The following is a 72,089-nucleotide window of genomic DNA, read 5'->3' as shown; positions in this document are numbered from 1 at the left end:
GCATTGTGTTCAGAATGATAAAAAGCTGATGGTTTCTCCATTTATCATTTTCATTCTCCCATCAAATTCATCTCTTTGTCTAGGTTTTGAAATGCCTTATTATGATTATTATCTTCATCCTGGGTGGACGTGTTTTGTTGAGCTCCCGGTAATGACTGATTTTTAACAGAATGCAATGGACTATGCATGATAATTTTTATATCGGGTGTTAGCTCTTCAAACCAGGACTCCGATTCTAAACCCATCTTGGAATGACGAGGTGACGATTTTGTGATATTTTCGAAAAACTTGTATTTTTTAATAGTTTTTTTTTCTCAAAAGAGCTATTCTATTTCCTTTTTGAAAGTCGCAGTATACTGCGCACAACTATTGAAGCGCACAAAAGCGCAGAAGAGCGCATCTAGACAAAATCCATAATACGCCATCTCAGTGACGCCTGACGTAACAATGCCGAAGAAAACCAGGTCGCAAGTAAGGCCTAAAAAAAAAAATTGATGACTTGGCGTAACGGGTCACTGAAAATTAGGGTAGATAGGGCGATTTTTTTTTTTTTTTTTTTTTTTTGGCTTATATTTGCATACATGAAATTAGCCATTCATACACATACATACATACAGTGGCGTAGATAGGTCCTCAGACCTTGGGGATGATCTGATGAGAGGGGTAGACCACAATATGTTCAAATAACTCCACGCACACACACATATATGGACACACACATATATGGACACACACACTGTGTAAGCAAAGTGAGCAAGAAATTGTTGAAATCTTGATCACCTTGGGACCTGGGGGATGCATACATACACCTGCCCCCCCCCCCCTGCATACATACATGTACATGTACATACACCCTCATGCACATAAAATGCAAACATACGAACGCATTAATAGGTTTCCAACAGACCCCAGCCTGAGATATCTCAGACACTGTCTTCAACAGGATAAACAGGTGAATATGTAGGTTTAGAAGGGGCTGTTCACAAATATTAGTATTTTCACAATGTATTGACTAGCATTTTTATAACTTGTCTAGAGGTTAACATGTTAACATGTTAACATGTATCCAAAATCTTGAAGAATGAGGGTTGAAAAGAGTAGCCAATTACAACTTGTGAAAATATTTACAATTGTGAATGGCTCTGTAATAACAAACAGTTAAAAAAATGTCTCCAGTATTTCAGAATCCTTTATCAAAAAAAATAATAATAAAAAAAAAATAAATAAATAAATAAATAAAAAAAAAAAAAAAAAAAAAAAAAAAAAAAGCGTAGGGTCGGCGATAAAAATAGGGTCGGGCGGGTTACGCCAAGTCATCAATTTTTTTTTTTAGGCCTAAGTAAGGAACTAGTAGCTGGGCCTTGTGGGAGCCAACCCGATATCATCTCTCTTTTCAAGGAAGAGTTACAAACACTTTCGCATGCCTTGACTGGCAAGTTGAATCTGCTTGAGGCTGCCATTCAGGAAGTGAGGGAAGGGCAAACAGACATCGTCCGCTCTCTATCCTTCCTGGATGAAAAATTCGAGGAACTAAAGGTGACGACACGACGGTTGGAAAAGACAACGAAGAACTGAAGGCTAAGAATAAGTCGCTGGATAACCAGGTCAGCGACCTCCATCACAAGGTACATGACCTCGACCAGTACCATAGGAGGATAAACTTGGAGCTGGCGGGAATTCCAGAGAGCAGAGAAGAGAGTCCTCTTGTGTTAGCTTTGAAGGTCGCCCAATGTGTTGCCCCTTCACTGAAGGAGAGTGACATCGACATTGCGCATCGGTTGGGCGGTCCAAGGGCTGGGGCAGATCGTCGACCACGATCCATCATTGTACGATTTAACAGTCGCAGAGCAAGGAATGCAGTATACGATGGCCGAAAAAAGCTGAAGAATGTCACAACCAGGGACATCGGTGTTCATGGCAGTGCAAACAAATTCTACGTCAACGAGAACCTGACGAGCGTTACCCGAGAGCTGCTCGGAATCGTGAACGTCGAAAGGAAGAAGGCGGGCTTCAAGTTCGTGTGGACCGTCAACGGCAAGATATTCGTGAGGAAAGATGAGAAGGAACCTGCGATCATCATCCATACCAAGGATGATATCAAGAAGTTGAAGTAGACGATATCAACAAGTTAATAAAGTAGGCAATATTTACGATTAACATTCTTAAACTCCATAACGATGATTATTATTTCATATGTTTCATATCTTTTCTGTTTTTATTTTATTTCGCTCTTTTGGCAAGTTTGCCTCCCCAATCAGTGTCAACTTATGCTGTCACTATATTCAACCAAAATATCGAATTCTGCAAGACTCTCATCCTTAAATGACTAATGAAGATTACCAATTACAACCAAATATTGACTGTAGGTACTACGTACCTAATGAGTTTAATCCTGTAAAGGATCAACCTCAACAAACACAATTTCTTAGTTTCTTACATAGTAATGTTCGGAGTCTAAGTAAGAATAATGAAAATATGAATATCCTGTTATCATCATTACAGTTCGATTGCTCAGTTATAGGCATTACCGAAACATGGTTAAATCCTCAATCTCCACCTTTATATACCTTAGAAGGTTACAAACAAATACGTAAAGACAGGTCGAGTGGTAGGGGCGGCGGACTTCTAATGTATATCGCGGATTCTTTATCTTTTAAGCCCAGACGTGATATTTCTTTCCCAAACGAAACTGCGGAACTCTTATGTATTGAAGTTGATCTTCCTTATGCCTAGGTCACATATAAACCGGGCCCCGTACGATTTTCCCTACCCGGCGGCTTGCCGTGGATTTAGAGACCGTACGGGAACCGTCCGATTGTCATTTCTACGGCATGTGTGGTCACATATTCTGCGGCGCCCGGGAGGTGCCCGGGGAAAATTGGTCAAGTGAAATGCACGGCGCCCGTAAGGGTGCCGGCAGGGTGCCGGCCGAGTGCCTGCCGGTTACCTTACGGGTTCCGTCCGATGATCAGGTGAACCGATGGCTCCCGGAAGGTGCCCTATCGGGGCCCGGCCGGGTGCCGTGCGGTGCACTGAACTACAGAGTGAGTCAGAAAAAATGTTCCACTTTTTAAAAGTTGTATTGTTTGAAGTATGAATATTTAATCATGGGTTTCATGATATATCGTGATAGAGTTATTAAGACATGTCATGAAACTCATGATTAAATATTCATCCTTTTTTTTAAAGGTTTTATTTCCACATTAACTGCATATGAAAGGAATTTACAAAGTGAGGCATATAAAAGGTAACAAAAACATGTACATAATATTCGATACAACAGTAATAAACAAAAAAATAATGGCAAGTCATTAAAATACAAATGATGCTAACATAATCCGCAGTAATGAGGAGGAAACCTTTGAAGCATTATGCTTGCAATTAAGGTTCCCTTTACATAATACGTTTGTTACATAATATATAAAAACAAAAAACAAATCAAAAGAACAAAAACGGGTTTGTGGTGCAGCCAGCTCACAAGTGTTGATAATACCGATGGTCTCAATCATGATGACCTTAAGCATTTTCATACTTCAAACAATACAACTTTTAAAAAGTGAGACTTTTTTTCTGACTCACTCTGTAAGTGTCCTCTGGTATGCCGCCGTGAGGGACCCGCACGGGCAATATTAATTTTAAATATCCCCCGGACGGCAGACGCCTGTTGTTGTGCATATCACCCGGGGCTCTTGAGGGGCCCGTGAGGACGCCGTAGGGTACACCTACGGAACCCTTGAGCACCGCAAGGCGCCCGTAAAGATTTTCATGGGAAATTGACCCCCAAAATCGTGAGGGGCCCGTCCGGGCACCGTCCGGAGCCCGCAAGGGACCCTTAAAGTGCCCTACGGGCCCTGTACGGGCTTTCTACGGCCTAACGGTCAGATAAAAACGCCGGGAGAATTGGGAGCAGCCAACTCAGCACCACGGCGCCCGTACGGCTTAAAAAACCGTCCCGGCGCCCGTAGGAACTTTACGGCAACCGGCCGGACACCGGCCGAAAATTCCCAAAATGTCTGTTTTTACTCGCCGTACGGGCCCCGGAGTGTATATGTGAAAGCCCCATAATGAAAAGAATTTTATTGTTTGCGTTATATACAGACCGCCCAGCACAGACATGGTAGACTTTTTAAATGATTTAGAATTGCTCATGTCAACTGTCAACTCTTTCAATAAATCTGTTTGTGTTATGGGTGATTTTAATATCGATTTACTGAATAATAGTCCAAACTCACTTCGTCTTCGAAATATTCTAGATTCCAATGCATTCAGTGTAATGATTGATAAACCAACCAGAATTAGTAATCATTCATCTTCATTGTTGGATAATATTTTCGTAAAAACATCTAAAGGCTTTTCTTAATCAGGTCTGTTTTATTGTGAAATATCTGATCATCTACCTGTGTTTTGCTTACTTTTTGACCACAAAACTGATGTAACACAAAAAAGGCGAATTGAAAAGAAACGTAAAATTACTGATGAAAATGTTTCTTGTCTGAATGAAGATTTACTCTCGGAAAATTGGAATGATGTTATAGTTTGTGACGATGTAGAAAGTGCTTTTGAAGTATTTTGGAATAAGTTTTATTATCTTTTTAATAAACATTTTCCATATGTGCAATTAAACGACGAGAGAAAAGGAAATCATCCATGGATTACCAGAGGGATACTTAGATCGATAAAAAGAAGAAACAAACGTCCTATATAAAAGAAGTATGAAAAAACGATCACCAGATAATGTTGAAAAATACAAGAAATATAGAAATAAATTAACATCAATTATACGATGTTCACGTCGTTTATTTTACTCTAAGAGGTTTGAAAGTGCAAATGGCAATATTTCATCTACCTGGAAAATTGTAAAGGATATTTTATGCAAGCAAGGAAAACATGAAGTTCCGGGAAAAATTGTTCATGGTAATAAAGAAATAACAAATGCAGAAGATATTGCAAATGCATATAACACTTATTTTGTCAATGTTGGCCTAAATCAAGCCAAGATGATAAATAAAGATGGAACCAACTTCACACAGTACCTCAATAAAAAACCATCTAATACTTCTATTTTTCTAAAACCAACGGATTACATTGAAATTCTCAATGTAGTGAGATCGCTAAAAAACAGTCACTCATCTGGGCATGATGAAATCAGTACATTTTTATTGAAAAAGATCATTGGTTCAATTCTAACGCCTCGTGTACACATTTGCAATCTCTCTTTGATGACCGGAGTGTTTCCTTCTTCTTTCAAACTGGCAAAGGTGATTCCTGTTCATAAAAAAGATGACGTGATGGTCGTTTCTAACTATAGACCAATCTCATTACTGCCTAGCTTTTCTAAAGTTTTGGAACGAATTGTTTATAACAGGCTCTACAGTTTTTTAGATAAATGTGAATCATTGAATCCTGATCAATTTGAATTTCGGCGGTCTCATTCTACAGATCTTGCGCTACTGAAATTTTATGATCGCGTTTCAAGTGCACTCGCTGCTCACGAGCATGTCATTGGTGTATTTATGGATCTGAGTAAAGCATTTGACACACTTGACCATTCAATTCTTCTTTCTAAGTTAGAGCATTATGGAATAAGGGGCATAGCTTTACAATGGCTTGCGAGTTACTTATCTATGAGAAGACAGTACACTTATTATAACTCTGTTAACTCTGACATTCTGTATCTTAAATGTGGTGTTCCGCAGGGATCCATCCTGGGCCCATTATTATTTCTTATTTATATCAATGATATTTGTAATGTATCTAAAACTTTAAATTATACCTTATTTGCAGATGATACGAGTGTTTTCTTGTCTCATCGTGAAATCAACACTCTAGAACAGAAACTAAATTCGGAACTACCAAAGTTGACTTTATGGTTTAGAAGCAATGTGCCCTCTCTCAATGTTCTTAAAACAAATTATATTCATTTTAGAGGTAGAAAATCTAATGACAACCTTGCTCTTAATATTAAACTAGATGATATTTCTTTAGAGAGAAAGACATGTACGAAATTCCTTGGTGTCTATATCAATGAAAAACTTGACTGGAGCGACCATGTAAAACACATTGTTACACCAATCTCCAGAAATATTGGCGTACTGTATAGAATAAAATGTTTTGTTTCTGATAGAATATTACTTGTGCTATATAACAGTCTAATTTTACCACACATTTCTTATTGTAATATTTTGTGGGCAACATCCAAGTGTGTGACTAATAATATTCTTCTGTTACAAAAGAAAGCTGTACGCATATGTACCCGAGCTGGTTATCGTGACCATGCTACCCCACTATTTGTTAAACTGAAATGCTTAAAGATTGACGATATTAACTTCCTCCAAATTGCCATATTTATGTTCCGTTTTAATATCAAATTATTACCTACGTCATTATCTTCAATGTTCCAACCTAATAACATGGTTCATTCGTATTCAACAAGGCAGTCATTGAATTTACATGTGGTCAATCCTCACACTACATTAGCCCAGAAATCAATCAGACACAGAGGTCCAGATGTATGGAATTCTTTACCTAATGATATTCGAAATATAAAATCAACAAACTCTTTTAAAAGAGCACTCGAATGTATTATCATTTCACAGATGTAAGATATTACTTACATTATAATCTATTTATCAGTTCTAATTAAATCTAACGTAATTTTGTTACTAGGCCTAACGAAATTCTTTTTTTTTTTTCTTTCTTTCTTTTTTTTAAAAACTTTGTAAATAGTGTAAATAGTTCCCTACAAAACTTTAGGAATTTTATTTGTCATATATTATATATTTGAAAGGTGTTGTAACGATTCAAGCTCTATTTGCTTATGTTTCATCACCTTTGTGTGTTCATTCTTCAAACTGTATATAAGTTGCAACTTGTCTTTGATAAAACAATGTTATATTTCTTTTTCACGTGAAGTTAATTCAATTGTATTGTAAAATTGAAAATTATTTGTCATCTTATATTAATTTTCATGTGATGTTAACTTCAAGGAATTGTGAAATTGTGAACATGCATAAATAAATAAAATAAATAAATAAAAATAAATAAATATTTGAGAGTGGTTATAATGTTTGTTACCTAATGTACACTGTTGCTCATAAAGTTGGAATATTTTTTTTTTACCCCAATTTAAGAAATTATTTTGACAATGATTTATTCCTAATAGATCCAGATAATAGTATACATTCTCAGATTTTATTGAATAATAATTTGCCAGTGTTTGTTTTGCGTGACTGCTAAAGCATGTGTATGCTACTGTGCTTATGAACTACGGGACCTACGCCCTTAAGTCATAAATGACAGTAATGAGGATTAATGCCCCACAAAAGGGCATTAATATAGCACATCGACACTGTTTTGATCATGGAGCCTCACAGTTACGAGGCCATTGCTTTGCCACTGAACCATGACACTGTACACAGCGGGGGGGGGGGGGCTAGGGTAGGGGGCAATTCCCACAAATAACAAAAAAAACAAAGAAAATAAATAAATTATCAATAATTCATTGTATTTTACCCCGGTCCTCAACATAAAAAAAAATCCTCTGTACGGCCATGCTTTATGGCTCAAGGCATGGGCACACAGAAGATGTTTTTTCTGTTGGGGACTGGGGAGGGGGGGGGGAATCAAAAAAAATATTCCAAGTTTATGAGCAACAGTGTATTTCGAAGAAGTGCATGATAATTCAGCGTATTCAAAACAAATATTAATGCAAATACCTGTTTTTTATGAAGCACTTTCCCATCAATTAACCAAAGCGATTACAGTATTTTTATTACCCAATTTATTGAATTCTATCACCATTCTGCACAATACAGTGGACATTTTTCATTCCATGAGGGCGTTAAAGTAAGTCGCCTACATGCTAATTCAACCACAATGACGCTCCCATCATACCGGGTACCCATATAAACTGTCTTGCAAAATTTCCATTCATTTATCTGACATGACAGGTCATTTTAATACGTACGGCTGAGATCAATGCTTAATCCCTTGATTGTGGATAGATCGGAGTTAGAGTACACAGTCTCAGTGCTTCCCGATCCATTGAGAGGTTTGCGTAGGATCTCGTTGTCCATTGACCAATACATGAATCTGAAAAATAAAGTGTGTCCTGTCATTTGATATCAACATGAACATAATTAGAGATGAACATGTTTTTCAAAGCGGGTCGCCAAAAGAGGGCACATTTATGGAAAAGGGGCTCCTGCAAAAAAAACTTACGGAAAAGATTGATACCATTACGTACGGATGCTTTATAAACCTCCATAATTGTTGAATTCATTATCGTTTTTATGACTTGAAGTTTTAAAGAAATCCTACATTTATACAGTGCGTATACAACAGATGTGCCTACTTTGGTAGCTCCTGATTGAAAAGTCATAACCAATATGACTTTGAAATCTATTTCATAATGACGAGAACTTGTTTTCTGTCCAACGATATCCTATTCATAATATTTCTGCCACAGGTGACTGAGCACCAGAGTCTTGAAAAAGTCTGGTCAAAATCGCCTTGTATCAATTTTGGGCTGATGGAATGAATGTGGATCAGGCTATATGCGTGTGTTTCTTTGGTCTTAAATCCTTTTAAGCGTTAATTTTCTTCTTGATTCAGTACTTCTAGGCTTTCACAGAACCTTGATTCAATCCATAGGATAACCTTTAATTATTTTGAACAGCCAACCATTCTGCTTCGGTTGTCTCATTTTCGACCATTAACGTAGCTTGTTCGACGGCACTACCAAACTAGAATGTTCCACTATGTTGCAGGGTGTATGCCATAGGGTGAACCGGATGTGCAGAAATGGTGTGTTGGGGAGGGGAAGTGAGAGAGTTCGTGTGTGTGGTAACTGTATGTGTGTGAACAATTAAAGACTAATAATGACAGATGGCTTATCATAAATCTACAATGACAAGTAAAATGTCGATCTACATCACAGTCCACGGATAAATATGTGCCTTGAACGTATATAGCAGACGGCAATCGGCGGAGCAGACGACACTTGATAGTGATTTTGTATGTGAGATTGCTTTGCTAAATATAAAATACAAGAACCTTTTCCATATCCTTAAACTATCACTGATATCTGGTAATTAAACAGTTAGTAAAAAAAAACCTACCCAACTACATAATACAATGAAATACTTGACTGAAAGTAGGGGAGTTTGATGTGGTGCACAATTGCACCCCTCTGTAAATAATTGAATAGTCCATGGTGTGTCATGAATATTCATGTTTTTGCTTACCTCGGCAAAATGTATGCCTATACTAAATAGAAAAATTACGACGGGGGTTGGCTGAAATGGACATAATTAACCAAACAAAAGTGATCTATGATAATTCATGCTTGTTATCCTTCGTGTGCTTGACCTATAACCTTACAATCGCGTGGCAAATTGCGTCCAAAGTTCGACTTGTTACACATGCGGTATATAGGCAATGGCAAGCTGGCGACCTATTTTGATCAAATTACGATGGGTGAACTTTCAAAAGTGAATGAAATATGAGGGTTCCAATGATAGAGTTAGTGTCGGGGTGGATGTGCTTTTCGTTTAAACAAAAAATGAATTTTTAACGATTTTTTTTTTTTTTTTTTTTTTTTTTGGGGGGGGGGGTGGTAAAGTCCATATGCTAAGATGTTAGGCTGCTGGATTCTGACGATAGGGGGCGTTGTCAAATGAGACTAATAGGAGCTATATGGACCATTGTACCGAATGGTCGTACATTTTATGCTGCGCAAAGATTCAATCAGTTTAATTTGGCCATTACAAGAAGAGGGTTATTGATGTAGACAAATGCTTATGTACCCTGTACAGCTCATTGTATGTATGATATATATATTATCAAAGAAGAAAAAAGCCAGTCAGTCACTCAATAGTGTCTGACAGTGAAGTCTAGCAAGTAGACGGGTTTCCTTGCATAATTTGAATATTAGGACACTGCTAACGTTTAAATTTCACAGATAGGACAAACATGACAATGATGACATATTCATAATTCCTGCAAAGTTCTACAGAATTTGATGTTGGCTGCAAAAGGGACATAGTATCTTTAAACAAGGGATGCAAATCTGATGGGTGGCCCTTTTCCGTCAACAAACAAACATTTCCCATTCTCATAAGTGGTCTTTTTAATAATTACAAAACTTATAACAAGAACATCGCGAAAATAGAAGATGGTATATACACTGTTGGTTATAATGGTGGAATAATTATTTTTACCCCAATTTATGGAATGATTTTGACAATGATTTTTTCCTAATAGATCTAGATTATAGTAAACATTCTCAGATTTTATTGAATAATAATTTGTGAGTGTTTGTTTTGCGTCACTGCTGAAGTATGTGTGCTACTGTGCTAATCAACTAGGCGACCTACGTCCTTAAGTCATAACTGACAGTAATGAGGATTAATGCCTCATAAAAGGGCACTAATATAGCACATCGACACGGTTTTGATCCTGGGGCCTACAGTAACGAGGCCATTGCTTAGCCACTGAATCATGAATGTACGCAGCGGGGGCTAGAGTACGTCGCCGCCTCCACAAATACACACAAAAAACACAAATAAAATGCAATAAATTATCAATAATTCATTGCATTTTGCCCCGACCCCTAAAATTAAAATATATCTTCTATGTGGGCATGCCTTGAACAATAATGCATGGCCCTACAGAGATATTTTTCCAGTTGGGGATCGGGGGAAAATACAATGAATTATTGATAATTTATAGCATTTCAATTTTTTTTGTGGTATTTGTGGGGGCGGCGACGTACCCTAGCCCCCGCTGCGTACAATCATGATTCAGTGGCTAAGCAATGGCCTGGTTACTATGGTTGTGATGTTCCTGTTATAAGTATTGTAATTATTCATTAACTTTAGGCCTAATACATTCAAAATCGCAGCGGAAAATTGAAGGAGAAAACCCCGATATTTACCCTGTTCTGTAAATAAGCACAATCTGCTTACTTCTGCCCCCTCCACCGAAAGGATAAAGGCCCCTCTAAATTAGTGTGGGCATTCACTTCGGGTTTCCATCGCTGCTGTTGGACGTTTAAACGATTTAGCTTGCATATAGACTAGTCGTTAGTCTTTAAATGTACATCTATTCGTATTTCATCAAATAATGCCCAAAACACCGAGCAATTATGCGTACGATATAACTTAGAGATTTTTATGTCATGACTTGTATCAGCGGTAAGGTCAATATCATATTTTAACGTGATTGGCAATGAACATAACATGATTACTAATCTATACTCATACATTTCTGATTTAACATTTTGTTCAAAAAAATGGTGCATGTTATGTTTACGTTCGCTCTATTGACCAATGAATAAATACGTCCATATGATGGGAGGGGGTGGTGGGAAATAATCTTCTACAAAACATCATAAAATAAGATCCCGGATTGTAATAGTAAGTTAATTATTTTTGTTTTGTTTCGTTTTCTGAATTTATATTTGTACCAAATAATTTGTTTAGCTGTAGGTCTAAAGGGTTAGACTCGGCTTACACATGCGCTATTATCTGACGCCTTTTACCTACCAATAGTGCCTCTTCTTGTATAGGTAAATATCATTGTATGAAATGTATTAGCATTGCTGTTGGTAAATACATCAAATCAATCAAATCAGTGAAATGAAAGAACTCCATTATTCTTCCGGTATAAAGAAAAGAAATGGACATGGTATATCGTGGATACACCACGATAGACTCACCCTTTCTCTTCATCCACTTCTAAGGAATATGGCTTTTCAGATAACTCAGATGTAAAGTCCGTTTCATTCTTAGGGAACGAGCTTCCTTGTGCAATCGATACCGATGTTATTTTCTTCTGACTTCTATTCGCTACGTAGAGAGTGCGAGATGTCTCGGCAATAGCAATTTCTCGTAGTACTGCAATTTAATTTAAAAAAAACTTTCTCGGAACAAGGGAGGCGGGACCTCTTAACAACTGAAATGATGAAATGAATTAATAGGAATAAGGCGAACAACATTTACCCCATAATGGCAAGGAGGTCTTTGAATAATATTATTTTCTAAGTTTCACTCAGTGAAGATGTAAACAATCGTCAACTAACTTGATGGTATATGAACATGTGTTTATACTTCCTTTTTATTTACATAAGCTGTGCAGCCTTACATTTCCTATACGGAAAATCTGTCAGCGTAAAGGCTCTATATATGCAATAAGAATGACTTAGCCACAAAACCACAATTGTGATTTGATTTTAGAAATATTGATAGAGTGCATACGATCATATATCAAGATTCATGTTTATACGAAAACGTGAATAAATCTTACGATCACTACTTCCAGAAGTGACCTCCTCCATGTTTCCTCCATCCGCATCAGAACGATAGACTCGTTGTTCATCAAAGTCAGTCCAGTAGATCTTCTTCTCCACGGAGTCATAGGTAATAAAACGCGGTTCTTTAGTGGATGGAATGGAAGTGAAGTCTAGGTCATCTTGTAGATCTGCAACAAAGATCTTGTACTCGGTGCCTTCATCTGTCACAAAGATCTTTGCAGTCGATTCTAAAATAAATGGGCGAAAGGAAGGTAATTTTATTCCACAACGTTTTGATAATTGTTCTCTTACAATAGATGAACCGAATAGATCCGTATCAAAACATATTATGCAGATTAAGAAATAGGCAAAGAAATTATACAAAGAATATACGTTAACTGAGATTGCTCTCTACAGAACCAGGAACATAATGGCTCAGTTCTCCCTCGAGGACTTAGTTCTATGTTAGAAGAGTTTTTCTGTCTATATACATCAACACGATATTTTTCCTTCAATGTTATCTTTTTTGACTTTTTAATGATTATTTTCTGAGTAATTATATATAATTTATATCACGATCATCCAGCGTTACGATTTCGAAGAAAAAAAAAACTATACTGTATTAAATATGGAAATCTAAAACAGACATCATGTTTCTGATTTAGGTTCAAATGATAAGAATACTAACAATCGGAAATGAAGTGCATTTGAGCCCTCTCGTTAGAATAAAGGCCTAAACAATCGCACTTTAGACTGACATCACTACGATTCTGAGAATTTAAATTTGATTACTCATATGACTATTCATAATGTATATATGGGCAATAACCAGCATTTCAATGAATAATGCTCTGAATATAAATTGCAACATTGTGCTCCTTCAATTGTAAATAACAATACAAATGTACAAATGAATATCTGTCGTTCTTCCTTCTTGAGAGCTGGTAAAGAGATAATCAGTTACAGGTTCACCCTTAAGTCACATCAAATCAATGTTAATGCTCATATACAATACCTTAACAAATCAAAGGCAGTATGCCACTTCTCGATTATAAAACTATTTTGAGTCACAGAGGGATCGAATGATTATCTATACTACGCGTACTACAATAGACTGATTTTTTACGTTCATGAACTTTGTGAATGTGTATTATGCAGGTTTTGAGGTGAATAATTCCAGAATGTGGATATCCACAGAACCGACAGAATGCCACTTTTCTCCTTCTATGCATGGTTTTCGTTCACATTAAATAGAGCTAAGTTTTATGACTGTGACTTACCGACAAAGTGTAATGATTATCGAACAATCTGACTGGCGAAATCGATGACAAAATATTTTCTCCTTGTCCAATTTTGTTAATTAAGATGGCCATATAGAAATACCTATTTTAAAATGGTAATTTGACGGATCTTTATAAAGAAAATAAACATAGGGTAAAGAATATTCCATTATCTATTTGCTTTTCTGATTAGGTTTATGCCAGTAAACTGTGGACTGATTTTTCGCATAGGCCTACGTGTAATCCGAAAGTATATAGTTCAGAAACATGCCATTACCAAAACAAACTAAAGCAGGAGAGTTGTACCTGTCGTTGGGTTTGTGTAGAATATGTCGAAAAGACTAACATGCTATCAATTTTCTTAAAGAAACAATAAAATATTCTCCAAACAAAGAAAGCAATAAAGAATATAAAAAAGCAACAGCAGCAGCTACAAACCGTTTAAAATAACAAAAGATGACAGCCTCTTTGAAAGAAAGCGCCGAAAGAAAAAAATGAATGTAAGGAAAGAAGAAATATATCAAATAAATGTTTGAACTGAATGAAAGATAGATTGAGAGAGAATGAGAGAGAGAGAGAGAGAGAGATTCGACAACTAATGGTCGTTCTTTTCCCAATACAAGCCATTTTCAAGCCCTTTCATTTTGAGGAGAGTTCTAAATTAGTATCGTCTTTTAAATGCCGTTGGAATTTAACCTTTTCATTTTTTGGGCCTGGAAATGGGACATTGTACCTTTAAGCGTGAAAATTTCGTGCCCAAAGTACTTTGAGGATATGACTAGAAAGCAAGTAGTACAGCGTTACGTTGACATAGTGGGCAATAAATGGCTCTACTAAAAGAAGATGAAGCAATAAGTAATTGTGAGAAATGAAAACGAGAGAATAATGGTGGGTAGCTGATCAAGTTCTTTGGCAAAAGAAAATATTTACCAGAGGTGTTTTCCTACATAAATACATATTTTGCTTAGTATATTTTAGGTCTGTAAAGATAATATGAATACCATGATAATTAAATATTGATTGTGCAATTCGGATACTTAGCATATATATTATGAAACTATGTTTGGGATTTGTGTTGATAATAACCAAGCTACCAACGATTATCAAGTCATACCTCATATGAGAATCATTCTTCTTCTTTTTAATTAGTCCACTAAGCCGGTTTGGAAAATTGAATAAGAAACGGCAAAATAGAAAACTCTCGCAATTTAATGCGAATGTTACAGGACAAATCATCAGATTATATTTAACCCCTTGTTTTAAGCGCCTCAGCGGTTGCAGAGAACAAATTATTTACTGAAGTTTTCTTACGAGTAGTTGTGGTAGGGTGTGAGGTGGTGGATTCCGTCGTAGACATCGTTGTGGTATCTTGTGTTGTAGTTGATTCTGAAGAAGAAATATGATATATACACCAGATTATACAATCTGAGGGTAGAAATGGATTTGAATTCATATTTACACAAATTTGACAAGTTTACTGGACAAAATCATCACATGGTATTCAATTCCTAGCTTTTGACACCTGAGCGGTTGCCTAGAACAAGAAGTTGCTTCACGTTGTAGCATATTGTATCCACGTGAACATGAAATCGAAAGAGAGAAGCATGGAGAGACGACGAAAGAAATTTGAAGAGAGAAAGGGGAATTGAGAATTCATATAACATAGAAATCGAGAAAGAAATAAAAGACAGAGACAGAGACAGAGAGTGAGGGTGAATGAAGAAATGTAGAAAATGGTAATAACTAGATGGATCTTCGACTGCATGCGCGAAGTCAAAAATAATGCCTCCGCCAGTGAGCGAGTTTACAAACCAAAACATAAGCAATTTTTCAAATTCAAGTTTGATTGTAATCCATTTACAGGTTCTCAGAATATCGTGATTACAGGCTATTTTGCATATATAAGGTATGACCCTTTGATCTTTTACCTCATGACCCTCAAATCTAATCATTTCGTTGGTTCTGCAAGATACATACACGTCTTGAGTTTGATAGTAATCCGTCCGTCGGTTCTATTGATATGTTCACAAGCTATTTTTGCATACGTAATGAGCCCCATGACCTTTGAATTTTAACCTCATGACCCCAAAATCTAATCAGTTTATTGGCCCTGCAAGATACATACAATTCTTGAGTTTGATGCTAATCCGTCAATCGGTTATAAAGATAATGTAATCACGAGCTATTTTAGCATACATAATGAACCATGTGACCTTTGACCTTTGATCTCGTGACCCAAAAAATCTAATCAGTTCATTGGCTCTGCAAAATACATTAATGACCCAGGTTTGGCGTGAATTTATCAATCCAATCTTGAGATAACACGATCACAAGCTTATTTAGCATACGTAATGAGCCCCATGACCTCTGAACTTTAACCTCATGACCTCAAAATCTAATCAGTTAATGGCTCTGCAAGATACATACCTTTCTTGAGTTTGATGGTAATCCGTTAATCGGTTCTAATGATAATGTAATCACGAGCTATATTTGCATATATAATGAACCATGTGACCTTTGACCTTTGATCTCGAGACCCAAAAAATCTAATCAGTTCATTGGCTCTGCAAAATACATTAATGACCCAGGTTTGGCGTGAATCCATCAATCCAATCTTGAGATAACACGATCACAAGCTTATTTAGCATACGTAATGAGCCCCATGACCTCTGAACTTTAACCTCATGACCTCAAAATCTAATCAGTTCATTGGCTCTGCAAGATACATACATTTCTTGAGTTTGATGGTAATCCGTTAATCGGTTCTAATGATAATGTAATCACGAGCTATATTTGCATATATAATGAGCCATGTGACCTTTGACCTTGTGACCCCCAAATCTAATCAGTTCGTGGGCTTTGCAAGATACATACATGACCCAAGTTTGGCGGGAACCCATCAATCCGTTCTTGAGATAACGCGATCACGAGAACGGGACGTACAGACGAAAACAAAATGCCCCAGGCTACTTTGTAGCGGAGGCATAAAAAAGGGTGAGCGTGGTTGGAGAGAACGAAAGAAAGAGGGAGAGAGGGTGTACACTGTCTTCTAAACACGCCAAAAAAAATGCCAAACCGGAGCCTGACCGCGATGTTACCAAGGGCAACTACGCTTTACCGGCAGAAATGCCAAGCCCGAAACATTCCAAAACAAAGTGTGATCTTTTGGCATGTTTTGGCGTGTTTGGCAAGTATAAACGCTCGCAGTTGTAACATCGCGATGTTAGCTAGGTCACGTGAATTTAGGAGCGAGGCTAGATGTCGTCCTTGAAGAAAATGATAGAACGATAAATACAAAGAATAACATAAGAGAAGGTGATAGAAGGAAGAAAAAAAGAATAACATAAGGAAAGACAGAAAGAGAAAGTGATAGAATGATAAAAAAACAAAGAATAACATAAGAGAAGGTGATAGAAGAAAGAAACAAAGAATAACATAAGCAATAGCATAAGGAAAGACAGAAAGAGAAAGTGATAGAAAGTGATATAGAAGGAAGAAACAAAGAATAACATAAGGAAAGACAGAAAGAGAAAGTGATAGAATGGTAAAAAAAAAAAAAAAATAACATAAGAGAAGGTGATAGAAGAAAGAAACAAAGAATAACATAAGAGAAGGTGATAGAAAGTAAAAACAAAGAATAACATTAGCAATAACATAAAGAAAGACAGAAAGAGAAAGTGATAGAAAGTGATATAGAAGGAAGAAACAAAGAATATCATAAAGAAAGACGGATAGAGAAAGTGATAGAATGATAAAAAAAACAAAGAATAACATAAGAGAAGGTGATAGAAGAAAGAAACAAAGAATAACATAAGCAATAACACAAGGAAAGACAGAAAGAGAAAGTGATAGAAAGTGATATAGAAGGAAGAAACAAAGAATAACATAAGGAAAATCAGAAAGAGAAAGTGATAGAAAGTGATATAGAAGGAAGAAACAAAGAATAACATAAGGAAAGACGGATAGAGAAAGTGAAAGAATGATTAAAAAATAAAGAATAATATAAAAGAAAGTGATAGAAGGAAGAGACAAAGAATAATAAGGAAAGACAAAAAGAGAAAGTGATAGAAGGAAGAAAATAAGAATAACATAAGGAAAGACAGAAAGAGAAAGTGATAAAATGGATACAAACAAAGAATAACATAAGAGAAGGTGATAAAATGGAAACAAACAAAGAATAACATAAGAGAAGGTGATAGAAAGTAAAAACAAAGAATAGCATAAGAGAAAGTGATAGAAGGAAGAGACAAATTATAACATAAGGAAAGACAAAAAGAGAACGTGATAGACGGAAGAAATAAAGAATAACATAAGGAAAGACAAAAAGAGAAAGTGATAGACGGAAGAAATAAAGAATACCATAAGGAAAGACAAAAAGAGAAAGTGATAGACGGAAGAAATAAAGAATAACATAAGTAAAGACAAAAAGAATAAGTGATAGACGAAAGAAATAAAGAATAACATAAGCAAAGACAGAAAGAGAAAGTGATAAAATGGATAAAAACAAAGAATAACGTAAGAGAAGGTGATAGAAAGTAAAAACAAAGAAAATTAAAAACAAAGAATAACATAAAAGAAAGTAAAAGAAGGAAGAAAGAAAGAATAACATTAGAGAAAGTGATAGAATGATAAAAAACAAAGAATAACATAACAGAAGGTGATAGAAGGAAGAAACAAAGAATAACTTAAGGAAAGACAGAAAGAGAAAGTGATATAATTTTAAAAACAAAGAATAACATAAGAGAAGGTGATAAAAAGAAAAAAACAAAGAATAACATAAAAGAAGGTAAAAGAAGGAAGAAACAAAGAATAACATTTGGAAAGACAGAAATAAAAAGATAAAGAATATAATAAGAATAATAACAGTTTATGCATCGGAGTGCCGCGCATGCGCATTACCATCTGAAACACGCAAAAACGTCACTGAGCTTTTCAGTCGGTGATGTTTCAGCACAAGTGTAAACGTGTGCGCGAAACATCGCAATTTTAGGAAATGAGGTATTTGGCAGTATAAATGCGCCAAGAGAGGGAGGGAGAGAAGGAGAGTAGAGAGGAGAGAGGAGAGAGGAGAGAGAAAGAGAGAAGGAGAGAGAGAGAGAGGGAGGGAGAGAGATGAGAGAGAGAGAGAGAGAGGGAGAGAGAGAGGGGGAGAGAGGGAGAGATTAGAGAGAGAGAGAGAGAGAGAGAGAGAGACGGAGAGAGAAAGAGAGAGAGAGAGAGGTGGGGGAGAGGTGGTGTAAATGAAGTTTTCTTACGAGTCGTTGTGGTTGGGTGTGAGGTGGTGGCTTCCGTCGAAGACATCGCTGTTGTGTCTTGTGTAGAAGTTGATTCTGAAGAAGAAATATGAGATATGCACCTGATGAAACACCCTGGGAGCAAATAAATTTAAAACCATATTTACAACAAATTTACCAATCTCACTGGATAAATCATGACATGCTATTTAATTCCCAGAGAGAAAGAGAGAGACATAGTGTAAATGAAGTTTTCTTACGAGTAGTAGTGGTAGGATGTGAGGTGGTGGATTCCGTCGCAGACCTCGTTGTGGCGTCTTGTGTAGTAGTTGATTCTGAAAAAGAAATATGATTTAAACGTCTAATGATAAACCCTGGGCGTAAATCAAAATTTAAATTCATATTTACCAAAATTTAAAAAATCTTACTAGACAAATCGTCACATGATATTCAATTCCTAGCTTTTGACGCCTGAGCGGCTGCCGAGAACAAGAAGTTGCTTCACGTTGTAGCATATATTGTATACACGTGAACGTGAAAGCGAAAGAGAGAAGCATGGATAGACGGAGAGAGAAAATTGGAGAGAGAGAAGGGAAGTGAGAAATCATATAAAATACAAATCGAGAGAGGAAAAAAAGAGGCAGAGAGAGAGAATGAGACAGAAAGACAGACAGAGAGTGAGGGTTAATTGAAAAAAAAATGTGAAGATTGTAAACCGAAAAAGTGAGCATGGTGAGAGAGAGAGAGGGAGAGAGAGAGAAGAGAGGGAAAAGAGGCAGAGAGAGAGAGAAGAGAGGGAAACGAGCGATGGTGTAAATGGAGTTTTCTTACGAGTAGTAGTGGTAGGATGTGACGTGGCGGATTCCGTTGTGTACTTCGTTGTGGCGTGTTGTGTAGTAGTTGATTCTTAAAGCAATATGATATGGGGATGGAGATGGTGGTAAGCGAGGAACGAAGGAAAGGGGGGGGGGTGCTTAAACGTACTCATACATAATTATATTAATGGGCCTTCCATGCGGCATACCTTGGAAAATCTTTGACAATTTCCATTTGCACTAAAATCACCCACTTCCTTAGAGGGCATGTGTGAAAAGATCATGATTCTTAACACCTATCCTTTATATACTATTGCATATTTCTAAGTCTGAAAATATTTCGACATTGACTCCTCTATGATCTCAGAAAGGTCTCAATTTTCTAACGCATGCATACATGTTAGTAGTTGATAGGTTCTAAATTGTATAGTTATCATTATTGTTCAAGAATCATAATTTTCCAATGCCTACCCTTCAATGAGTTATAATCAATCTACAAGTTGGACTGACATATCATAATTGTTACGATCATCACTATAAACCTAAAACTCACCAGCTAACTTGCAAACGAAATGTCGTTTAATTCCCTTCAAGGCGACGGGAAACGAGGGCATGTATTCTGGCACTGTAGGCATCAATTTACCATTGCCAAGAATCGGCTGGCAATGATTATCCGCCGTATGCAACACTTCATCGGCCATGTTTGTAGACCCCCGCGCGTGAGCTGAAACAAGTACACATATACAGAAAATCAATAAGTCATTAAATACACAAAATGTAAAGTTGACATGTATACACACAAAAAACAAGATCGCAAGGAAACAACAAAGAATCAAATACAAAAATGTAATCTCATTACTTTCGTTCAACGGAGTTCAACCTGAATAATTATGTTCGCAGACTACTAGAATACGCATCTTCTGCTCTTTCTCTCTTTCTCTCACTCACTCACTTACTCTCTCTCTCTCCCCTCTCTCTCCCTCTCTCTCCCCTCTCTCTCTCTCTCACACACACACACACACTCTCTCATTCTTCTCCCCTCCACACTCCACATTTTTGCATTTGTTACGTAAGTTCCCCCGTGTCGCCACCCCCTATTCAACCTCGTCTTATGTCACTGGTCCGGGAGGGGTAACGAAGAAGTGATGGGGACACATGTCATCAGTTTAGCCAAACATGGGGAAGCAGAAAGAGAGTGGATCAGGAACCGGTCAAAAACATTTAACTACCTGTCGTATCTTCAATCGAATTACGACATTACATGTAGTTTTGTTTTTGACAGGTTCCGGCTCCCTAGTAAGGGAACTATCTCCCAAACAATCATGATTCTACCTCCCTACCTTTCTTTACTACCACGATCACCTAAATTAAAGACTTAAACCTAACAAAATATGAGATACAATACTTAGTGGGGTCAGAATAGAGTTTGACCAAAAACAATTGCAACATGTATTTGCCAGCGTTACATCGTATAGCTGGCAAATGTTGTTTATACGGCAATACGTGGGAACACTAATTGCTATCTGGCATGCGTTGAGTCGAAGGTGTTTAATTGAATTTGAAAAGAGGGGATGCGAAATGTGGGTGCGGTGTATAGGAGGAGTCGTTAGGGACTTTTAGATTGAGTGGACGGGAACGGCGTGAACGTCCACTGATCATGCGTGTCAGCGTAGTCAACTGCCCCTGTTGACTACAGATATGATCTTTTAGATTTTACTCGAGGATATACGTCGACAGGAAGTCAGCATGATGAAGTCATGAACGGCGCGCCAAATTTCAAAGGAAATTCCGCGCGTACTGTCACGTCACCAGCCGGCTGGGCGGTACACGGTGCGGAGACGAAGCTTATGCACACTGCCATTGCCACTAGCTATAAACCTTTCTAAGGGTGCTATAACATACCAAACAAACTTTCACATTTCAAGACAAAAGAATTTTAATCTACCTAGATCTACCTCAGTTTCGTGAAAGCTGTTGTTACTCAAAGACAAAATTATATCTCTGAATTTTTTATCATTCATCTTGAGGCTTGAAATGACGTCATGACTATGTGAAAACAAGTGCACGGCGTTGTAGATTTAGGACGACGGGAAAATCAAAGTGGACGCGTTCTCGATTCTGATAGTCGACGACGGAGACGACGTGACGCATGCGCGGTGCCTTAAAATGACGTCATCACGTAGCAGTCAACTATGTCGACGTGCAAATCTCAAAGTCCTTATTCTAGCCCAGGAGCCTTCCAAGGTCCGCACACTAGCATGTTTTTTAATATGAAGTTTTTAAGGGTGAAGTAAATAATGATAATTTGTAGGAGAAGTCATTTTGTCAGAGTGGCATCTGGATGTGATGGTTGCTATGGGTGATATTATGTGGAAAACGGTGTTAGGATGAACAACAGGTTTCTCAACGGTTTCCGGTAGTGCTTGAAAGCAGGCACAAACTCTAAGAAAATCGGACCCCCGGAAAGTGGTTATTTTCAAAATGACGTTCAAGAGTGGTATGGCCACCAGAAAACCTGGAAATCCATGATGGTGCACTTCCAATTTAGCAAATAAATAATTTACATAACCAGATTTTGATTCTCTTTTGAACAGTAAGAAGTTGTGAAGATTAAACAAAATGTATTTTCGAGTTATGGATTTTCATTGATATACAAAAAGAATCACATAGTTTTACGCGAGACAGTAATCTTTTAAATATGGTTGCTACTGTGCTCTACAATTTGGCTGCTGGCATGAATGCAAGACATTATGTGTCACTGAGGTCGACATTCTAGCCTTAGATGAAATGTGATTTACATTCCCCCCCCCCCCCATTCTGCCCTCTAAGATGGACTGCGCATTTGAAAACAGTATTGAATATCTTAACAAAACCTACAATGTACACCTTTAACGCTAAAATACACTTACACCTAACAAATATAATTATCCTCATTATTTGGTAAAATAAAAATGTTACTCATTTTCAATCATTTAAATTTGTCAGCCGTTCTTATACATTTTTCCAGCTTTCCTGCCCATCATTCTTGACACATATCAACTTGATCTTGTTTTAATAGAGTTTTAAATCCCGAAACCAATGAAAAGACACTAACATTATATTTATTGATGGGATACCTAATGGATAGCAAATAAAAATGCGTTGGCAACAACTTTGAATTGCACAATGGCAGCACAGCCGTCTTGGATACATTGCTCTATAAAAGGCTATAACATACTTTTTCGTGCATCAATGAATATTTTTACACTTAAAATGTACTTTGCACTTGAAAACTGTCTTGTAAATAGTAAACTGAATCCGGTTATGTTACGATACTCGCTACAATAAATTGTGGACGCCATCATGAGTTACACATTTTAAACAGTCAAAATTGATTTGTCGACCCCGAAACCTAGGTATAGATACAACAATCTCTTATATGGATATGTCACGATTTATGGCTAATTTCAGTTTTCGTCGGCCATCTCGGATTACAAAACGGATGCCATCTTTGAAATTGTTTTGAGTATAAGGCTATAGCAAGTGGAATTACACCTTTTATGATCATTTAAAGCACACTAGAGTATCCTGACCTCTTAAACATACATTTAATCTTGCAAATGACAGTTTTACTGCCAACTTTAACTCACTTCCGGTCATCTTTAGGAGAATGGTGGCCATTTTGGATGCCATGTTGAATTTACAGATATTTTGGTGGCCATAACACATTGTATGTGGTATGATGGATTCTTCGACCCCCGATACCTAGGTATGTTTCTTAAAATTTTAGTATGTTGTTCCAGATTTCAAACGTTACCGGAAACCTTTGGTAAACCTGTTGTTGCAATACTTTAGGGGTTGACGTATTTTTACCCATAAATGCCATGTTAACTGATATCAGCATACTAAGTTTAGAGCGCTATAACATTTAAAAGATAATTTTGATATCATATTGAACATATGTTTAGGCAGTTTTCTAAAAAGAAATTACTGAAGATAATTTATGAAACGTAGAGAGACATGCATTTTGGACGAAATTCATATTATCGGGAAAATTTGGGGAAAATCACATTTTTGGCTCTCCATTGTTATTCAAACTATAATCAAGCCTAACAAATGTAGTATCATTTTGTAGAGAATTTGTAATTCTATTTCAAACCGGGTAAAATTGTGGTTATGTTAAAAGGTAATCTTCAAACTGTTCAATATTACATATACATGCATAGCGGCTTTTTTGAAATATGGTACAACTGTTTTTCAGCAGAATATTTTTTCAACATATTGAAAACAATATCAAATGTCTCAAAACCCTCAAATTGGACTTTTGCCCCCAAGGTAACTGATCTAGCCCGCGAGTATACTTCTAATTAATTTTAAAAAGGACGAAATTCATTCTAACTCTCACCAATGACGAATGAAGTGCAGAGAAGTAGGAACGTGTCTCTCAGGGTAACAGCGGATTTATGTCTCTGCATCTATTGTATAGTCAAAAAGAAAAAAAAATGAAGGGATTTAGCACTGTTAAAGTAAAACCGTTTTCTCACTCTTACGAAAAGTGATGTATTTATTTGTATTTATTTATTTATTCAAGTTTTATTTGAAATAGAGGGTGGGTATACATTCACTTTAACAGAACTGCTTTCCAAGTACGCTCTCTAGAACGACATAACAAGTTTGTGATATACAAAATACAAGGAATACAGAACAATATAACATTCATAAAAACTTAACATTTACATGTTTGACATAATATAGAGTACATACATAATAACATAAGAAAACTGCTTATACCGGTAGAGGGAAATAAGAACGGAGATTCTACTATAATAAATGCTTTGCCAATTGGCATCCGCGCTTAAATATTTGAATTGATTTGGTTGATCGAATTGAGGGAGGAAGTTTATTAAATAGGGTGCTTGCTTTATACGACAATTATCTTTTTTGAATTCGGTTTTCGGGTATGGGATGTCAAGAAGAGAATTCAATGAATAGCGGGTACAGTAGTTGCGATGCGATAATTGATAAGTGATTTTAAATAAGTTGGGGCTATGACATTTATAATTTTAAAAGCTAACAAACAGTAGTGATATTTTAATCTTTGTTCGACCGATTGCCAGTTTAAAGTCGTAAGAAGCGTACATTGTGGTGTGTCGTAATCCTTATTTAAAATCAATCTCGCAAATCTTTTTTGTAACTTTTGCAGCTTCGATAAATTTGTCTTTAAGCAGTTTCCCCAAGCAGTACAACAATAGTCGATATGTGGTAAAATTAATGCAAGATAGAGGTTTACAAGAGTTTTATGGTGTATTTGGCGTTGTATACGACGAATACATTCAATAGAACGAGATATCTTAGTACTTATATATTTTATATGTTCAGACCATGCAAGTTGTGAGTCAAGTATAACTAGTATTTCATTGTTTCGACACACTGTAAGTTTTTATCCAATTGATTTAATTGAGAGACGATTGTTCTTCAACTTTCTTTTTGATCCAAAGGACATAACCATATTTTTTTGAGGGAGTATATACATCTTTACCAAACCATTTAAATATTAAATCAAAGTCATTCTGTAAATTTTCTTGAACTTTAGAAAAATCATTAGAATTATTAAAAATGACAGTATCGTCAGCATAAAGTGATATTTTGGAATTATTATTAAATGTTTAATTATTAATATCATTAATGTACAAACACAAATCAATGGGCCCAGAATTGACCCTTGTGGCACCCCGGACTTAACAGTTAAATACTCGCTACAATGACTATCTATAGTAAGACAATGTTGTCTACCAATTAAAGACGAGTAGAAAGATGAAGATGAAACCCTGAAACTATTGGATTGACTTAAAGATAAGGATGGGGATAACGAAATTAGTTTAAAAAAAGAACGCTTTGCGAATGTTTATATTGTTTTTAATAACAAAACATGCCACATGTGGTCATCAATATTAGGTAGACACAACAAAATTGAAACTTCTAAGAAATGGGAAATGTTGATTCCCCACGTCCTTTAAACAAAAATATATTCATATTTCACATTAGTTTTGCCTTGTATTTCTTTGAAATATTAATGTATAAAATTCAGATCTTGATAAATTTGTTATCCAATACAATTGATCATTATCATCGAATTCTATGATAAAACCCAATATGACCCTTGATTCGTCTTACCTTTATATAAATTGTTTTCTGCTCTTATAATTATTGTAAAGATACTTTTTCAGTCGAACAAAAATCTTGACGTTTACGGCACCAACTGTTATTTTCCAAACAAGAAAGACGTGGAATGGTGTTTATTTGCACACAAAATAACGGATGGAAAATGCTTTAAGTGCAATAGATACATGTAGTTCATTTAATGAACGACACTACGATTTGGCGGCTAGTCAAAATTGATTTCTGTTTGAGATGTTATAGAGCGGGTGTGTTCCTGCTGTAGGAGCATGACAGACAATGGCTGGCTCAATGTGTGTGGTAGATATTGTATACCATCAGACCAATCAGAGAGCTGCATAGTGTGTACCTATAATCCCTTCCATGTGTACATCAATTTGGCGATATTTTTATCTACGAAATAAAAAGATCACTTCGCACGCACGCCGAGTAGCCGAAAAGCCTGTTTCAGACACAGAACTGTTACATTTTACGGTTCCGTGGTTTCAGATCGAGCAAAGCTAGATTTCTATGCAATCGAAACCGGGCTGACCAGATAAAACGTATGAAGACAAAAAAGCAAAAATACGAAGTTGTAAACCATCTAGAAACTCCTAATAAATTGCGATACTGATTAATTTATTACATTATTACAATTTGTTATTTCCAGTGTTCTTTACTGATAACTCAATTTTCTTATATAACTGAAGATATGGCGTATATATCCAGTTATGAATGAACGCCATAAAACTACTACCAACAACAACAACTTATATCTACGATTTAATATGCAGCGGCGGATCTAGGATTTCGGAGGGGGGGAGGAACCAACGTTTGCACGTTAGCGCTAGCCTTTCTGGATGGGGTCGGGACCAAGGGCCCGCCTTAAGGCCCCAGTTGTGGTGCAGAGCCCCAGGCGTTCTCGAGTTTTAGCATTTCTGAACCTTCAAAATGGCCGTCTTGAGCGACAGAAAGACTTTCACTCTCTAATATGGACAAATTTACAACAAAGGGTTGTCTGGGGAATCACTTTTATCTTTGCGGATGGGGTCCAGGGGGAGTTCCCCTGCCGGAGGAACAAAGGACGGAGCCCCCGGACGCTCTCGAGTGTTAGGACTTCAGAGTCTTTGAGATAGTCGTCACGTCACGAGCGATAGCAGTAGTGATTTTCTCCTCGATATTTACACAGCCCCTATCATTTCATCTCTAATTTTTTTATTAAAATAAAACTGTTTTTTGTATTGTTCTACTAACGACAACATCCTCCCTGGTTCTTATTTCGTATTCAGGGTAGCGATTCTTTCTCGTTGCTCTCTCTCTCTCTCTCTCTCTCTCTCTCTCTCTCTCTCCCAGTGGAGGGGGGGGATGGGCTGGCCGATTCGGCCCCCACCTGGACCCACCACTGATATATATACAACATACATAAATACATACATATATATATATATATATATATGCACATGTTTGTAATTAAATAAATAAAGGCGAGGACTCACCATTTTGACCGATGGAAAACAAATCTCAATTATTCGATGAAATCAAGTCGAGCAACAGTTGATTGATTGTATTTTGTTCTTGCGCACATCTCAAATAAAGTTAACTCTCAGAAGACAACATGTATTGTAAACGTGAAGCAAGCATCCAAGAATACTACAGTTAAGGTTGTCGAAAGACTTTGCTCATCTTCCTTGCTGTGTTATCTTTATAACTCAAATATGACACTGTCTTGTTCACTTAGCAGCATTATAGTTTCTGTAAAGTTTTTCTTGCAATGTAGTCTTTATTCCCGAACTCCTCAATAGGAAGTAAAAACGTGATTAAAGATCCATTATTACAAATAGTCTGTTTATTTATTTTTCGAAATGATGTTTATGTTGACAATACAAATTGCCTAATTCCGTTTAAACAGCGAATTAAGAAGCGCTGAACACGTCTACTGAAACACTCTGAAATTAAAGCAGACTTTCACGGGTTAATATCCAATTTGCGGATGTCGCAGCTAACAGGCACCCTGATCAGGAAGGTCTGCGTAGCGAGACACGCCCAATTCAAGTAACTAATCAACGCGAGGAACACTTGAAACATCCTCGCCGTGCCCACCCCGACCGACCGCTTTGACAATCGCGTGTTTAGCGAACCATGGTATCAGTGTTTTCATTTTTTCTCGCAAAACTGGACCTTTTAGTTAATATTATGGTGCAACAAAAGACGTATGACGTTAGCCTCGGCCTAGCAAACAACATAAACGGAACGTATGAGGAGTTTTGAGAAATGTAAGGAAATTCCACCAAACCAATGAAGTCTGATGTTCTATTTAAGAAACTTCTATTATGACGAATGGAAACACTGCATGGTATAAAAGCCTGACATATGATACAAATGCTGCTTTAACTGCAGAGAGATGAATCACAAATAACTCAACTGCTTTTTTGAAACTAAGATTCGATGTCACACTTGTAAAAGTTAGGGCATAAAGCTAAATATTGTGATTATAGGGGGAAAACACTAGGAATCAGCAAGGAAGACACAGCCGGAAATTCCGTGCCATTTTCTTCAGAATCTGTTCAACGCTATCACGATACATGAATCTCATGTAACAAAACAAAAACTAAATCAAATCTAAATCTGTCTGGAAAGAGTAAAAGCACCCACCCTGAGATGATTATTCTGTTTCTGTAGGAGTGCCGTAAGGGTCCATTCTAGGGCCCTTCTTTTCTTTATTTATATTGATAATTTGGTTACGAAGGGTCAGACCTTATGTTGATGAAGACACCCTACCAATAATGTATCTATGATTCGTCAAATCGAGCCCTGATTATTGCTATGAAAGTTGGACGCTGCGTTTTCATGTGAACACTGGACGCATCATCAAACTTAGAATTATTCCTAAAATGTTACTTCTATACGCCCTCAAAAGAAATATTTCATATTGAAATGGCTCCCATTCAACAATCGTGTGACGCATTTTAAATATGCTTTTAGGTACAAACGTTTCATAATATATATGATTGTGTTGACAATTCGAATCATTTTAACACAAGATATGGAATTTAAACATCTTATTTTGTAAATCCCTAAGTTTGTAATATACTTTTCATTCACAAAACTGTTTGGTGTAAGATTTAATGATTATTTTTCTCTACCAGTGAGTTGTTTACAGATATGACACACAAATCTGTTGTCATTTGTATTATTGTTTTAAATCTATGTTCATTTATACTATATATCAGATTTAATTGTACACTTCTATGAGTATTTTTTCATGTTTTTACGTGTATGATTTTGTCACCATTTTCCACAGGGCTTCCTCGGAAGATCAGCTAATTGCTGAATGGGCCACCCTGGCTAAATATTTTGAATTCGATAATGAATAAGTGATACATCATTAACTGTCGGGGTACGCTTGATGGATTTCACTCTCTCTCTCTCTTGAACTAGGCAGACGAGAAGCTACATCACCACAAACCAATTAATAGGTAATGATATTCCCTACCGAAATATCATTCCAGAATTAAGAAGAGATTAATATATTGAGCCTTAGCAACAATAAGCAAAAACACAATCCATACATGCGCAGTAAGAAGCATGACATCAGTGGCATAAATGATATTAGCCAATGAATGTACAGGTGTTGAGTTATGCAAGTCTGTATTGGTTGATGCTCATTATAGAGATACCAATAAAATAAATAGGCGTAGCTTCATCCGTTTGTTGAGTGACTAACTGGTGATCTGCATTTCGTTTAAGTTTCAGCTTACATTAGGTCTATGTTGTTTGACAGATCAATCAAGACCAGGGGCGTCAATCTGATTTATATGGGGGGGGGGGTAGCACTGAAATCTGAGTTTCCAAGTAGAACATGTCACGAGCGAAAGGAGCGGAGTGTTATACGGCGTGGGGTCCAGGGGCCCTCTGAAGCACTTGTGTTTTCATGGGTTTTCATTTTCTTTGGAGGGAAAACAATTAAGAACACTTCTTATACCATTGCTTTCATAACTCTTAAAATGAAAGAAGATTTATAACTCCGAAAGCTTTGTTACTTCCGAAGGGGTTGACGTGGGGTGTGAATTTCCCATTTTTATTTCTGAATTTTTCCGCCCGGGAATCAATCTAGTAATCTTGTGGTTCTGAAATTGAGGGGTTCGCAGACTAATGTTTTACCCCTAAAAGTTTCCCCCATAATTTTCATTATTTCATCTTTCGCTCAGAGGGGGCCATGGACGTTTTGTTTACCTACGATTCGCCTTTAGCAGAATGTGGCGACATTATGAAAAAGCCATATCTCGCCTTTCTTTCTAAATTCGGACGACTTCCGATCACACTAGCACAAGTTGACTATCGAAATTAATGTTCTTTATCTTTGAACGCCATTTCTATGAGGTAAAATCAAATAATAAACAAATATTGGCTATCCACTAGTTCCTAAAGCAACTAAAACTATTACAGAGCTGTCGAAAGATCAACCAACCAGATCAAAATAGGACCACATCATATAGAAGCGTCATGGTGTAGTGGTTCTGACTCTCGTCTTTCAATTATAAGGTCATGAGTTCGAATCCCACATAAGAGCGTTAATTTCCTTCAGCAAAAAAAAACATCCACGTTGTGCTCCACTCCACCCATTTGAAGTCAATGGGGACCTGGTTAGGAAATTTATTCCTTGAAACGCAGATCGTGTGACAGCTGCCCTGCTAAAGTCAGGGTAATTATGCTGCATTATTGTAGAGCGCTTAGAGACTTCTGATAGAGTAAGTGTTAGGCGCTACATAGTAAGCACATATGAAGACAGTTCTCTTTATTTTTCTACATCATGTCTTTGACATAAAATTCCTTTGATGTATAACTCAGTGAAATTTATATCAACTTTAAAACATTATATAACTCAGTGAAATTTATATCAACTTTAGACTATTCAATTATCCATAATTTGACAGCAAACCCGCGGCGAGTCGAGATTTTACTTAAAGGTATATTTAAAAAAAAAATCGATTGAGGTACACCAATGGGCAAAAATGTCGTTTGTCTGGAAGTCAAGTAAATAACTTTGGGTTTCATAACTTTTTCACTGAAAAGAAATACAAAAAGCCTCCATTTGCACAAAACTATTGACCTTGTACATGGGCAAAAACCTGGAAAGACACCTCTCCAATTTTGATGTATGGAAACAAAAACCTTTTTTAAATAAAATTTTAAGAAGAAAAAATTGCATCGTTAATTAATCCCAATTCCGTCAAAATTGGTATCAAAATGTATATATCTAAATTTGATTTCATATGACACCAAAGTAATTGTGTTTCAAGATTTTCTTGAAACATTATTAATAAAATACTATTTCTCATCAAAAGGGCCACCTTTTTGGACGCCCCCTCCGATTAGGCGGTGACCGCTACAAATGAAGAAAAAAAAACACCATTGTATTATAAAAAAAAATCTTTCAAATAAATAAAGTGTGCTTATTTTGTGCGGTAGTGGTAGGCAAACCCTCTTTCCTGACTTTGACTGTCAAAATGACACAACATAAAGCGACAACGGGAAATGTTGGTAGAATAATATTGGTCAACGGACAATTATACAAATAGCCACTATTATTATTATTATTATTATTATTATTATTATTATTATTATTATTATTATTATTATTATTATTATTATTATTATTATTATTATTATTATTATTATTATTATTATTATTATAACAAAAAGTTACAAAGGGAACTTATTATACTTTAAAAAAGGGGCACTTATCACAGCATTGAAAGGGGCAATTTTAATCAGGGGAAAGGGCAATATAAGAAGGGACACTTGTAAAAGTGAAAATGGAAAGGGGTAACTTATTAAAAGTGAGAAAAATTAAGAGGTAAAAAGTGCGCTTTTCCTCAGCAAAAAGGGGCATTTTTTAGGAGCTTGAACACATTTGGAGAGGGGGAGGGGAGTGCCATGTAATCCTTAGTTTCAGGAATAAGCATGGTATTTTCTATTCGTCATGTGGAATCGTGGATTGTCACAATAAGTAGGGACAACGTAGTGCTGTGTTTGCGACCTCCAGAAGATTTTTTCTTCTTTTTTCAAAAGTTTTTTTTTTATTGATTCCAAACAATCGAATTAATTTTCGAAATAAAATACAGTTGTTTTTCCATGAATTCAATTTTTTTTCATTACCTAGATTGTACAATTGATGAAAACAAAATGAAATCATTTGTAACATAAAACAAGGACCCCATCCAACCAAAAACACTACTACCCCCCCCCCCTTCCCCAGCATGCGACCACACTTCCACCACAAACTGTTCCTAGCCTCCTCAGAATAACCCAAATTGGAGGGACAAAAGATGCCGCTATATACATAGGCCTACACACACACATACGCACACACACACACACACACACACATACACACACGCACGAACGCACACACACACACACACACACACACATATATATATATATATATGCACATGTTTGTTATTAAATAAATAAAGGTGAGTACTCACCATTTTGACCGATGGAAAACAAATCTCAATTATTCGATAAAATCCAGTCGAGCAACAGTAGATTGATTGTATATTGTTCTTGCGATGTTGTCTTTACATCTCAAATAAAGTAACCTCTCAGAAGACAACATATATTGGAAACGTGAAGCAAGCATCCGAGAATACTACAGTTAAGGTTGTAAAAGACTTTGCTCATCTTCCTTGCTGTGCTGTCGTTATAACTCAAATACGACACTGTCTTGTTCACCCAGCAGCGTTATAGTTTCTGTAAAGTTTTTCTTGCAATGTAGTCCGTATTCCCGAACTCCTCAAAAGGAAGTAAAATCGTGAATAAAAGTTCCAGTATTACAGATAGTCTGTATATCTATTTTTCGAAATGATATTTATGTTCGCAATACAAATTTGCCTAATTATGTTTAGACAGCGAAATGGGAAATGATGAACACGTCTACTGAAACACTCGGAAATTAACGCCAACTTTCACGGGGTTAATATCCAATATGCCTCGAATTTCGCAGCAAACAGACACTCTGATCAGGAAGGTCTGCGTAGTGAGACACGCCCATCTCAAGTAACCAATCAACGCGAGGAACACTTGATACATTCCCCCGTGCCCACCCCGACCGCTTTGACAATCGAGTGTTTAGCGAACCATGTTATCAGTGTTTTCATTTTTTTTCTCGCAAAACTGGAAATTTAGTTGATATTATGGTGCAACAAAAGACATATGACGTCAGCCTCGGCCTTGCAAACAACATAAATGGAACGTTAGATGAATTTTGAGAAATGTAAGGAAATTTCATCAAACCAATGAAATCTGATGTTCTATCTAAGAAACTTTTATTATGACGAAAGGAAACACTGCATGGTATAAAAGCTTGACATATGATAAAAAGGCTGCTTTAACTGCAGAGAGATGAATCACAAATAACTCAACTGCCGTTTCGAAACTAAGAGTCGATGCCACACGAGTTAAGGCATAAAGCTAATGTTGTGATTATGAGGGGAAAACACTAGGAATTAGTCAAGGAAGACATAGCCGGAAATTTCGTACAGTTTTCCTCAGAATCTGTTCAACATTATCACGATACTTCCGATGAATTCCATGTAACAAAACACAAAGCGAAATCAAATCTAAATCTGTCCGGAAAGAGTCGAAACACACAAATCTGTTGTCATTTGTATTATTGTTTTAAATCTATGTTTATTTATATTATATATCAGATTCAATTGTACACTTCTATGAGTACTTTTTTCTTATTTTTACATGTATGATTTTGTCACCATTTTCACCAGGGCTTCCTCGGAAGACCAGCTAATTGCTGAATGGGCCACCCTGGCTAAATATTTTGAAATCGATAATGAATAAGTGATACATCATTAACTGTCGGGGTACGCTTGATGGATTTCACTCTCTCTCTCTCTCTTGAACTAGGGAGACGAGAAGCTACATTACCACAAACCAATTACTAGGTAATGATATTCCCTACCGAAATATCATTCCAGAATTAAGAATATTAATATTAATTAATATATTGAGCCTTAGCAAAAACATAATCCATACATGCGCAGTAAGAAGCATGACATCAGTGGCATAAATGATATCAGCCAATGAATGTACAGGTGTTGCATTATACCAAGTCTGTGTTAGTGGATGCTCATTATAGTATGTCATGTGGTAAAAATGCACCTCAATGTATAAAACACCCCTACAAAAATGCAATATCCTCAAGTCTTTCACTCATTAAATCAATTTGATATTTACACTCAAGGTAGCCACAACTGTACAATTCTTATCATATGATCGGTTTTTCTGAATAATTTGTGAAACACATGAGAAAATAGCTGTGACGGTGATCCAAGTAATTTCGATCGCCATATTTTATCGGCATTGCAAAAATATTTGGATTTTAAGGTTAATATTTGGTGTAAATATGATCTATGAATATATGATTTAAAAAATGCCCCAAAAATGAACAGTTTGACTTTCCTAATTTGCATAATGAGTGCGCGAATATATATTTAGCTTATATGACCTAATTTGCATAATTGATGAATATTCATGATTTTTTTAAATTTCAAATGAAATATATTTCCATACCTGTCTGAAATAGGTTTCACTAATGTATCATCTTCGTACAATCGGTTGGTTATACTGCACACCGTTCGGTTGCTTTTTACAAAGTTTATAATTTTGCTCGAATTCAGGTTACTAGAAAAAATTAAGTTGTATATTTTAATTCCCCTAACCGACTTGTCAAATAATTATTAGGATTGTTTTGTATTCTCACGTTCATCGCAACGTTTTCCTCGATATCCGGCAGAGCAGTGGCATTTGAAGTTTGTCATAGTCTCCTCACACCAGCCGTTTCGACAAGGATTTTCGCCACAATCTGTAGTCAAAAGAGGGGACAAGACACTGCAATTATTGCTCAACCATAGGAATGTGATTGTTTAGGAATACTGGTAAACTTCTGCGACTCCCTCATACCTTTGATGTATATGATGTATCACTGTATTCTTTCAGGTAGGCTACTGCTGCATGATGAAAAAGAGGAAGCCATGTAGTTACAGGCCAGACTTAAACTTAAATCTACATACAATGACAAATTCAATACTAATAATAATAATAATAACAATAATATAAATAATAGTTATCATTGTAATAATAGTAATACCACTGCTATTACTACTACTACTACTACTACTACTACTTCTACTATTAATAACGATGTGATAACAGTGATATTACTGCTGCTGCTATTACTGCTACTACTACTACTACTACTGACGTACGTTTTTGTATTGATTTGTGTCTTTATAGATTATCCACAAGTATACCACATTCCCTTTTTTATTTATTTATTTATTACACATCTTTAAAAAGAAGGGTAGCCCAATCAGCAAATAAATACTGGTTTTAACGAAATGAGTAATAACGAAATGAGTAATATGTATATGATACAAATATGTAAATGCCATATATCCAAATTGAAGCAAACAGTAAAAAAAAAAATCAACAGCAACAACAACAATAACAAACCAACAAGAGAAATCAAGATGAATATATAATAAAATATAGGCCTATACAAAGATGAAAGAAAAAAGAGTCATATTACAACATGATCATATTACAACGAGGACGTCTTTTGCCATTTTGCCATTTCTCGTTTAAATGGTTTCATATTTTCTATAAATCGAACACATTCGGGTAATTTATTCCAGTTTGATGGACCTGTGACAAGAAATGACTTCTGATAAAAGGTCGTACGAGCATGTGTCATTCTTATTAACATCTTATGTGTGCTCCTCGTTGTTCGAGATGATATCGCTTCGATATAAATAAATTTATCACCGAGTACTTCAGGTGCAGCTTTATGTAAACATTAGTGAATCATACAACAAGATGCTCTAAAAAAAAAAAACAGATCTATTTTCTGCCAGGATAGAATTTCAAAAATTTGTTCAGATGGGGGTTCCCAGGAACAACGAGAAATCATATATGCTGCCCTCTTATGTAATCTCTCCAGTTTACTATGAGTTGCTTCAAATCTCCCCGACCAAACAGTACAGCAGTACATTAAATGGGGCACTACAAAAGCCCAGTAGAGTCTGTTCAATTGTGCTTTATCAAAATAATGTTAACATCGACGAAATGTTCCTAATTTCTGTTTCACAGTTAAAGCAATACTTTCGATATGTTTTTTAAAGTCAAAACTGTTATCAATTATAACTCCCAAACATTTATATGCATATACACATTCCAACTGGCATCCATTTAATTCAATCGACATCATACTGTTATCTAATGATCTAGGCTTATGCTTTGATCCTAGCAGCATCGATTTGGTCTGATCACTATTCAAAATCAATTTATTTTTATTCAGCCAAGAATTCAGTTCACCAAGAGCTTTTGTAAGTTTGAGTTCTACCTCTTGCTTAGTTTTACCACATACAGAAATAGTTGTAACATCTGCATACATATAAACAATGCCATTTGAGATGGAACATCGGAAGTCATTAATAAATAGAGTAAAAAGGAGCGGGGCCAAGATGGACCCTTGTGGAACTCCCATTGTTATATTTCTAAATGTTGATTTTTCTTTCCCTAATTAGACAAATTGTTGGGGATTTTTCAGGTATGATTCAAACCATTTAATTACATTCGGGGAGCAACCATATTGATGTAATCTATTTAGGAGGAGAGACTGGTTGACTTTATCGAATGCACGTCGAAGATCTATGAAAGCTACACCATTCAAATACCCTTTGTCTACATTGTCTGACCACTGGATGCGACAGCGCTGTCAATTATGATGGGAACGACGCCTTGTGAACGTTCGTTATTATTATTATTATTAGTATTATTATTAGTAGTATTATTATTAGTAGTAGTAGGAGTAGTAGTAGTAGTAGTAGTAGTAGTAGTATGAGTAGTAGTTTCTTAAACAAAACTTCTGTCACAATCATGAAATAAAAGGGGGCTGGGAATGATGGACTTCGAGTCGAAATGCCGGTCACTCCGTCTATCATGGACTTATAAGTATTTAAGAAGTGAGCAAAGTGCTTGGAAAATTTTGTTTAAATACTGGATCCACAAAATTTGAGATTTGCCTCTTTGTTTGCATTTTCATTGCAAAAATAGCAATATGTATCGTATTTGTAGAAACAAACAGTTGCCTGACTTTAATGTTGACATGTTTTGTCCCTGGGCTGAATTGAAATATATTGATATGTTTAAAGTAACAGATATTTAAAAATGAAACGTTTTGATATAATACTAAGAGCAACATTAAATATAGGAATGAGTTATGGCATTTTCCAAACTGAATAAGAAACAATATCCTCAAAGTGAAACAAGTCTTACAGTAAACATAATATGAAAAAGTTGATTCCATTTTTGTTAATTTTCAAGAAAATGAATTACTTTCCGCCTTAGGGACGCATGGGGGACGCACGGCCCGCGCATTGAAAATTTGCAATTTTTGCCAGTGCGTTGACGTGCGTTATGTGTGCGTCATACTGCGTTACTCGTTCGTCGAGTGCGCTGGACCAACGCTATGCATTCGACGTCATTCTCTGTGTGTGTCAGGATTTTTTGTGCACGCTCAAAAGTGTGCATGGAGCTCGACGCATGGATGTAAACGCCAATAGGAAGCCAGACCCGCGCAAAGCGCGCTAGACCAACGCCAGACAAACGTGGAACACACGCCCTGTTTACGCGCAGCGCGCTAGCAACACGCTACACATTCGGTGTCAGCTCGCTAGCTTCTCCCAAATCCTGACAAAAGTCGGGCGCACGACCTTTTCTGATTTTCAATGCGCGGGCCGTCCGTCGTCTATGTGTGACCGGGCCTTAAAGGCCCGGTCACACAGAGGGGACGCATGGGGGGCTCAAGGGGAGAAGCTAGCGAGCTGACACCAAATGCATAACGTGTTGCTAGCGCGCTGCGCGTATACAGGGCGTGTGCTCCATGTATGTCTGGAATTGGTCTAGCGCGCTCCGAGCAGGTCTGGCGTCACTTTGGCGTGTACGTGTACATTCATGCGTCGAGCTCCGCGCACACTTTTGACCATGCTCAAAAAATCCCGACGCACACAGCGAATGACCACGAATGCATAGCATTGGTCCAAATTTGGAAATTTCCAATGCGCTGGCCGTGCGTCCCCCATGCGTCCTCTCTGTGTGACCGGGCCTTAAAATTGGCAAAGTTAAAAAGTGCATTTACCGACTTTTGGGTTGCAGAAGTTACGTAAAAGGATACAATATGTACAAAGTTCATCGTCTGCAATGTAATCCAGTGCGATATGAATGGTAAGAGGTGATTCCTTTGAAGTAGTTTTTTTTAAACGCATATTTTGAATTACCTAATGAGTTTCACTGGAAGACGGTGCTTCATTATAAATTTTACTTAATAAATGATAACAGAATTAAGCATATAAATTTTAAATGTATTCATTGAATATTACCCAGTAAAGACAATTTGTATAAATGGAGGATTAAAAACAATAATCTATGTCATGGAAGATTGTATCCAAATAATCGATACTTTGTTTAATTTAAGAATCATTTTGAACGATAAAAATCTTTTAATAGGTCATGAAATAGAGAGAAGAGAAATGAATCTTGTCGATTTTATATTAAGCTTTGCTCAGTTTATTATCAATAGAAACTATATTAGAGAATGTTTTGGAAGTGAAAAGTATAGGATACATGCTGTATATTTGGTAAAAAAATTTAAGGTAGAAATTCGCACCTATCTCGATATGAAATGTAATCAAAAGAAATTCGATACAAACGAAGTAACAAAAAAAATCAATACTTTAATTAGTTAGTGATTATGTTACATTAGTTTCATGTTTTGTACTATATTATGATATGTTACGAATGCATGAATACTGTACATCAGCATTGTTGTAAATAGCTGTTATTTTATGATATCAACAAATAAAATAGAATACAAATAGTATTAGTTTCTTACAATATCACTGCTAATATAATTGATCTATATTGACAGATCTTGTTCCAAAACCTCTTGTCCAGAAATGAGGGAAGCAGAGACCAGTCGTTGTCACCAGTGCCAAAATTTATGCTACTATTGATGGTAAACAGACTATACTTGACTGATTAATTATCCACTAATTAGATTAAATTTCGAATCTCTCGGGTGTATCATCATATTGTTCGTCATGTTGTGTTGTTAAGAAAACCACACGGTAACCGTACTTGATATGAACAATTGAAATTAATATACTTGAGTGTTGCTCGTTCTTGATATCATGGTGGAGGACGGAATGTATTATATTACTCGTGAATAGGCAGGCAGATCATTCATGATATGAAAGTATAAACCTGAACCGAATACGACAAAAAAATCACATGCACACACGTCCATATTCACCCATACCCCACAAAATAATTAATTATTTTGGTATTGGTTGTCAGTTGTTCCGATATGTCCTTCAAAATTAGCATTGGCTGGTTTCTGTTTGACTTGTTAACAGATTGATGTTATAGAAAGTATACAAAAAAGAGCCTATAAGATATATAAGGATTAAATTATACTTCATATGACAATGCTCTATAGAAAGACTGAAATTGCCAACCCTTGTGACTCGAAGAGTAAAACTCACCGAAGATCTGGCTTCTGCACTAGAAACGAATTTACTGTGCAAATCATGGTTACCGCCACCGAAAACCAACAAATACAATTTACGATTCGTCAATAACAATCAGGGATTTTCTTGAAATTCTAAGAGATTCCAGAACAGTGCTCTTCCCAATCTAACGTGTATGTTAAATGTTCACTATGAAAATCCGAGCTTGTAATTGCCTTAACAGCTGTGCGACATTATGTTATATTTGACAGTGAAGCAATCTCAATCAGTCATTTTAAATTCCGTATATATTTTACTATAATTTCACCAATCAAATTTTAAATTATGCTTGTACATATTATATTTAATTCCATTTTTCTGATCTCATGTTGTTATCTTATACTTGTATTATATTTTACCTGCACTGTGAAAGCATGTACAATTCAGTCTATGAATGCCATTCATGTCTTTAATAAACCTTGATTGAATTGAATTGAATTAAGAAAATGCCTTTTCAACTATCATCGACTTCAAACTTTTTTAGGAAACAACACTTGAATAGAAATTAATTGATATTTCTATAAATTCAATATTTAATCATCTTATATACATACTTAATCAAGGCCAAAAGGGTCATTATGTAAAGCAGTTTTGTAACTAACAATGTTACCCTGTAAAATATAACTACAAAATAAATACAACACCCCTCCTCAGGAACTTTTCTTTTTTTAAATCGAAGTTTTAAGCTTTTGACAGTTTTTCGTGTTTAGTGGATGAAGTCAAGCCATCTTTTTTTTGTTTAGGGGGGGGGGGTTCGGCTACTCCTCAGACTATAACATCCGACTGTTATGGATAGACTGTCAACGTTTGTTGTCAATGTCTTAAAATGGTCTCTAACATAAATATCGAATCTTATGACACTTTTGGCTAGGACTTACATTATTACATTTTCAAAAGAACAGTAGAACAGATTATATGTTTTATAATGTTTATAGCAGGCAAAGAACGACTTACCAGGTAATCTGCACACTCTGTGTCCGGGTGGGATCCCCAGTTTACTCTTCCTTCTTGGACAAGCAGCTTCCTCATTAGATGTGTATGAGATGAGCTTTGGAATGGTCTGTACCATGCTGCCATTATAATGTAGTTCCTTCTTACACTCGTTAAACATTGGTAAGGTGTAATTCAGCCCTAATCCTTCCGAATAACAGGTACCTGTGTACTCATTTGAAGAAACGAAAGAGGCTTTGAACGAGATATAAACCAAGAGAGAATCTAAAATTGAGTTAAAGGTGAAATTCAAAGAAAATCACAAACATTTCAACTAATGTATCACAAGAAACTGGTAAGCTAACAAATGGCCATCGTACAAATTTTAGGTCAACTACATATCGGGTGATTTATAAAAAATACAAATACAACCACCTTCATCGCAGCCGGGATATACGAGAGATTCGCCGGAAAAATAACGATGTTTTAATGACGTCACTATATGGACCAATACTGCCCAAGTAGACGACATCCCATAAAGAATGAACATAATTGCACAGCTATTATTTGTCAAATTATAATGAGTTTAGTGTATATAAATGTAATGTAATGGCATGTCAAACCAATCAAAAGGGGATATGACCCGATTATGATAACTTAAATCTTTTGCCTGTAAATACACAGGATAGGGGTTAATTAACAATCAAAGAAACCAGACTTTCAAATTGAACCCCCCCCCCCCCCCCGGAATGATATGAAGGACGGCATGTGTACCCTCCTGAAACGCCGAACATACCGCGGTGTGTGCAGCTGAATATACAATGGCGTCTAACTTTGTTTACAAGCGACAGATTCCTTTATTTTTGTATCGCTGCATTTGTCATCAAAATAAAACCATGGGCGGGGTTTAGAGTGAGGCAATAGATTATACATTTAGCCTGACGGTAGTGAAGTAAGAGAAAGAACTCAAGAGAAGATGAAAACACAGGCACTGAAAATGTGTGAGATGTCATGGGACATCGTCTGCTTGTGCAAATCATGTCCATACTGTGATCTCACACATCTCAGCAGCGTTCTGAGAGCTCTTCAAGTGCTATGCCGGGGTTGTATTTAAGCGTTTTGTAATATATAATAATCATTACTTCGACTGTTTCCAAGCATTGAATTTTGATAACCTTGTCGAATCAGAGTTTCAACTTTGCAATAATGAAAATAAAGTTAGTTTTTAAAATAAATAAATATCTACTTTAAGATTCTGTCGTGGTATTAACCGATTAGAACCCAGTGTCTACAGTTTCATTGTATTACTGTTGAAGACTCCTAATGCCAATATCAATGTAATGATAATAATAATTATAATAATTATAATAATTATGATGATAATGATGATGATAACGATGATGATAATGATGATGATGATAATGATGATAATAATAATAATGATAATAATAAGATTAATATATCATCGTTGATCAAAATCATACGTACCGAAGGAAACACATGTCAAGAAAACAAGGACCACACCTCGTATGAGATCTTTGTCCTTTACATGTCAAAACAGAAAAGAAATGGAAAATGCTTGATATTAGATGATGATGAAAGGCTTGAAGTTCGATATTCAAAATGTCTATTAATTAATACTGATAAATGCAGCACAGTACATGACTGAAGACTGACGTACATGTACATAAGAATACAAATGCTACATGTGACATGTTGCCATTTCAGGACAATAAACCCTACTTCACTGCAGATAAATCTCGTAGATATACATTCATCTTCAAGAACTTAGTCCCTCTACATAGGCCATTTTCGTAATGTAACCAAATGTATACTTCAGTGCTTCGATACGAATCATTTCATTCACCTATTACGAATAATTGTATTTCAATAGTCGGAACGCGAATTGCATATTGTATTACGTGTTGTAACGTAGGGCAAGCCATAATGTTTGCCTGGTCCTACTTAGCAAAAACTTATATATCCAATTTGAATTCTGACTATTGAGATAGAGTAAATTTGTATCGAGGCGCTTCACAAAGGCGTAGGAATAAATTTGGTTACATTATAAAATGGCCTATTAAAAATATCAAGAAATTTGAGATATACTCTGTTAGGGGGTAGACTAGTACCCCATTCACAGTGGCCTCAAACACCGCGACAGCAGCGGGACGGTCCCGCTGCTGTCGCGGTGTTGTCTTCAGTGTGAAGGCTTGGACCCGTTATAAACTATCGCGGGATAACACCGCCTCGCGATAACGCCGCGACAAACTATCGCTAGGTTCGCCTAGCTACAGCAGCGGGACGCGAATTTTTTTTCCGTACTCGAGAGAGCAAAAATCCCATGTGCGCATGCGCGTGGACTTATGATTTCTCTGCTACTTCCCATACGAAATGTACATGTATTCGCATGTACTGTGCACGATTCGCGTTCTACGAGTAAACGATGGCATAGTAGTCTTCAAACACAGACTCTGATTTGCCAGTTTGACAAATCAATATGCGTATGTGTCGCGATGTTCTTATTCAAGTCTGTGTAGTTGTATGATTCAGACCCAGTAGTGCATATGGAAATACATTGCAACTTGTATAGAATGGTATAGTAGTCTGCAAGCACAGACGCTAATCTGACAGTTTGACAACATACTAGTAGTGTGCTGAGAAGTACTTTATTCAAGTCGCCAACTTGTATAGAATGGTATAGTAGTCTGCAAGCACAGACGCTAATCTGACAGTTTGACAACATACTAGTAGTACTACTCAATACACAATAGGCCTATATTATTCTGTCAAACTGTCAAAGGAGAGTCTGTGCTTGCATACTACTATGCCACTCTATAAGTTGAGGTGCATTTCCAATACACGCACCAGTAGGGTCTGAATCATAAAACTACTCAGACTTGAATAACACTATTTTGTCAAACTGTCAGATTAGCGTCTGTGCTTGCAGACTACTATGCCACTCTGCAAGTTGAGATGCCTTTCCAATACACGCACCAGTAGGGTCTGAATCATAAAACTACACATATTTGAATATAAAGCACTACTCAAGACACTATGTTGTCAAACTGTCCGATTAGCGTCTGTGCTTGCAGACTACTATACCATGCTATTCAATTTGGGATGCATTTCTGTAAGCACTAAAATGTCTGAATCATACAACTACTCAGACTTGAATACTAGTACTATTGCTACGCACGATATATGCGTAATTGTTTTGTCAAACTGGCAAATCAGAGTCTGTGTTTGAAGACTACTATGCCATCGTTTACTCGTAGAACGCGAATCGTGCACAGTACATGCGAATACATGTACATTTCGTATGGGAAGTAGCAGAGAAATCACAAGTCCACGCGCATGCGCACATGGGGTATTTGCCCTCTCGAGTACGGAAAAAAAATTCGCCAGCGGGACAGTCCCGCTGCTGTCGCGGTGTTTACTCAGTGTGAAGGCTCTCCGCTATAACACCGCGACAAACACGTGTGATTTGTTTACTTACCTATCACTGACCTCTTTTCTCCAGCAATGGGGAACATAAAGTGAAATAGAAATAAAGTAACCAGTGGATTCAAATTGATTTTATTATTATGTAGATATTATAATTATCCAAATAAAAATATTTCACACTTCAAAAAATTAAAATATTCTGACTGGAAGCAATAAAAATGCTAGTATTTTAAAAAGTAATATGATCGAGGATACAAAAAGCAACTTGACATGTTTACGCGCTGAAGTATTTCCGGTCATATCGGGGTCACTCGCGGGTCATGAGCCATGCATACACGTGTTTGTTACGGAGGTAATAAAAATCACCCGCTGCAGCGTGAATGGGTACATGATATTTATCCCGCTGCTGCAGCGGGATAACTTTTCGACTGTGAATGCATTTGTAGCTGTGTTATGGCGGTGTCGCCGCTCCGCTACAACGCCGCTACAAATTTCAAAACCACTGTGAATGGGGTATAGGGGTGACAAAAACATATTTTCATGGTAATGCAGGGGCATTTGATAGCGGTGAAAACGAGCACTATTAGATTCAATAACAGGGGCATAGTTCGTTCTTATAAAATTATGGGCATTATGCCCCCATGCCCCATCTTTTTAGAAATAGGGAACCTGTTACTATGATGATAGAAATATTGAGTACCTGTTACTACACCGATTCTTCTTGAATCAAGATATGACTCTTAAGATGACTGTAAAATGACATAATAAGCGACAAAGGATAATTAAGGTAGAATGTTGCAAATATGAAGGGAGAATGGACACTTAAAAAAAATTGACAAAGAAAACCTATATACTTAAAAAAGGGGGTACTTATAAAATTTGAAAGGGGCACCTTTAATAAGGGAAGAGGGCAATTTTAAAAAGGGGCACTTTTCAAAGTAAAAGGGGCACTTATCAGAGGCGAAAAGGGGATACTTTATTTGAAATGAGAAAGGGCATTTAGCAGTAAAAATGGACATTTGCGTAAATAAAAAAGGGCACTTTCCCTCAGCAAAAAGGGGCACTTTTAAAGTACTTGATTGGGGGGGGCATGTATTCCTTGGTTCTTGGTGGCGTGGAATTTTCTATTCTTCATGTGGAATCTTCTATTCGTCATGTGGAATCGTGGAATATCGCAATTCAAAGTAAATTGATTCCCCCCCGGTCCCCAACAGAAAAAAAAATCTTCATTGTGCCCATGCCTTGAGCCATTATGCATGGCCGTACAGAGGATTTTTTTAATGTTGGGGACCGGGGTAAAATGCAATGAATTATTGATAACATATTGCATTTTCTTTGTTTGTTTCTATTTGTGGGAACTACCCCCTACCCTAGCCCCCGCTGCGTACATTCATGGTTCAGTGGCAAAGCAATGGCCTCGTAACTGTGAGGCCCCAGGATCAAAACCGTGTCGATGTGCTATATTAGTGCCCTTTTGTGGGGCATTAATCCTCATTACTGTCATTTATGATTTAAGGGCGTAGGTTCCCTGGTTGATAAGCATATTAGCATACACATACTTTAGCAGTTACGCAAAACAAACACTGGCCAACTGTTATTCAATAAAATCTGAGAATGTATACTGTTATCTAGATCTATTAGGAATAAATCATTGTCAAAATAATTCCATTCGAGGACTCACCATTTTGACCGATGGAAAAGAAATCCGAATTATTCGATAAAATCCTGCCGAACTAAGGCTGATGATTGTAAAGAAAATCTCAAAAGATGAAAAGTATTGATAACGTGAATCAAGCATCCAAGAACACTACAGTTTAGGTTGTCAAAAGATTTTGCTCATCTTCCTCGTTTTGTCTCTATAACTCAAATACGACACTTGTTTATCCAGCAGCATAATATTTTTCTGTAAAGTTTTTCTTGCAATGTTGTCTTTATTCCCGAACTCCACAAAAGGAAGTAAAAACGTGAATAAAAATTTCGGTATTACAAATAGTCTGTTTATTTATTTTTCGAAATTTACATTTATATTCACAATACCAATTGCCTAATTCCGTTTAGACAGCGAAATAAGAAACGTTGAACACGTTTACTGAAACACTCTGAAATTAACGCCAACTTTCGCTGGTCAATATCCAATATGCCTTAGCCTATAATCTAGACGGAGTGCCGAGCTTGTTTCTTTGCTGCTAGACTAACCCTAAGCAGAACGTCTGATACGGCGAGACTACGAACCGTGAGTCGCGAAGCGGCTCACCGCCTATAATCACTGGTCTAGCTAATCAATATTCATATATATTCAAAATAGCGGATCTATGAATCATTCAACAGCCCTACCAAATAAGGTACACCTATGTTACGTTCGACCAATCAGATATAAGAAACCGCAACGAAAAAAGATTGCGCTCGTCCATTACTAAATAGGGGTAATAAAAAGGAAGAAGGGGAGATGAAACCAAAAAAATCTTTAAAATGATCATTTTACTACTGTGAAATATCAAAAAATTAAAAAATTGTAGTTTTATGTGAACAATAAATGTTTTGGTAGTGCCAGTAGTGCCACTAGTGGTACCGGTAGTTTTTACGGCTGTACTTTCGTTCTGCCAACGGCAACGACTCGAGTCATCATGATCATAGAATCCGTGGTCGCGTAGAAAATCACAGCACAAGGGGATTGCTTGGTATATTGCACTCTTTCCAAAACCAGTAGGTAATGCAACAAAAATATCCCTGCCGGCTTCAATAACGCTACGAATAGCGGATTCCTGCAGTTCTCTGAATTTTCCATTAGGAATGCCTAGTTTGTTGGCCGCATATGATAAACCTTCTCGCAGAAGATCGTCGTCGCATGAACTACCCGCCATCTTGGATGAAGAAAATGACGTAATGTTACGTGATTTATAATATGCATATGCATAGACTCTTCTTCATACGTGTTTCTGATTGGTTGAGTTCATTTCGTATTCATGAGGTTTTTTCGTACGAAAAACTGCCACGGATTCATGGTCGATAATAAAAAAAAACAACGACTAAAGCTAGACCAGTGATTATAGGCGGTGAGCCGCTTCGCGGCTCACGGTTCGTAGTCTCGCCGTATCAGACGTTCTGCTTAAGGTTAGTCTAGCGGCAAAGAAAAAAGCTCGGCACTCCGCCTAGATTATAGGCTAAATGTGCCTTGGATGTCGCAGCTAACAGGCACCCTTATCAGGAAGGTCTGCGTAGCGAGACACGCCCATCTCAAGTAACCAATCAACATGCGGAACACTTGACACATACCCGCCGTGCCCATCCTGACAGCTCTGTCAATCAAGTGTTTCAAGAGGACCATGGTATAAGTGTTTACACCCACTCCCCCGAAATTCAGGAAATTTCGGAAAATTGGGCTTAGTAAAAGAATTTTTTAGGAAATGAAATGATTCCACGAAAATACAGGAAATTGAAGTAAAGTCAAACGGAAATTAAGGACTGTAGTGAAAAATTAAAGAATGTCTCTCTTTTATTATCATCTATATAGCTAAAGAAACGTTTAATTTCTATCCATTTCCTCTGAATGAAGTGTCTTTTATTTTGCTCGCTCGTTTCCCTCGCTCGCAAAAATGGAGGTTAAAGTTAGTACGGTGAAAAAATACTAAAGAAACGTTTAATTTTCATCCATTTCCTCTGAATGAAGTGTCTTTTATTTTGCTCGCTCGTTTCACTCGCTCGCAAAAAATGGAGGTTAAAGTTAGTATGGTGAAACAAAAGACGTATGACGTTGGCAAAGATAATCCCTTCCGAAATATCATTCCAGGAATAAGGACATTAATATATTGAGCCTTAGCAACAATATGGAAAAACACCATTCATAGACATGCGCAATAAGAAGCATGAAATCCGTGGCATGATAATATTAGCCAATGAATTTACAGGTGTTGAATTACACCAGGAAGCTGTAATTTTCTAAAAGCTATAATTAATAACATCGTCAAAAGCGCTTGTCAAAAAAAATTGTACCACTCCTAGACACGATTGAAAAGCTAGAAGGTCGTTTGCTTGATCTTGAATCATCCACTGTTGATAAAGACATAAAGATTAATCACCTCACTCTGGAAGCTGAACAACAATCGTCACAGATCAGTGCCCTGATGCGGACATACATGCAATGATCAAGAAGAATACTCGCGGTGGAATTATGTTCGCTTGTTTGGCGTTCCTGAGAATATAATAGGGACTTTTAGATTTGCGTGGACTGATACGTGTGACGTCTTTTCAAGGCAGTGCATTAAAATGACGTCGATCGAAGCATAGACCTATTGTCTTCGTGCGAATCTAAAAGTCCCTAATAGAAACGAAGTGCAAGATCGCAAAGGAAAAGCTTGGTATTCAGCTTCAGCCTAACACTATAGCGTAATGTAACCAAATTTAATGTATAAGTCTTTGTAAAGTGCCTCAATACAAATTATTTCATTCACCTGGTAAGAATAATAGTATTTCAATAGACATATTCCAAACTGCATACATTATTTGTTGCCAGGTTGGACAAACATTATGGCTTGAGACCTACCTAGCAACACTCGATATATGCAGTTTGCATTCTGACTATTTAATTACTATTATTCTTATCAGGTGAATGAAATAATTTTTATTGAGGCACTGCACAAAGACCTATGCATTAAATTTGGTTACATTACGAAAATGGTCTATTGACAGATCTCACCGAGTCGGAGCCCAAAGACCAAGCACCGGCCCGTGACCAAAAAAACCTCCCACGGTACCGGAAATTCGAAACCTAGTCAGTGGCGGATCCAGGGAGGGGGGAATAGGTAAAAAACACGTTAATTTTACCTTTATTTGGAGACGGGTTCCCCCCCCCCCCCCGGGGGGGGTACGATTTTTAAATTTTCGAGGGCAAAAATAAAAATTAAAAAATTGCTCACTACCCCTTCTTATGTACTTCGTGTACAAAATGGGCACATATAGTATGTGAAGGAATTTCTAAATGCAACTACGATGATATGAATGAATCTTTTAAAAAATTGGCAATGTACTGTATGTACTTTGAAAGTTGAAACAGTTTCCCTGTTGGGAACAAGAAGATATGTTTCCCGTAGAAGCTCGTCTTGGATGTTCTCATCTTCCGAATATTAAACAAGATTCTACTTCGACTGAAAATAATAGATACAAAATAATTTGTGATTTTCCAAAGGAAAACGGCATTAAATTAGCACACCTTCCAAGGGAATATTGAGAAAGTAAAGTTATTGTCAAATATATCTTTTTGCTGGGTGATTTCAACTGTAATATGAGAAATGATAATACATTGTGTAAAATATTAAGGATATCTGTAGACTGTCGTATTTCTGTAGAATGGGGTCAACACACAATATTTGGTGACAATCTATCACCTCTACATTCGCCTGGTACTGGAGTTTGCGGCCCCCGTTTGGACTTCTGGTATAACGAAGGCTCAGGCTGAAACCATCAAACGTATTCAGAAGCGAGCCTTGAGGATAATCGTTTACCCAAATTTACTGCCATAATTATAGTGAACTCCTTAAAACTTTAAAACTAGAATCCCTTAGTAATAGGCGTCTCGAACTAGCAACTAAATTTGCCAAATCAGTTTTAACCTCTCCTGACCATCGCCATCTCTTGCCACAAAGTAGAGAATCAATCACAGGTCGCAATCTTCGGAACTCTACACACATGACATTACCTCGTATACGAACTCAAAGACGCATGTTTTCTCCCATTCCTTACTTTATACAACTTCTGAATTCAACTTCTTAGTTATGCCCTCATATGTTCGCCATTGTGAATTTTTAAATGTTAATTAATTATAGCATAATGATTATGTCAAGTATTAGTATTGTGATCTCTCAAAGCTGTTTTAATTTGTTTTTAATTGGAATTACAAGTCCTTTCACTAGCAATGATCGTATTATATATAATTATTTATGGTAATTGTATATAATTATTTATTTACTTATTACTATATACTTATATACTTATTATATTTTTTACTTAGTAATGATTTAATTTATCCATGTGTTTTTTTACCTTGTTATTTTTATTGTTATGCATTTTATATTGTAAACTGACTTGTTTAGTCTTCAGACTTTTTAATCAGTACTTGAATAAAACCAAATATCTATCAATCTATCTATCTATTTGTCAGCTTAATCACTGAAGTTAATCAATAATCCTACACGAGTTACACCTCATAGTAGTGCACTCATTGATTTAACACTTACCTCGAATTCTATTGCTAATTTGAAGTCCGGTGTAATGTCCGTTGGTTTAAGTGCCCACTGTTTAATATTTCTAGTCGTAAAAGGCAAAAATCCAATAATTCATTGGAAAATGTGTAAATTTAGATCTTATCGAAACTTTAAGAGGACTTGAGAAATCAAAATTGGGCTGATTTTAGTGAAGAAAATGTTGATAACGTGTGGTCTCATATCAAATCTGTGTTTACAATATTAAGTGATAAACATGAACCTTTTATTTCTGTCAGAAGAAAACGAAATGGAGTGCCTTGGATTACAGATGAATATATTACTTTGGCACGTGACCGTGATTACTATATGAAAAGGTATAAAAAGACGAAGTGTGATTGTTGCCGGGAAAAGTTCAAGTATTATAGAAACAAAGAAAATAACCTAAACAAAAATCGAAACAGACTATTACCAAAACGAGTTCTTAGAATTCAGAAATAATCTGAGCAAAAATAAGAAGGGGTTTTGAAAAGACTCTTGCCTTCAAGGCAAAAGGAGGTAAGCAACACAATCTTAATTTATGATGAAATAATAACTGACAAAGTAAAGTTTATTGAATGAAACTTTTAATGATGTGAGGTCAAATCTACAAACTGGTATGTCCTAGGATTGTAGATGGTAATTTCAATTCTTTACAAACGTTATTGCAAACCGATTGTTCTTTCGAATTTCAAGAAGTCAAATCAGAATTTGTTAGAAATGAATGAACTACGCAATATTGATTGTAAAAAAGGCTATAGGAATGGATGGTGTACATCCCAGGTTACTCAAATTATCTGTAGATATCATTGCAAAAACCACTCCTTATATTATTTAATTAATAAGACTTCACGATTTCCTTGTGGTCTCAAGGCTGCAAAAATCACTCCGATACACAAGGAAGGTACGTTTATTGTTGATAATTCCAGGTGTATGATCGAATCTCTTTGCAGGCCCATTTCAATACTGCCCTCTTTGTCAAAACCTTTAGAGAAAGCCGAACATAAACAATTGTATTCTTAACTGAACCAAAATAATGTATTATCCGAATGTCAGTCTGGATTAAGACCACTTCTTTCCACAACCACATGTCTCACAGAAATTACTGATTACCTTCTTGATAATATAAATTCGGTCAGATAACTGGAACAATATTTTACGATCTTAGGAAAGCGTTTGACGTTATTCCACATAAAATAATACTTGATAAACTAATTTTCTATGGCATAAGTAACAAGTGTATACATGGTATAAATCTTACTTAATTGGTAGACGACAGTGTGTTACTATATATAATCATCGTAGTGAGTATTTAACTGTTAAATCTTGGGTGAAACAAGGGTCAATTCTGTGTCCCTTGATTTTTTGTTTGTATATTAATGATATTGATAATTTAAAATGTCATAATAATTCCAAGATATCACTCTATGCTGACGATACTGTCATTTTAAATAATTTTTCTGAAGTTCAAGAAAGTTTACACAATGACTCTGATTTAGTGTGTATATAAATAAGATGTATATACACCTTCAGAAAACTATGATGTTGTCCTTTGGATCAAAAAGAAAGTTGAAGAACAACCATTGAGGGAAGTTCTAAATTAGTATTGTTTTTCAAATGCCGTTGGAATTTAACCTTTTCATTTGTTGGCCCGCAAATGGGACATAGTACCTTTAAATAAAACTAGAATAAATAAATAAATTTATTCGTTCAGATTATACATTTATTATCTAATTATTATACTATTACGTAGTTCTGTGTTAATTTTGTATTGTTTTGTATTATATGTGATGTGATGTGATTTGGAGTAGACTTTATGTTATGCTATGTACCTGTATAATGTAGGGCTTCCCTGAAAAGCAGGCCATTACATTTATTTTGGAGCTTAAATGGAACCAACCTACTGAAATAAAACTTAATAAATAAAGTTCAGAGTAAGTGTGTTTGGATGTTTGTAAATAAGAGCCATTTGCAAAAACAGTGAAAACGAAACATGCCTTGACCAGTAATTTTGATCATGATTAATCTTCACTCATTTTGACCTCAATAATGCAGGGAAGAACAAGCACAGGGAGTTATCAGAAGAGAAAACAAGGTTATTGCAAGCGCAATCTCTTAATTAATCGATTCAGGTCAATGAATAATTGAAGAGCTTAATTCCAAAAGGAGCTAAATCCACTTTTGATGAAAATGGAGTTATTGATATCAGAACATTGTTCATTATAGTACCCGTCTTTGAACAAAATTATTTACTTAAATTTTTGGAGCAATTATGAAAAAAAATCGATTTCTATTATCACTTTTCCATAGACGCCTGTACAAAATCTGGTAAACAATGGCTTTTTTCTCCGAAGTTACAAACATGGATTTAGCTCCTTTTGGAATGAAACTCTTCAATTCTAAAATCTCGTCCATTTTTTTAAACACCGTGCTATTCAAATCAAATAGCGATGGAAAGCTATATCATTTCAGGGGAAGGAGAGAGAGAGAGAGAGAGAGAGGGGGGGAGAGGGAGAGAGGTTCAAGGTAGCGTATTTTCTCTTAATTTATCGACTCGGGAGGGACATGTACATACATAATATAGTCCAACAAAAAAAAACGAACAAAAGCTAAATGTGTCGAAAGACAGAGAGTGAGAGAGAGAGAGAAGGGGAGGGAGATGAGATTGAGGAGAGAGAGAGAGAGAGAGCGATAGAGAGAGAGAGAGATGGAGATTAATTCTAGGTATCTTACTATATCAATTTCCACGTATACCGATAAATCATCGATTTTCCTAATACTAAGTGATATAATTAAACCGTCTATGTCATCTAAGACCCATTTGATGAAGGTCACAATCATGCAAAGCCGGGGTCACACAAAGAAGCGTGGTAATCATATATTGTTATTCATGGGAAAGTTACAAACATTATATAGGGGTATTGATCCATTCCAAGATCCGAATTGGGGGGGGGGTGAGAGAAAAATAATGTAAATGTATTAATGGGGAGTAATAATATAAACTAATGGGAAACAATTCTATTAAAGGTATTACAAAGTTTTGGGACATTTTGAAAAATGGGTGGATAATGATTCTTTACAATTTTGATATATTTGGATGCCCCTATGGTTGTGTTAAAAACGCTAGAATTTTTTGCCCCTAAAACACTTCTGCTTTCGAGAAAATTGAATATAAAGATTTACCGGTGCTCCCGGTAAATTTTGATAAATTTCCAATAGCTCCTACGGCCGTAGAATGGTAGCTGCGACCATGACAATCTCAGAATATGTAGTTGTGGTATATAATTTTCGAACGGGAATAGCTTATCGGTCGATTTTAGTCAAGAAACATTGTTTTATAGCTTAATTAATATCTTGACCTTGAGAGGGAGCTATACGACATAAAGTGTTTATTATTTACAATTTCATAACTTTAGAGTCGATTTCGACCGCGACAACGATCAGTGAATATTGTAGGATCGCATATGCTTCCGACCCCATACCAAAACTTTGTATTAACTTTAAGCACGTAATGTGCAATGTTGCGTATAAATTGTGAGAAAATTTTTAAGATATAATTAGTTCAACAAAAAAGTACATTTACAGTACGTAAAGTCTGAAGAACTGAAGACGTTGCGGAGAGAGAGAGAACGATCGAGACATATTATTTGTTTTAAAAAAGAGGTTGATACGACCCCTCCCACACATCCCCTCACTCTATTGTCTTGCTCTCTCGCATTTCATCAAACTAATGTTTTTATTCCCAATACCCCACCAATGATGGAAGTACCCCTACCTATGGCTGTTCGATCCCTATCTACGCCATGCATTGCAAATTATATCCACAGTCCCTGGTAAACAGGTACATAATTAAACAAGTGGAAAGCTAACATGCTTCGAAGGTGACCCATAAGTTCCTAATTGATCAATTTTCGCCCTCAAAATGCAATCAGGCTCATGGAGCGAACAAGCCAAAGTACTCAACTATAAGGTCATCTCGCAAGGTTTTGACTTGTTGTTATCACTTGAATGGCATCTCTAATTAAAACACGACTATTGACGAGTTCAGCGACGTCGAAAGAGAAATCGACCATCGTTGCCATCTCAAAGCAGTGATGCAAAAGCTGTCTCATAAAGGAACTTGATGTTCCCAGGATACGTGCAGGGTCATGGTGAGCATGTACTCCCAAGAATAAGCGTCTTTCTCTTTCATCTCTGGAAATTAATTTGAAAGGTATTTATAGCTTCGATTTTCAGCTGTCAGTTGTGATTCTCCCCCAGAATTAAATGCCATTCGAGTCGATGTAAGATTTTCGACTTCATCCTACGTTGACACCCTCAGTCAAATGAGACCCTCAAAATGCAATCAGGCTCATGGAGCGAACAAGCCAAAGTACTCAACTATAAGGTCATCTCGCAAGGTTTTGACTTGTTGTTATCACTTGAATGGCATCTCTAATTAAAACACGACTATTGACGAGTTCAGCGACGTCGAAAGAGAAATCGACCATCGTTGCCATCTCAAAGCAGTGATGCAAAAGCTGTCTCATAAAGGAACTTGATGTTCCCAGGATACGTGCAGGGTCATGGTGAGCATGTACTCCCAAGAATAAGCGTCTTTCTCTTTCATCTCTGGAAATTAATTTGAAAGGTATTTATAGCTTCGATTTTCAGCTGTCAGTTGTGATTCTCCCCCAGAATTAAATGCCATTCGAGTCGATGTAAGATTTTCGACTTCATCCTACGTTGACACCCTCAGTCAAATGAGACTGTTGATATATTTTACAGCAGTAACTTGCGAAGGAAACTTTTGAGTGACACTTGCTCCTCCTAAGAACATGTCATTATGATGTTCTTTTTGATCTTATTGCGATTTGATAACTTACTTTGATTTAATTTAGAAAACTAAAGTCACCTATTGTTTGCATTGTGCTGTGAAATTGTTGCTTCGTGTACGCTTATCTCAAATTGACATGCACCGGCAGAATATGTTCCCCGGGATGAACGTTACAGTTTTGAATGATGATCGGGAAGGGCAAGACGACGACGATGGCATCAACAACAATGTCGCTATTATCCTGACTTATTACGCTCTCGTCTTAGTGATCGGGATACCTGGCAATGTCATCATCCTCCTCATATACGGCAGAAAGAAACGAAAGACGAGCACAGATGTGTTGATCATCGGCCAGGGTATCGTCGATTTCCTCGCCTGCGTCTTCACCCCCGCCCTCATCATCCGCAGCTGCTTCTATTCGTTGGTAACGACCGGTCTTTGCCGCTTCGCCTACCTCGCCGAGACATCGGGTGCATTCATGTCACTATTCTTCACAACCGTCATCAGCGTCGACCGCTACCTGGCGTTATGCCGACCCCTACGACGTCACGGTCGCCTCACGAAGAGGTCGTCGATTTTGGCATCGATGGTCGTCGTGGGCGTCGGCGTCGCCATCAACATACCCGGAACGGTATTCGAGGTCGCGCGTTCGGAATTAAGAGGCGATAAATGCACCCAAACGATATCGTACATGGCGACCTTGATGATGTCAGTAGCCTTTGTGCTCATATTCGCCTTGTCGTTGATTACGAGCTCCATCATGTACATGATCATTTACGCTTTCCTCCAAAAGAGGGCAAAGATTCACGACAAGCTCGTAGGCAATACAGTCCCCATCGCCACTATCCAACCTAGCAAGGTTGTGAAGAGCTTGGTGACTGCTGATTCTCTAAACTCCAACTTCAAAATGCATATTGATAATAGCCTCTTCGTAGAGAACATATCAACGGATATAACATCGATAAAAACGGACAACCTTTCACCGACAGCCAACTCCTTGCCATATTCTGCTGGATCGATGAGGCTGTCGAGGTCCGATCCGATGTCCAAGGTAAGATGATGTAGGCCTAATTGGTTACGTGCCATCACCAGAACACTTGCTTTTATTGTCTTGGTTTGTTGTACAGGCTTGAACTAGAAACAAATTGTATAAAATAAGAGGTAAGACAGATTATCTAAAAAAAAACATGTTTCATGACTATGAATAACTCGTACAGACTTCTTTTTAAATCCCCGAGTTTGGATATAGATATGTTTTTACGTTGTTCTGTAATAGCTCGAGTTGTGATTATGCGGAAAGAAAAATCAGATTTGTAATTATGCAGAATTTCGTAATTAGTAGCATACAAAATATGACGACCGCTATAATATATTAGTCAAACCATGGACCTACTACAAATGAACACTGATCGGTACCATAATATATTCATGCACCTGACTCTGTCAAAAGAATCATTATGACATTGCTAACATGCTTCCAAGCTTTGATGTCATCACGACCGCCGCCAGTCGGCCATAAAAGACCAAAATTGTGCCTTGAAGAATCTATAAAATACCTGCGCAAAAGAAACTGGATCGCTTTAAATCACGGAAATGCATGTGCAGTTGTGGCGTACATAATATGAATATTGACGTATATGAAATTTTCAATAGGAAATTAGAAGTAGTTTACGAGAGAAACGTGTAAATTTAGCTGTAACACAATGATTTTACCCCGGATTTTACACTTCATTTTAAAACGTATCCTATCCATTTCCAAGGAATGGAAGGTAATATTATACAAGAATATGTATTTTTCAAAGTTTGGCAAGTCCAGATGTATGTCCACCAGTGTCCACTTATTTAACAATCAATTTGATATCACACAAATTGTCATACATTGGGGTTCACTGCTCCTCTAACTGGTCTTAAATCACGATACTTTTCCTGAAACTACACTCTCGGCCTTGGCCCAGCGAAAAGAATCTGAAGAAACGTAAAAAGTTCTTTTGACTGTGATGATGCGTGATTACATAATCAACATTGTCGCGTCAAATGAATGTCCTCATCAACATACCGGTGGCGGTGGTCATGATGTGATCAAAGAAAGACTCTCATTATTAGTCCATCTGTAGTAGGGTCCATGGTCAAACCATCTTCCTTCCTCGATCTAATTGTGTCTAAAAGGAAAATTCTATGCAATAAAATCTTTATACCTATCATTTTATCGACAGAGGACACACCTGGACCCCGATGGTTCTTGCCAAGTTGCCATTGTCACACATGGCAACGCCCAATCACCGCCATACCCAAGTCAACCCCGGAAACAATTGTCACGACCTTCGTTTCTCAGCAGCCTTTGCCGTCGCCAACTTCCGAATCGTGCACGTGCGTCGAAATCAAAAGAGTCTGACATGGGTCGGAAGACGACGCGGATGTTGCTCGTCATCACCGTCTACTTCTTCGCCACTTGGATGCCCCAGATCGTTTACAGCGTCCTCTCTAAGAACGTCCTCCTCGCGATCGATCGAAATCGAGTTCTTGATACAATCTTCGAAGTACTGACTGCACTGCGGCTCAACAACCACATCGTCAACGTCTTCGTCTACTCCGTGATCAATGACGGATTCAGGACTTCGTTACGGCAGATGTTTTCTCTGAGCCGTAAAAAGTAGCGTCGAGAATAGACTCTTGCAATTGGCATTCATGTGATCATTCCAAAATTCACGTGGCATAGTAAACACGGTTTCATATCGATTTACCGAAGGTTTATAAATCCGGAGGTTCCTTACTACGAACGTGAATAATTCCGAAAATGAAATAGAACCTTGTATCATCTTTTTTGTGGGGAAATTTGTGTTTCAGAATTATGAACCTTCAGAAAAAATGAAGGTGGGAAAATTGTAGCACTTTCATCATTTTGGCAAAAATGTCATTTAATCATCAATATACACTAGATAAAATACAAGATTATATATTCGATCATCTTGTTGCTAGGAATCATCCTGATGTATCAATTTTGTGAAGCGAACGAGGGCAAAAAAGAGACTTTGTTGTGGTATAAATTTCATTTCGATATAAAACTACAATAAATAAGGATATATTCGGACGCCATGCTGCCCGAATATCATCATGTCATCATATGGGGATGTTTATGGACCTATCCCGTTTCTACATTTTGCAGGAGAGCGACGCGACCGAGAAAAAATACACTTTACTATCTCTAAAATATATTTCTTCACAGGAATGTCCAGCGGGATCCGTTTATATTATGCTTGGGCACAGGTATGTTTGGGCATCTTGCAGTGTTTGAAGTTGACGTTATTCCAAAATACATTTTTTTATATAACTAAAATACTCTCGCGGCACTCCAGTTGAAACACTCATAATTTGATCATAATTTGAGGGGGCAGATTGACCAGGGCGGGAGGGGATCACTGGCTCCTTTAGAGTGGAAACATCAAACAAATTGTATTTCAAAGTGAAACAGACACACGTACATACTCCCTCTGTCTCTTTTCCCGTATGTCTTCTATCTTTCACTCCTATCTCCATTCCTTTTTCTTCTCTGCTGTACGCTACATCAAGGACGCAGATCGGATCATCAAAAAGCGTGTTTCGATAATCGTTTGATGCACCTCTTATAACAAATGATGTCCCCACGTCCGGGCCCCATGTTACTGATTCACAAAATATTATAATCTTTGAAGAGCGTTTTCGAGCAATCTATATCTTCATTTTAAAGTTAATAATGAAGTTATTGATAATAACCGGTTCTAGGACACCTACCCCCTGGACATCCATCCCGGATAACCACCCAGTCAACTACTCCCTAGGACAACTACCCCCTTGGGCAATCACCCTCTAGGACGACTACCCCCAGACAACTACCCCTTAGGACAACCAATCAGAAAGTACTGCGAATCATAATATGTCACACCAATTTCTGCGCTCATACTCATGAACTCTTTCACGCAAAAAATATGTTGAACATAAACGGTTTAGGCGAGGCGTCAAAAATAAATATACCAGCCAGCGGCAGCTAACTGCACTTGTGCGTCCTGGCTGCATTTTTTAAATTAGCTCAGCCGGCTACCGCTGGCGGTAGGAAATGGCATTCAAAAGCATGCGCCGGCTGCCGTCTTTCGAATGGAAACCGAGCCTCAGATCCCAGCCTGGCGCAAGCCGGCTGGGCTAATAAGTGAAAAATAATTGCCCCAGCCAGGCTTCGTCCGTAATTGCAGCCTCGATGCGCCAATACGTGAGGCGGCAGCCTGCTGGTATCGATATTTTTGACGCCTCGCCTTATTTTCTTATAACCTTGGTATATTTATGTACACACTTCAGAAAAATGAATTGCATCAAGTTCTCTCAAATATGTTTAACAAAAATACTGAATAACGTAGTTATCCCACGAGATTGGCAAGCTCGTATCACCTACCAAAATCAAGAACGGTATTTTCCAGCAGAATCTTTACTTTCACTACCCCAAAATATTGGAGTGCCCTTCCTGGCACATTGCAAGAAAAGCCCTCATTAAGTGGATTCAAAAGTGCCCTTAGCACTTTTTTTTTATTTTATTTTTTATTTCAGACGTATTAGAATATATAGTTTCCCAGTTTTTCGTATTTTGCCGAACTGGCCATTTGTTCACATCATGACTCGTGTATGATTTGTTTCCATATCATACTACTCAAAAATGATTCCTTTATGGCCATGCACCCTTTCTCTCTTCTTCTTCGTCTCTTTCTGCTGTTTTCCCGCTTTCCCTATTTGTCACTCTCTCACCCTTATTTCCTTCATCTACCATATTCATCTTGTCAGCCTGCAACTTTTCTTATATGTTTTTTTTTACTCCGTCATCTTTTTTTTTACTCGATAATCTTTCAAATGTATTTCACCCAACAAGTATTGCTTCCGAGAAGGTTCTTCTAAGTAGGCTCGTTTTTTCCATTAAGACTATAAACAAAAATGTCAAAGATATTTCAGTGCTACTTTTTTGCTATGTCATTGTTTGTATAATGTGGTAAATGAAATAAATTAGCTCTGCACAGAGCTACTACTACTATAAAGAGTTGCGATTGATCCGAATCAATATTGGGGGCATTTATCAGAGGTGAAAAGGGGCACTGACCAGATATGAAAAGAGGCACTTTAATATGAGAATGAAAAAGGGGCACTTATAATAAATGAGAGTGAAAATAAAAGGAGCGCTTAACCGAGTTCAAGTAAAACGGGTAGTTATTAAAAGGGGAAAAGGCACTTTTTACAAAGGAAAAGGGGCACTTGTCAAAGTAAAAAGGGCACCTCTCAAATTTGAATGGAGCAATTATCAGAGGTGAAAGGGGGCACTTCTCGTACCTGAAAAGGGGCACTTACTAGAGATTAAAAAGGGCACTTATGAGAATGGAAAATGGACACTTATTGCTAAGGAAAAGGGAACTTGTCGAAGGATAAGGGGCACGTGTCAAAATAAAAGGGGCACTTTTACTAAGTAATAAGGCACTTTTCAAAGTAAAAGGGACACTTTTTCTATGTATAAAGGGACACTGTTGCAAAAATAAACGGGCAATTTTTCTATGTAAAAAGGGGCGCTTTTGGGATACTTGAAAAGTGAGGGACACTGTGCTCCCATTCCCCCTCCCTCCCCCCCCCCCCCCGGAGCGCCGCCTCTGCCTCACTTTCTCAAAGTTCTTCTCCTCTCATTGGGTTATATCTTTGTAGACAAGTGGTGTAGTTAAGTGGGGGATTATATAAATCAGGTGCTTGAAGGGGTATGTTAAGACACCAGGATAAAATTACGGAGGCATGGTGAAGCTACTGTTTTTCTGGTTACATATCTGGAACATACAACTTCCATCCACATACACACACACACACACACACACACACTTCACAAACCGCACACACACGGCCGCGTCATACCAAAAGAGTTTAAAGACGGGAGTTGCTGCTACCTTGTTTGGTGTTCAACAATAAGGGATATAGCAACGTCGATCTGGCGCTGCTCAGTGGCTGCCGGGCTCACGATCAATTGGGCAAAAAGAATTTCAGACTCATAAAACTGACCAATTCGATCATAAATCAATTTTCTTAGATGCTAGGATTTATAATCAAATCCCAAATAAGCATGTAAATTACCTCAGATAAAAGAAGAATATAGACAAAAACATGAAAATGCGATATTTCATAACCAATTCACGTGAAAATATCATACTCCATTTTACTGTTTCTAATTTAATTTTCTAAACCGACATTTTAGAACAATGTAAAAGAAGAAGAACGATTCTCACATGAAGTACGATATGAAATTACCGGTAGCTTTTTTTCCAGTGTTTACACGGATTATTAACACAAATCCATAACATAATTTTCACAATATAGGCCTATATGATATAGCATCAAAATTGCATAATCAAAATGTTATTATCATGGTATTTATTTAATCATTACAAACCTAAACAATATTAAGTAAAATAGGTATTTATGTGGGTTAACTCCTCTGGTTATTATTTTATGTTCTTTATCATTATGTCATTGTAAATTTTTGCCAAGGAACTTGATCAGTTACCCACCATTATTCTTTCATTTTCTTTTTTCAAAATTACTTATTGCTTCATCGTCTTTCCATCGCTTTCTAGTCATTACCTCAAAGTATTTTGGACCGGAAAATTTCTCGCTTAAGGAATCAATTATAGGTCTGAAACTAGATTACATTATTTGGAAGCGAATAGAAACTTTGTATCACATTGTGCTATTTGCTGAACAAGACCGGCTCATAATTATTAGTTGTTCCCCTCATTCTCTCAATGATAGAGTCAACCACCTTACGCCCTATCACCCATAAGAAAACTTCATTTAAACTATCACTCTCCCAATCTCGCTCTTTTCTCCCTCCCTCTATTCTCTCCCCCCCCCCCCCCACCTTCTCTCTCTCTCTCTCTCTCTCTCTCTCTCTCATTCCCTTCCAGTTCCCATTTCTTGCACAATATGTGTTACATTTTTCTGTTTCTCTCTTAAACCTAATGTTCACGAGTAGAAATCTAAATCTTTAATTTTGTATCGCTCGAAATCAAACGTCTACGTTAAGCTTAAAGGGCAAGTCTACTCCAAAAATAATTTACTTTCGATAGAAGCAGAAAAATCAGACAAACCAATCATAAAAAGTTTGAGCAAAATCGGATAACTAATAAAAAAGTTATGCATTTTTGAAAGAGTATGTAAAACTATGGAACAATGAGAATCACAACACATATTGCCATTATGCTAATCAGTTTGTGACGTCATGTTCTCACTGACTCGACCACACATAATCCCACTACAACTACAACTTAGCATATTTTCTTTATCTCTCTCCCCTCTCCCTTTCTCTTCATCTCTCTCTCTCTCTCTCTCCCTCTCCTTCCCTCCCTCCCCTCTCTCTCTCTCTCTTCTTCCCTCCCCTTCTCTCCTTCCCCTTCCCCATCTCTCTCTCTCTCTCCCTTTCATTTTCTTCAGTTGGTCTTATTCCGTAAATCATTCATTCCTGTACACAACACAAGCTCACTACTGTCTTCTTGCGGCCTGTATAATAGATAATGAATACTTTGGTCTTATTTGCACAGGGTAGCCACATCTGTATTAATACTGCTCTTACTGGGGGCCACAGAAACCCATTTGATATACCTGGGTCGAGAGGGACATATCTGCATGGGCAAAACACAATCACTACGGATGTAAGCACCAAACAAGGATCGAACCTAACATCTTCCTTATGAGAGTCAAGATCCTTCATCAATATATCCCAGTGCTCCTACTTTAAACAATTTTACCCGTGAAACTCTATACCAATTACGTGCATAATTATTGTTTTAATGTGAATAGAAAAGTGACTGAGAGAAATTAAATGTATGCTCGTAAGTTCAAATATCAATATCTTTCCTGTTGAAATTATTTTCATGGCGTTCCTACACCCACAACAAAAAGTGAGTCACCCTTACTCAAATTGATGAGTCACTGGTTTGTCCGTACAGCGAAACACTTGAAGGATCATGTGAGTCACTATGACTCGATACAAATGAGTCTTATTTATCTAAGAGACTCATTTGTATCGAGTCATAGTGACTCACATGATCCTTCAAGTGTTTCGCTGTACGGACAAACCAGTGACTCATCAATTTGAGTAAGGGTGACTCACTTTTTGTTGTGGGTGCATCATGACATAGACCCTACTCCCTAGGTTTATCACACACATACCATACCATGCCAGAGTCACTGTCCACATTTGCAATGGAAAATATATCCTAAAATATCACATTTTAGCGATGTAATCGGTGGTCCCGCTACCCGAATCTGAAAAATCTACTTTGTACGCACTAAATTAAGCCTTAACTTGAGATTTATTTGTCACCCATACTGTCACGAAACAATCTTGAATTAATTCGTTTTACATCAAATAACAAGGATCTAGGAGTTTCGTTGTATAAAACAATGATGCAAGATCATGCATGTTTTCATTCGACACGGCTTCGTGCGATACAGTAGAATCTATACACTATGAACATGACTGACAATGAGAGCGGACAAAATATACAGTTCCTCAGGTAGACAAAGGAACATCCCTTCACAGCTATTATGTAAAAAGGTGAATATGCATGTGACACCTGTTCTACACATTTTTACATAATAGCAGTAAGGGATGTTCCTTTGTCTACCTGAGGAACTGTATATTTTGTCCGCTCTCATTGTCAGTCATGTTCATAGTACTGATAGTTAAGTTACACACAGCCTCATCAACTCGAGTGCGGATATCGTAAAATGAACGCATGCATCATTTGTATAATAATCAGAAGATTCAGCCCACGAATCCAGTCATAAAAATCATCGTTTAAAACCATATGAATAATTATGCGTACCAATTTTTCACTAGCTGCAGTCAAAACTCTTCTGAATCCAAGATATAAGTTGGCGACGTCGCGTCGTCGATCGGGAATTCAAATATGGCTCGAGAATGCACATTTTGGATGACGTCACGAAAGCATGCGCGCGCATGCATACAGCCTCACTTTCAAGTTGACTCACTTTTTTCTTCTAAAATGCTCTTATGTCGATCTTGACTCATTTTTTACGACCATGTGAGTCAGTCGAAGCATTTTGCAAATGCGTCAGCTCATGATTGACACACTGGTGAAATATAAATGAGTCAATAGAGACTCATTGGTTGTTACTAATGAGTCAATTTACACCTGACTCACGAAAATTATGCTTAAATGTGTCAAATGACTCACTTTTTGTTGTGGGTGTAATGCTAATGGATACTGGACGGAGGCACCAATAAAACCCAAGTGCATGTTTCGAGTTTCGCTTTGCATAATGACTGTAAAAGACACTTGATTTAGTACAACCTTTATTAAATGATCTCTTTTTTTTCTCGTCCAGGATATGCATTAAAACGTGAATAGTTTCGAGTAAATGCTCAGAACCATTTCCATTTTACAAAACATCCAATCATTGTGAGGGATCTATTTTGGAGCGTCAATCTACTGGGCCGGTTGAACAAAGTTAAGGTAAAATGCTCAAGAGTTTTCTTCTCCATGAACCTTAGTTGAGACGGCACAGTTTTACTCTCGTCAAGTGTGTCTCCTCATTGTTTGGTAAGCTTATGCCATTAATGTTAGCTTAAGTAAAGTTGAAATTGCAGCCTAAAAAATATCTCATATGAACCCAAACAAAGATGTAGCAGCAGTAGTTGTAGTAGTAGTATCAGTATCACAATATAGGCCTATGTGATATAGCATCAAAAATGCATAATCAAAATGGTATTATCACGGTATTTATTTTATCATTACAAACCTAAACAATATTAAGTAAAATAGGTATTTATGTTGGTAAACTCCTCTGGTTATTAGTTTATGTTCTTTATCATATATATCATTGTAAATTTTTGCCAAGGAACTTGATCAGTTACCCACCATTATTCTCTCATTTTCTTTTCTCACAATTACTTATTGCTTCATCGTCTTTCCATCGCTTTCTAGTCATTACCTCAAAGTATTTTGGACCGGAAAATTTCTCGCTTAAGGAATCAATTATAGGTCTGAAACTAGATTACATTATTTGGAAGCGAATAGAAACTTTGTATCACATTGTGCTATTTGCTGAACAAGACCGGCTCATAATTATTAGTTGTTCCCCTCATTCTCTCAATGATAGAGTCAACCACCTTACGCCCTATCACCCATAAGAAAACTTCATTTAAACTATCACTCTCCCAATCTCGCTCTTTTCTCCCTCCCTCTACCCTCTCTCTCTCTCTCTCTCTCTCTCTCTCCCTCTCTCTCTCTCTCTCTCTCTCTCTTTCTCTTTATCTAGCTCTCTATCACCCTCATTCCCTCTTTCTTTCGTTCTCTCTAACCACGCTCACCATTTTTTATGCCTCGCTACAAAGTAGCCGGGGGCATTATATTTTCGGGTTGTCCGTCCGTCCGTCCATCTGTACGTCCCGTTCTGGTGACCGGGTTATCTGAAGAACCTATTGATGGATTCCCGCCAAACTTGGGTCATGTATGTATCTTGCAGAGCCAATGAACTGATTAGATTTTGAGGTCACAAAGTCAAAGGTCACATGGCTCATTATATATGCAAAAATAGCTCGTGATTACAATATCATTAGAACCGATTGACGGATTACCATCAAACTCAAGAAATGTATCTATTTTGCAGAGCCAATGAACTGATTAGACTTTGAGGTCACAAGGTCAAAGGTCACAGAGCTCGTTATGGATGCAAAAATAGCTCGTGATTACATTTATCATTAGAACCGATTGACGGATAGTTCTAAGGTCATGGGGCTCATTATGTATGCAATAATAGCTTGTGAACATATCAATATAACCGACGGACGGATTACTTTCAAACTCAAGGCGTGTATGTATCTTGCAGAGCCAATGAACTGATTAGATTTGAGGGTCATGAGGTAAAAGATCAAAGAGTCATACATGTATATGAAAAATAGCCTGTAATCACGATATTCTGAGAACCTGTTAATGGATTACAATCGAACTTGAATTTGAAAAATTGCTTCTGTTTTGGTTTGTAAAATCGCTCCATGGCAGAGGCATCATTTTTGACTGCGCGCAGTCGAAGATCCATCTAGTTATTACCATATTCTAAATTTCTTCATTCACCCTCACTCTCTGTCTCTCTCTCTCTCTCTCTCTGTCTCTCTTTCTATCTCCGTCTTTTCTTTCTCTCTCGATTTCTATGTTGTATGAATTCTCACTTCCCTTTCTCTCTTCAAATTTCTTTCGCCGTCTCTCCATGCTTCTCTCTTTCGCTTCCATGTTCACGTGGAATAGGGGCTTTTCGTTTGTGTGGACGAAGACGGCGTTCCCTTCCTCTAACGATGCGAATTGGCGTCAGACACCCGTCCTGTTCACTACCTCATAACCCTTTTCGCTTTTAGTCGACGCCCGTTATCTATATGATGACGTAATGGCCCCCGCACGCGCTTCTCATTCTATCATTTCTAATGTTATTCTTCATTTATTATTCTATTATTTTCTCTTTCACATCCTACCACAACTACTCGTAAGAAAACTTCAGTAAAGGATTTGTTGTTCTCGGCAGCCGCTGAGGCGCTTAAAACAAGGGGTGATATATAATGTGATGATTTGTCCTGTAACATTCGCATTAAATTGCGAGAGTTCTCTATTTTGCCGGCTTAGTGGACTAATTAAAAAGAAGAAGAATGATTTTCATTTGAAGTATGAGTTGATAATCGCTGGTAGAATGGTTTCCCCTTCCCCCCCCCCCCCATCTTTACCTGGATTATCAACACAAATCCCAAACATAGTTTCATAATATATATGATAAGTATCAAAATTGCACAATCAACATTTTATTATCATGGTATTCATGTTATCTTTACAGACCTAAAATATACTAAGCAAAATATGTATTTATGTAGGTAAACACCTCTGGTAAATATTTTCTGTTCTATATCATTATGTCATGGTAAATTTTGCCAAAGAACTTGATCAGCCACCCACCATTATTCTCTCGTTCTCATTTCTCATTGCTTCATCTTCTTTTAATAGAGCCAATTTATTGCCCACTATGTTAACTAACGCTGTACTACTTGCTTTCTAGTCATTCCCTCAAAGTATTTTGGGCCCGACAAGGTATGACTACATTTGTTAAAGGTGAAATTCAAAGAAAATCACAAATATGTCAACTAATGTATCAGATGGCCATCGTACAAGTTTTAGGTCAACTTCATATCGGGTGATTAATAAAAATACAAATACAACCACCTCCATAGCAGCTGGGATATACGAGAGATTCACTAGAAAAATAACGATGTTTTAATGACGTCACAATATGGACCAATACTGCCCCAGCAGACGACATCCCATAAAGAATTAACATAATTGCAAAGCTATTATTTGTCAAATTATAATGAGTTTAGTGTATATAAATGTAATGGCATGTCAAATCATTCAAAAGGGGATATGACCCGATTCTGATAACTTAAATCTTTTGCTTGTACATACACAGGATAGGGGTTAATTAACAATCAAAGAAACCCGACTTTCAAATTGAAAAACCCCCAGAATGATATTAAGGACGGCATTTGTTCCCCCTTGAAACGCCGAACATACCGCGGTGTGTGCAGCTGAATATACCATGGCGTCTTATTTTGTTTACAAGCGACATATTCCTTTATTTTTGTATCGCTGCATTTGTCATCAAAATTAAACCATGCGCGGGGTTTAGAGTGAGGCAATAGGTTATACATTTAGCCTGACGGTAGTGAAGTAAGAGAAAGAACTCAAGAGAAGATGAAAACACAGGCACTGAAAATGTGTGAGATGTCATGGGACATCGTCTGCTTGTGCAAATCCTGTCCGTACTGTGATCTCACACATCTCAGCAGCGTTCGGAGAGCTCTTCAGGTGCTATGCCGGGGCTGTATTTAAGCGTTTTGTAATTTATAATAATCATGACTTCGAATGTTTCCAAGCATTTAATTTTGATAACCTTGTCGAATCAAAATTTCAACTTGACAATAATAAAAATAAAGTTAATTTTTAAAATCAATGAATATCTACTTTAAATAGAGCCGACAATAGCAAAGCTTGTTATAAAGGTTGGGCCCGTTCAATACAACATATTTACGACATTATATCACTGAATTACCAAGTATTTTGGTCTGCACCAACGTTCAGACATTTCTGTTGTAAGAAAATATATACTTGAGATGAATTTGTAACTCAACCATACTTTGGACATTAAAGATACACAATCTGCTTTAAAATGTTACATAATCTTTCTCATATTGTGCAATATTAAACAAGTATATTTAATCTATTTTACTAAAGGCGTCGTTAGAGGGAAATTTGGAGTTAAAAGATGAATCATTAAGTAGACGTTGTCATTAGGAGGACCATTTGGTGTCCTCTTAACGTTGTTTACGTTTTATTTCTCATAGAAGGCCCAATTTGTTTATATATCCCTCTCTATATATGAAATTTCACTAAAGGCGTCATTGGAGGGATATTTGGAGTGAAAAAAATGCGTCATTAAGTAGACATTATGGTTACGGTTAAGTTTAGGGTTAGGTTTTAGGGTTATGGTTAGGGTTAGGGTTAGGGTTAGGATTTTTATGATGTCCACTTTATATACCATGTAGGGTTATATATATTCATATTATACTATATTCAACATTTATTTTTCAATGATCATAAATGATTGTTATTAAACCATATTCTGCAAGAAGATTCTTTTTAGATATTTTCTAATCGTTTCATTAGACAGAACATTCCAGTGCTCTGGTCATCAGTTAAACTCTCTCCTTCCCGTCCTCCCTTTCTATTTCATCATGTTCAAAACACGATACACCCTCAGAAAAATGCCACCTAAATGCAGATCTAAGGAATATAATAATAGCTTCATTCCCTGGTGTCTATTTAAACATCTAAGCGTCTCTCAACAGACGATGCACGCCATCATCACGTATAACTTGATTCCTAATTTATGTAATGTTTGTGACCTGTGCTTTTTTTAATCCGTTATTATTGTTCCCTTTTAAAATCCATTTCAATATAAACAATTTATATTAAAATAGACATAATTATTATCTACCTTACCTACTTCCGTGATAATAAAATCATATGCAATTATATCTGTCTCCATATGGAAACGTTTGCTTGTATTTGTCTCATAAAAGAAGTTGATCACAAACTGACTCCCACACGGTGTTGAGTGCACAGGGGTCACAGGCCACTGGCTTCATCGGGCAGGTAGTTCCATTATGTGAATGGGTAAAATAACTATTACAAAATGAGGGGACAAATTACATTGTACAATAGGGACACACATTGTTTTTATTGTGCAGAACATACTCTTTTATTGACTTACTTATTGCATAAAACTATAAAACCAAAATTGCATTTTGTATTCTAACCACTGGCGTACCTATGGGGGGGAGGGGGCAGAGTGCCCCCCCCCCCCCCTGACAGGGGAAAGAAAAGAAAAGAAAGGAAAGGAAAGAAAAAGAAAAAAAGAAAAGGGAAGAAAAAAAGGAAAAAAAGAGAAAAAAGGAAAAAAGGAAAAAAAGAAAAAGGAAAGAAAAAAGGAAGAAGAAGAGAAAAGGAAGAAAAAGGGAAAAGGAAAGGAAAGGAAAAAAATGGGGAAATTAAAAAAAAAAAAAGACCATGGCCGTATGCACCAGGGGGGGGGGGGCAGTTGACCCCAGATATTTTGAAAACGTACAGTTTTTTTTCCTGAAAATGTAGTGTAGGCCTATACCAAATCCTTCAATTCTACTTTTGAAAATGCAAAAGTACCCTCATGACCAGTTCGGTCGCTCGAACTCCCTTCACTCCTTTTGCTTTTGAGATTCTTCGAAAACTTTTAACGCATCTTTCCCCCTCCCCCACCAGAAAAATATTCCGCATACGGCCCTGAAAAATTAAGACAAATGAAAATAGGAAAATATAAGTGATATAACAAATTCGAAACTTTTCGCTGGCGTGAACTGCTTGCTAGCCTATTTTGTATTAAATGTTTTCACTTGCTCGTCCCCCTGAAAAAAGAAAAGGATTAGCATTGCCTAGAATACAGTTGTGCCTGCCCCGACGGGCCCTGACCTGCAACCATGGCAACAATAACACACCGTGTATGTACCAAATGTTACTAAAAGAGAGTAATTCTTTTTTCTCGCTCGCTACACTTGCTCGCGAATAAAACGAATAGATATTGCTTTGGAAATAATTGTGCCCACCCTTGACCTGCAACAATATCATTAAAAATGGAAGAGTTTTTTCGCCCTCTCGCCAAAAAGGAATTGAATCGCGTTAAACGCGATTGCGTCCATCCTGACCTGCACCAATAAAAACAAGTTTATTTATTAATTTCTATTAAAAGAGAATTTTTTTTTGCTTGCTCGCTATGCTCGCTCGCCAAAATGGAATTGACACCGCTAACGTGCCCGCCCCAACCTGCAACAACCAGTTAATAATTATGTACCAAACGTTATTCAAAGAAGTTTTGGTGTGCTCGTGCTCGCCAAAACAGAATTAACATCACATTAGACATGATTGTGTAAGCCCTGCCCTGCAACAAAAAAATCTGAAATTTATGAACCAATTATCATTACAAAAATTTTGCTCGCTCGCTACGCTCGCTCGCCAAAATAGAAATAACACCGCTTTTAATAATCACGTCCCTGACATGGAACAATGAACCCAAGTTTATGTACCATATTTTCCCTATAAAATAGAAGTGATTTTTTCGCTCGCTCGCCAAAATAGAAATAACACCGCTTTTAATAATCACGTCCCTGACATGGAACAATGAACCCAAGTTTTATGTACCATATTTTCCCTATAAAAGAGAAGTGATTTTTTTCGCTCGCTCGCTACGCTCGCGAACTCGTGGAATTATGTGCCCACCACTAACCTGCTACAATATCATTAAAAAGATAAATGTAGGGGGTTGCCTGCCCGCCAAAATGGGAATGACATTGCCTTAAACACGATTGTGCCCGCCCCCGACCTGCAACAATGAAACAAATTTTATATAGCAATTCATTGAGAGAAAGATGTATTTTGGCTCGCTAGCTAAAATGGGTATAAAATCACCCTAAACACAATATTATTCCCGCGCCCTGCATGGGACAATTGAACTAAGTTTAAGTGGCAATCATTAAAAAAGAAGTGATTTTTTTCTTGCTCGCTACGCTCCTTTGCAAAAAAAATGAAATTAACGTCGCTAACAAGTGAATGTTCCCACCCCCAACTTGCAACAATACCAGTTTATATACCAAACGTTACTTAAAGATTTTTTTGCTCGCTCGCTCGCCAGAAGTGCAAATTAGCATCGCCTTTTTTGTTTGTTTCGGTCGCTTGCCCCCCCCCCCCCTGACGGAGTACCCCAGGTACGCCACTGATTCTAACAATTGGAGTACAAAGAATAATAACAGGTGAATAAAATGCATAAACACCACAAACACCTGGGGAGGAAGCATTCATAAATTTGAATACATATAGTTGATAAACGACTCCGATGAAACTATAAAACCAAAATGAAATTTGCGTTCTGGCAATTGGAGTACAAAGAATGATAGCAGATGAATGAAATGCTTCAACAGCAAAACAAACACCTGGGAAGCTAGGAAGCATCCATAAATTTGAATAATTTAGTTGATAAACGACTCCGCATGTGGACGTTTGTTGGAGCAGAAAGCAGTGGATTCTTAATAACACGAACCCATTTAACAGAATATCGGAACGTAAATTAAATTTGGCGCGGTTGGAAAATGCATCTTTCTACCCTGCGACTTTAATGGTACGATCCAGTAAATTAAAACATTAAAATGGCTCTTATTTTAAAATTACTCATTAAATAAAACCCAAAACTTCAGTGATATCAGAAAAAATATGTTAAATCTTACTAATAGTTAAAAAAGATTTATAAACATTGTGAAAGTGTCGCATTTTACGATAAAAGACGCCGATTTAGCGAAGATGACGTCATTAGTGCGCTTGCATCAGGCACTGATAAGTTATTGGTCGAGCTTTTTTGTTTCCTTTATTCCGACAAAATTATACAATCAATCAAAACAAGTTTAATACCAGAAGAAAGCTAACGATTAGTATTTTCATTAACCACTTGCCCCAAAGTCGCTTGACCACAGTGAAACGAGTGAGAGCTTGCGAGATTGGCCAAAGTGCGATTGAAACTCGCTATTTTCTCTTCTCCAACGCAAAAAGAGACGACATTGTGCTGGATAAATG

General features: G+C 37.0%; 1 protein-coding gene across 1 annotated transcript; it reads right to left on the bottom strand.

The window, feature by feature from the left end:
- Nucleotides 1-12,165: 12,165 nt before the first annotated feature.
- Nucleotides 12,166-40,468, bottom strand: LOC105445618 (salivary glue protein Sgs-3-like). The gene is made up of 10 exons (XM_030984995.1): nucleotides 40,360-40,468; nucleotides 34,539-34,640; nucleotides 24,006-24,075; nucleotides 20,175-20,345; nucleotides 19,638-19,712; nucleotides 19,067-19,141; nucleotides 18,828-18,902; nucleotides 14,884-14,958; nucleotides 12,307-12,540; nucleotides 12,166-12,179 (listed from the first exon to the last, which is right to left on the bottom strand). Exons 2-10 carry the CDS (start codon nucleotides 34,542-34,544, stop codon nucleotides 12,166-12,168), a joined length of 795 nt encoding a protein of 264 aa, XP_030840855.1. The 5' UTR covers nucleotides 34,545-34,640; nucleotides 40,360-40,468.
- Between the last annotated feature and the right edge of the window lie 31,621 nt (nucleotides 40,469-72,089).

This window comes from Strongylocentrotus purpuratus, unplaced genomic scaffold, assembly GCF_000002235.5.
Source record: "Strongylocentrotus purpuratus isolate Spur 01 unplaced genomic scaffold, Spur_5.0 spur5_scaffold_14, whole genome shotgun sequence".
NCBI classification, from domain to species: Eukaryota; Metazoa; Echinodermata; class Echinoidea; order Camarodonta; family Strongylocentrotidae; genus Strongylocentrotus; species Strongylocentrotus purpuratus.
The sequence above is the reverse complement of the archived record's forward strand: the minus strand, read 5'-3'. Positions and strand labels throughout refer to the sequence as shown.

Coding starts and splice junctions, on each gene's coding strand:
- LOC105445618 (XM_030984995.1), bottom strand. Junction 19,713..20,174: donor TTTCGTTTGCAAGTTAGCTG/GTGAGTTTTAGG, acceptor TATTGCTTTAAG/AATCAACTACTACACAACAC. Junction 18,903..19,066: donor ACATCCTACCACTACTACTC/GTAAGAAAACTT, acceptor TTTCTTCTTCAG/AATCAACTTCTACACAAGAC.